At 34.8% G+C, this 72089-nt stretch overlaps 1 protein-coding gene across 1 annotated transcript; it reads right to left on the reverse strand.

The window, feature by feature from the left end:
* Positions 1-22436: 22436 nt before the first annotated feature.
* LOC142235944 (uncharacterized) lies at positions 22437-49091 on the reverse strand. The gene is made up of 9 exons (XM_075307197.1): positions 49077-49091; positions 47743-47872; positions 32406-32586; positions 29825-30516; positions 28929-29774; positions 28776-28857; positions 28238-28727; positions 28060-28189; positions 22437-22495 (listed from the first exon to the last, which is right to left on the reverse strand). Exons 1-9 carry the CDS (start codon positions 49089-49091, stop codon positions 22437-22439), a joined length of 2625 nt encoding a protein of 874 aa, XP_075163312.1.
* Positions 49092-72089: the final 22998 nt, after the last annotated feature.

Here is a 72089-nt window from a genome sequence, read left to right on the forward strand (position 1 = left end):
TTATGTCTATAAAAAATTTTGTCAAACTTCTATAGAAAATGTTGTCAAAATTTTATTTCTATGGAAAATTTTTGTTAAAATTTTATTTCTATAGAAAATCTTGTCAAAATTTTATTTCTATAGAAAATTTAGTCACAATTTTATTTCTATAGAAAATTTTGTTAAAATTTTATTTCTATAGAAAAGTTTGTCAAAATTTTATTTCTGTAGAAAATTTTGTCAAAATTTTCTTTCTATAGAAAATTTTGTTAAAATTTTTTTATGTCTATAAAAAATTTTGTCAAACTGAATTATATACGTATTTGATCGATCATTATACCCTTCACCACTACTGTGGTACAGGGTATAATAAGTTTGTGCATTTGTATGTAACGCCAAGAAGGAAAAGTCTGAGACCCATCGTTTAGTATACCGATCGTCTTAGAATTAAATTCTGAGTCGATTTAGCGATGTCCGTCTGTCTGTCTGTTGATGTATTTTTGGGTGCAAAGGACAGCTCGCAGTTTTAGTCCGATTGTCCTAAAATTTGGTATAGGGTCCTGTTTCGGCTCAAAGACGATCCCTTTTGATTTTGGAAAAAATCGGTGCAGATTTAGATATAGCTGCCATATATATTTTTCACCGATCTGGTCATAATTGGCGTGTATATCAACCGATCTTCCTCAAATTCCGTACATCCGAATATTTTATGAGTCTCGAAAAACTTGTAAAATATCATCCAAATCGGTTCAGATTTAGATATAGCTACCATATATAGCTTTCGCCCGATTTACACTCATTTGTCCACAGAGGCCAATTTGTTGCTCCGATTTAGTTGAAATTTTGCACAGGGAGTAGAATTAGCATTATAGGTATGTGTGTCAAATTTTGTTGAAATCGGTTCAGATTTAGATATATCTCCCATATATAGCTTTCGCCCGATTTACACTCATATGACCACAGAGGCTAATATTTTGCTCCGATTTAGTTGAAATTGTGCACAGGGAGTAGAATTAGCATTGTTGCTATGTGTGCCAAATTAGGTTGAAATCGGTTCAGATTTAGATATAGCTCCCATATATATGTTTTTCTGATTTGGACAAAAATTGTCAAAATACCAACATTTTCCTTGTAAAATCGCCACTGCTTAGTCGAAAAGTTGTAAAAATGACTCTAATTTTCCTAAACTTCTAATACATATATATCGAGCAATAAATCATAAATAAACTTTTGCGAAGTTTCCTTAAAATTGCTTCAGATTTCAATGTTTCCCATATTTTTATTTTTACTAACATTGTGTTCCACCATTAGCCGACTTAAATTTTGAGTCTATAGATTTTGTAGAAGTCAAATTCTGTCTAGATCGAGTGATATTTATATGTATGTATTTGGGACAAACCTTTATATATAGCCACCAACACATTTAACGGATGTGATATGGTATCGAAAATTTAGATCTACAAAGTGGTGCAGGGTATAATATAGTCGGCCCCGCCCGACTTTAGACTTTACTCACTTGTTTTTGATTTAATATAACCACGTATGGACTTACATACAATTTAGAAGACGGTGTTATGAGGTTTTAAGATACCTTGCCATCGGCAAGCGTTATCGCAACTTAAGTAATTCGATTGTCGATGACAGTGTTTAGAAGAAGTTTCTACGCAATCCATGGTGGAAGGTACATAAGCTTCGGCCTGGCCGAACTTACGGCCGTACATACTTGTTCATATCTTTATCATTGGGTTTGGACGAAAAGCACCGTACGAATAGCGAAATTCTGATGGCGATGAACAGCCAGGAGTTGAGGAGGGCGTTCGTGGAACGGATAATGTCCCCGTGAACGTTTTTCCTCCGTCTTATTTCATATCTTTATCATCGGGTTTGGACGAAAAGAACCGTAGGAGTTGCAAAATTCTGATGGCGATGAACAGACAGTATTTGAGGAGGATGTTCGTGGAACGGATAATGTCCCCGTCAACGTTCTTCCTCCGCTGTCGTCATATCTTTAAAGGATTGATATCAAATGTGATGAACAATGGCGAGGATGCTGAGTCTCTTCGGAAAGTTGCTAGCAAATCAAATTGATATGGACGAAAAGAACCGTAAGATTTGCAAGATGCTGATAGCGAAGAACAAACGGGAATCGAGGCCCTTAATTGGACTTATAACTGTACATAACACATTAATAATTGGCCTCTAAGATGATGACATTTGCCGATTGTTTTTGGACCCGGAAGGACTCGTATCATATCCTGCGCATTATCCTTTAGAAGATAGCAAGATACTGAGCTCCATTTTCTTTCAGGCTTTCACCGATCTTCGGGAGTGTAGATTAAGGATTACTATCGGCTTCATCAGGGCCTCTGGTTGGATGTTTTAACCACTTTTAAGGAAGACAGATATATGAAAGTTCTTGAGCGACTTGAAAGAGGACCACTTCAGGAAGAAGAAGTTGGGAAAATTACTCGGAGAAATCACAATGAATCGATAGTGATCTAAATGGACTTCAATTCGATCCAAGAATTATTGTCATCCTCTACAACCTAACCTTACCTAACTATGTCCGTCCATTTGTGTCTTGAAAAGACGATAAATTCCGATCGCTTCTTTCAATCGGAAGTTAGCGTCTTTTCAACAGACAGACGGTGAGTTGGATGATATTGTCAATGGGGCATATCGGATCGTTCATATAAACCCATCTCCAGATTTGACTTCTTGAGTAACCTGGAGTATTTTTTGAACATAATTAAATGTTGCTATGTTGTTAATAATATTTTCTACGCAATCCTTGGTGGCGACTACATAAAATTCTACCCCGTCAAACTTTCGTATGTCTATACTTGTTTTCTTCTTCGCTTGTTTACCAGACTCCTCAATCTAATGCCTCTATCTGGGTGGTCCCACTCATAAGTTCTGGCGTTTGCTCCATTTTTTTTGCGTATATGCTACTGCCTTTTGGCCTTTTTGTTGATGGAAAAATCAACAACATATCAATCAAGTTTGTTGGGAATAACAGGAACATCACCACAACGTGGTTTCGCATCCGCAACCAGTTGGGTTAAGCGTAGAGGTATAAACAAAAAAACGCCAATCGCCAACATCACAAAATTCACATTCCTGGGAGTTGTTAACAGTTTTTCTGTTGTGGTCGCAACAAATCAAGAGACGCCGCACACTCACAAATAAACTATTTATCTCAGACTTATGGTGTGGTCTGCAAAACATTTGAAGATTGTTGCAAGTTGCAAAAACAATAACTGGAAAGAGGAGACGGAAAGAGGGTTTTTTAGAGGCTTTTTTTATTCTCCTCATTGAGCTTTTAATTGCGACTTCTGCTTAACATCAACATTAACCAAATTATTGCCATCAACTAAGAATGAACATTTGAAATTAGCCAAATACTGGACAATCTTATGTTGAACTTGAATTCTGAGAGATATGTATCTCAATTTCCAAACCCCAGCAGTTTTTTTATGAAGCCACTTGCCTCACTTATTGTCATCTGGTATGAAATGTCTTTGGTTACAATATCTTAAAAAGAATTTGAGCTTCAAGTCTCTAACTTATAAAAATCCATGTTTTCAACAACGGCAAGTCTAATATGGAACTTATGAATTTTGGTACAATTTTCTATAAAAATAAAATTTTGGCAAAATAACATATTCTATAAAAATAAAATTTAAAAAAAAAAAATTCTATAGAAATAAAATTTTGACAAATTTTCTACAGAAATAAAATTTGGACAAAATTTTCTACAGAAATAAAATTTGGACAAAATTTTCTACAGAAATAAACTTTTAACAAAATTTTCTAAGAAATAAAATTTTGACAAAGTTTTCTCTAGAAATTAAATTTCGAAAAAATTTCTATAGAAATAGAGTTTGACATAATTTTCTCTAGAAATTAAATTTTGACCAAATTTTCTCTAGAAATTAAATTTTGACAAAGTATTCTCTAGAAATTAAAGTTTGACAACAATTTCTATAACAACAATAATAAAATTTTGACAAATTGTCTACAGAAATAAAATTTGGACAAAATTTTCTATAGAAATAAAATGTTGACAAAAATTTTCTATGGAATAAAATTTTCACAAAATTTTCTATAGAAATAAAATTTGGACAAAGTTTTCTATGGAATAAAATTTTCAATTTTAAGCTGCAATAAAAAACAACAACAATGCTTAAAGAACAAAACGAACAATAGCAAAACAAAACAAATGGAAAAAGAAGAGGAGGCACGCTCAAAATAAACCCAGCCATGTGAATTCAAATCGATGATTTGACAGTGGCATAGGAAAAAAGATATGTTTGTTTCGAATTTATTTCGGCATAAGCCGGCTATCAATGTAAAACCTTTTTTCGGAGGGTTCAAGTGTAATTTTTGTTGGGTTTAATAAACTGCCTGAATTTATTCTGATAATTGGTTGATAGTTTTGCTGCAAGTAGAGGATGCTGATGAGGAATGTGGTAATTCCGAAACGTGCGTCCATCCAACCATCTGGCAGTCTATAGGGCTTTGCCCAAATAAATTTGACAAACATTCTTTTCCTCTGTTGGTTAAGCTACACTTGTAGTTTAGTCAATGTATGATTTTAAGCTGCAATAAAAAACAACAACAATTTTCACAAAATTTTTAATAGAAATAAAATTCGGACAAAATTTTCTATAGAAATAAAATTTTGAAAAATTTTTCTATAGAAATAAAACTTGGACAACAATTTCTATAGAAATAAAATTTTCTATTGAAATAAAATTATGACAAAATTTTCTATTGAAATAAAATTATGACAAAATTTTCTATAGAAATAAAATTTTGGCAAAATTTTGACAAAATTTTCTATAGAAATAAAATTTTGACAAAATTTTCTATTGAAATAAAGTTCTGAAAAAATTTGCAATAGAAATAAAATTTTGACAACATTTTCAATAGAAATAAAATTTTGACAAAATTTTCTATAGAAATAACATTTTGGTAAAGTTTTCTATAAAAATAAAATTTTGCAAAAATTTTCTATAGACATAAAAATATCACAAAATTTTCTATAGAAATAAAATTTTGACAAAATTTTCTACAGAAATAAAATTTGGACAAAATTTTCTATAGAAATAGAATGTTGACAAAAATTTTCTATTGAAGAAAATTTTCACAAAAGTTTCTATAGAATAAAATTTGGACAAAATTTTCTATGGAATAAAATTTTCACAAAATTTTTTATAGAAATAAAATTAGGACAAAATTTTCTATAGAAATAAAATTTTGGCAAAATTTTTTATAGAAATAAAAATTTGACAAAATTTTCTGTAGAAATAAAATTTGGACAAAATTTTCTATAGAAATAAAATTTTAACAAAATTTTCTATAGAAATAAAATTTTAACAAAATGTTCTATAGAAATAAAATTTTGACAAAATTTTCTATTGAAATAGAGTTCTGAAAAATTTTTCAATAGAAATAGAATTTTGACAAAATTTTCAATAGAAATACAATTTTGACAAAATTTTCTACAGAAATAAAATATTGACAAAATTTTCTATAGACATAAAGTTTCTACAAAATTTTCTATATAAATAAAATTTAGAAAAAAATTTCTACAGATATATAATTGTGATAAAATTTTCGATAGAAAATAAATTTTGAAAAAATTTTCTATAGTAATAAAATTTTGACAAAATTTTCTATAGAAATAACATTTTGACACAAATTGTTATAGAAATAAAATTTTGAGAAAATTTTCTATGGAAATTTTGACAAAAAGTTTTTTAGAAATAAAATCTTGATAATTTTTTTTCAGTAATAAAATTTTGACAAAAATATTCTATAGTTTTGACAAAATTTTCTGTAGAAATAAAATTTTGAAAAAAATTTCTGTAGAAATAAAACTTTGACAAAATTTTCTATAGAAATCAAATTTTGATAAAATTTTCTACAGAAATAAAATTTGGACAAAATTTTCTCTAGAAATTAAATTTTGACAAAGTTTTCTCTAGAAATTAAATTTTGAAAAAATTTCTATAGAAATAAAATTAAAAAAAAAAAATTCAATAGAAATAAAATTATGACAAAATTTTCTATAGAAATAAAATTATGACAAAATTTTCAATAAAAATAAAATTATGACAAAATTTTCAATAGAAATAAAATTATGACAAAATTTTCTATAGAATTAAAATTTTGACAAAATTTTCTACAAAAATAAAATTTTGACAAAATTTTCTATAGAAATAAAATGTTGACAAAACTTGCTATAGAAATAAAATTTTGACAAAATTTTCTATTGAAATAAAATTTTGACAAAATGTCCTATAAAAATAAAATGTTGACAAAATTTTCTACAGAAATAAAATTTTGACAAAATTTTCTATAGAACTAAAATTTTGGCAAAATTTTCTATAGAAATAAAATTTGGACAAAATTTTCTATAGAAATAAAATTTTGACAAAAATTTCTATTAAAATAAAATTTTGAAAAAATTTTCTATAGAAATAAAATTTGGAAATTTAGAAATAAAATTTTAACAAAATTTTCTATAGAAATAAAATTTTGACAAAATTTTCAATAGAAATAAAATTTTGACAACATTTTCAATAGAAATACAATTTTGACAAAATTTTCTATGGAAATAAAATTATGACAAAATTTTTTACAAAAATAAAATTTTGGCAAAAATTTCTATTGAAATAAAATTTTGAAAAAATTTTCTATAGAAATAAAATTTGGAAAATTTAGAAATTTAACAAAATTTTCTATAGAAATAAAATTTTGACAAAATTTTCTGTAGAATTAAAATTGTGACAAAACTTTCTATAGAAATAAAATTTTGACAAATTTTCTGTAGAAATAAAATTGTGACAAAATTTTCTATTGAAATAAAATGTTGACTAGATTTTCTATACAAATAAAATTTTGACAAAATTTTCTATACAAATAAAATGTTGACAAAATTTTCTATAGAAATAAAATTTTGACAAATGTTTCTATAGAAATAAGATTTTGACGAAATTTTCTATAGAAATAAGATTTTGACGAAATTTTCTATAGAACTAAAATTTTGGCAAAATTTTCTATAGAACTAAAACTTTGACAAAATTTTCTATAGAAATACAATTTTGACAAAATTTTCTGTAGAAATTTTGACAAAATTTTCTATAGAAATAAAATTTTGACAAAATTTTCTACGGAAATAAAATTTTGTTGTCGTTTTTTATTGCAGCTTAAATTCATACATTGACTAAACTACAAGTGTAGCTTAACCAACAGAGGAAAAGAAAATTTTGATAAAATTTTCTATAGAAATAAAGTTTTGACAAAATTTTCTATAGAAATAAAATTTTGAAAAAAAAAATTTATAGAAATAAAATTTTGACAAAATTTTCTATAGAAATGAAAATTTGGCAAAATTTTCCACAGAAATAAAATTTTCACAAAATTGTCTATTGATATAAAATTTGGACAAAATTTTCTATAGAAATAATATTTTGAAAAAAATGTTTATGGAAATAAAATTTTGACAAAATTGTCTATAGAAATAAAATTTTGACAAAATCTACAGAAATAAAATTTTGACAAAATTTTCTACATAAATAAAATTTTGAAAAAATTTTCTATAGAAATGAAATTTGAACAAATTTTTCTGTAGAAATAATATTTTGGAAAAAATTTTTATAGAAATAAAATGTTGACAAAATTTTCTATTGAAATAAAATGTTGGCAAAATATTCTATTGAAATAAAATGTTGACAAAATTTTCTATAGAAATAAAATTTTGACAAAATTTTCTATAAAAATAAAATTTTTAAAAAATTTTCTATAGAAATAAAATTTTGTCAAAATTTCTTATAGAAATAAAATGTTGACAACATTTGTAATAGAAATAAAATTCTGGCAACATTTTTTTTTAAAAACAAAATTGATAATTGTTCCTATAGAAATAAATGTTGATAAAATGCCCTATAGAAAAAATTTTTTATAAAATAAAATTTTGACAAATTTTTCTATAGAAATAAAATTTTGACAAAATTTTCTATAAAAATAATATGTTAGGGTATTATAATGAAAATATCCGTTGAAATAATGAAATAATGGCAATTTTCAAGGTGTGCTTGATACAACAGAAGGTCACTTTGTGCTAACTTTGAGTAAGATCGGTTAGTAAATAAGGCTATTATGACCAAATTTGAAAAATCGGGCGATGGGAGCTATATCTAAATCTGAATCGATTTTAATAGAATTTAGAACACTTTACGACACTATCAGTTTTACTCCTTGTACCAAATTTAAAGCAAATTTGACAGAAATTGTGGCTTCTGAGGCCATATTAGTTGATATCGGGCGAAAGATATATATATGGGACCTATATCTAAAACCGAACCGATTTCTTCCTAAATCAATAGGGTTCTATTCTGACCCAAACCACATACTTGTGCAAAATTTATTGTCGATTGGACTAAAATTGCGACCTAGACTTTAATTCCAAAAATGTGTTCACAGACAGACAGACTAGACGGACATGGCTAAATCGACTCAGGGGCCGCCTTGAGCAATATTGTTGAAGACACCATATTTCTATCTTGTCGCCTTCAGGGTGTTGCTGCAAACATATGCAAAACTTATAATACCCTGTTCCACAGTGTGGCGCAGGGTATAAATATTGATAAAATTTTCTTTAGAAATAAAATTTTGACAAAAATTTCTAAAGAAATAATATTTTGACAAAATTTTCTATAGAAATAAAATTTTGAGAAAAGTTTTTATTGAATTGATACCATTCCGTGGCAACTACCATTCACGATTTCTTCCTCTAGTCGTTTGTTTATTGGCAAATGCTTTATGATTAGCAGAAGTACCAAGCAGTTGTGTAGCAGCATACGGAAGTAGGAACTTAAAGATGAAGTTTTCGTCTTTTTTTTTGCTGCCCCCAATATTCATGATGCATTGAATGCAGTGGCACATCTTTTTTCGTATTTCCTGCCACTTAAAAGTTGGCTTGATAACAGTCAGCGGCAGCAGCAGCATTGTGCTAAACCACTAACACTTTAGCTCACTTTTTTCACTTCGTCGTGTGCTAGTAGCACATAGAGCAGCAGAAGGCTTGCGACTAATGCCACAACTTTTGAGGCTTTTGCCACCAGAGCAGAGAGCTGTGTGTGATGATGCCATTGCTCCTGGCTCCTTATTCCTATAAGGGAATGGATGCTGTTGCCACAACTTGTCTTAATTAATTAGTTGCCAAAGTGCAGAACGTGATTGTTTTCCTTAAGTGTTTTACGCACATTACACACTGTCTCTAATTAGTTCAACTCGAGTCAATTCAACTTAAGATGGCTCGACTCAAGTTAGCGGCTCACGACGACTGGGAAATACCTGCACTGCATATCCGTTGAGTTGGATTGGATTGGGTTTGCATGGGATTTCATAAGCCCCTAGTGCAGCTACTTAAATTTGTTACCACCGCCCCCCTCCCCAATGGATATTATTTTCCTACTTCTTCTTGTTCTTCATTTAGGTGATGCCTTTTTCCCTGTTCGAAGCAATCAACGAGTGCAATGGGATGCAGGGACTTATGAGAAGAATCAACAACTATTCCGTATGGATGTGGCATATCTGTATCTGGTCTTTGGATTCAATTTTTTGTTTTGTTTCATGGATGTTGACATGCTTGATGCTCTCTAAGGATGCAATGATGACGAAAGGTGCGAGTAGCAGCGGCCTCAGCTGCACAATACCACAGATGAAACTCGGCATTGTTAATAAGGAAGGTAAGTTGTTTGCATGTTTAAGTGAAAATGATGCCAACCTCATTTAATTATCCTGCTAAAAAGTTTCATAAAAACCACACAAAATTCACATTATTCTCTTCTTTATCAAGTAGTTTTATATTTATGTGCCTCGTGCAATATCGATTTTAGGAATTTTCCTGTGGTATCTACGAAACTGTTCTCTGGCATCTTTTAGATTCATTTTGACATTTTCTTAAAACTTTCTGCCGACTTAAATTATTGACATCAACTATTATTCAACGATTCATGTTTAGGCCTCAGTTGTTTGTCTAGTTGGAAGAGAGATTTATTTTATTTTTGTAGAAACATTTCTCAAAATGTTATTTTTGTAGAAAATTTTTAAAAATTTTATTTCTATAGAAAATTTTGTCCAAATTTTATTTCTTTAGAAAATCTTGTCAAAATTTTATTTCGTAGAAAATTTTGTAAAAATTTTATTTCTTTAGAAAATTTTGTCAAAATTTTATTTCTATAGAAAATTTTGTCAAAATTTTATTTCTTTAGAAAATTTTATTTCTATAGAAAATTTTGTCAAAATTTTATTTCTTTAGAAAATTTTGTCAAAATTGTATTTCTATACAACATTTTGTAAAAATTGTATTTCTATAGAAAATTTTGTAAAAATTTTATTTCTATAGAAAATTTTGTAAACATTTTATTTCTTTAGAAAATTTTATCAAAATTTTATTTCTATAGAAAATTTTGTCAAAAGTTAATTTCTACAGAAAATTTTGTCAAAATTTTATTTCTATAAAAAATTTTGTCAAAATTTTACTTCCATAGAAAATTTTGTCAAAATTGTATTTCTATAGAAAATTTTGTAAAAATTTTATTTCTTTAGAAAATTTTGTCAAAATTTTATTTCTATAGAAAATGTTGTCAAAATTTTATTTCTTTAGAAAATTTTGTCAAAATTGTATTTCTTTAGAAAATTTTGTCAAAATTGTATTTCTTAAAAAAATTTTGTCAAAATTGTATTTCTATACAACATTTTGTCAAAATGGTATTTCTATAGAAAATTTTGTAAAAATTTTATTTCTATAGAAAATTTTGTAAACATTTTATTTCTTTAGAAAATTTTATCAAAATTTTATTTCTATAGAAAATTTTGTCAAAATTTAATTTCTATAGAAATTTTGTCAAAATTTTATTTCTATAAAAAATTTTGTCAAAATTTTACTTCCATAGAAAATTTTGTCAAAATTGTATTTCTATAGAAAATTTTGTAAACATTTTATTTCTTTAGAAAATTTTGTCAAAATTTTATTTCTATAGAAAATTTTGTCAAAATTTTATTTCCATAGAAAATTTTGTTAAAATTTTATTTCTATAGAAAATTTTGTCAACATTTTACTTCCATAGAAAATTTTGTCAAAATTGTATTTCTATAAAAATTTTGTCAAAATTGTATTTCTATAAAAATTTTGTCAAAATTGTATTTCTATAGAAAATTTTGTCAAAATTTTATTTCTATAGAAACTTTTGTCAAAATTTTAGCTCTATAGAAATTTTTGTCAAAGTTTTAGCTCAATAGAAAATTTTGTCAAAATTTTACTTCTGTAGAAAATTTTGTCAAAACTTTATTTCTATAGAAAATTTTGTCACAACTTTATTTCTGTAGAAAATTTTGTCAAAATTTTATTTCTTTTGAAAAATTTGTCAAAATTTTATTTCAATAGAAAATTTTGTCAAAATTTTATTTCAATAGAAAATTTTGTCAAAATTTTATTTTTATAGAAAATGTTGTACAAATTTTATTTCTTTAGAAAATTGTGTCAAAATTTTATTTCTATAGAAAATTTTGTCAAAATTTTATTCCTATAGAAAATTTTGTCAAAATTTTACTTCCATAGAAAATTTTGTCCAAATTGTATTTCTATAGAAAATTTTTTCAAAATTTTAGCTCAATAGAAAATTTTGTCAAAATTTTACTTCTGTTAAAAAATTTGTCAAAAATTTATTTCTATAGAAAATTTTGTCACAACTTTATTTCTATAGAAAATTTTCTCAAAATTCTATTTCTATAGCAAATGTTATCGCAATTAAATTTCTATAGAAAATTTTGTCAAAATATTATTTCTTTTGAAAACTTTGTCAAAATTTTATTTCTATAGAATTTTTTTCAAAATTGTATTTCTATAGAAAGTTTGTCAAAATTTTTAATTCTATAGAAAATTTTGTCAAAATTTTATCTCAACAAAAAATTTTGTCAAAATTTTATCTCAATAGAAAATTTTGTCTAAAATTTCACTGCTGTAGAAAATTGTGTCAAAATTTTATCTCTATAGCAAACTTTGAGGCAAAGTTTGTCAAAATTGTATATCTATAGAAAATTATTGCCAAACTTTTATTTCTATAGAAACTGTTATTTCTATAGATAATTTTTCCAACAAAAAAAAAAAAAAATATAGAAAATTTTATTTCTATAGAACATTTTGTGAAAATTTTATTTCTATAGTAAATTTTTTCAAAATTTTAATTCTTTAGAAAATTTTGTCAACATTTTATTTCTGTAGAAAGTTTTGTGAATTTTGTATTCCTATAGAAAATTTTTTCAAAATTTTATTTCTATAAAAAATTTTGTCAAAATTTTATTTCTGTGGAAAATTTTGTCAATATTTATACCCTGCGCCACACTGTGGAACAGGGTAATATAAGTTAGTGCATATGTTTGTAACACCTGTCCGTCCGTCCATCTGTCTGTCTGTGAACACATTTTGGTGATCAAAGTCTACGTCGAAATATAAGGCCAATCGCCTTCAAATTTGGCACATGTTCCTTTTTTGGGTCAGAATAGAACCCTATTGATTTTGGAAGAAATCGGTTCTGATTTAGATATAGCTCCCATATATATTTTTCGCCCGATATGCACTTATATGGCCCCAGAAGCCAGAGTTATGGCCCAATTTGGGTGAAATTTTGCACTAGGTGATATGGTATCGAAAATTTACATCTACAAAGTGGTGCAGGGTGTAATATAGTCGGCCCCGCCCAACTAATCCTTACTTGTTTATTTCTGTAGAAAATTTTGTCAAAATTTTATTTCTATAGAATTTTTTGTCAAAGTTTTATCATATAGCAAATTTTGTCACAATTGTATTTCTATAGTAAATTTTGTCAAAATTTTATTTCTATACAAATTTTGGAAAATTTTATTTTTATAGAAATTCTCATTAAAATTTTACTTCTATAGAAAGTTTTGTTAAAATTGTATCTCTATAGCAAACTTTGTCTTAATTTTATTTCTATAGCAAATTTTGTCAAAATTGTATATCTATAGAAAATTATTGTCATACTTTTATTTCCATAGAAAATTTTATTTCCATAGATAATTTAGTTAAAAAAAATTTTTTTGGTAAAATTTTATTTTTACAGAAAATTTTGTGAAAATTTTATTTCTATAGAAAATTTTGTGAACATTTTATTTCTATAGTAAACTTTGTAAAAATTTTAATTCTTTCGAAAATTTTTTCAACATTTTATTTCTGTAGAAAGTTTTGTGAATGTTGTGTTTCTATAGAAAATTTTGTCAATATTTTATTTTTGTATTTTATTTTTATTTTTGTGGAAAATATTATTATACCCTTCACCACTACTGTGGTACAAGGTATAATAAGTTTGTGCATTTGTATGTAACGCCAAGAAGGAGTAATCATAGACCAACCTTTTAGTATACGGATCGGCTTAGAATTAAATTCTGAGTCGATTTAGCGATGTCCGTCTGTCTGTCCGTCTGTCTGTCCGTCTGTCTGTCCGTCTGTCTGTCCGTCTGTCTGTCCGTCTGTCCGTCTGTCTGTCTGTCTGTTGATGTATTTTTGTGTGCAAAGTACAGCTCGCAGGTTTAGTCCGATTGTCCTACAATTTGGTTAGGGTCCTGTTTCGGCTCAAAGACGATCCCTATTGATTTTGGAAAAAATCGGTTCAGATTTAGATATAGCTGCCATATATATTTTTCACCGATCTGGTCATAATTGGCGTGTATATCAACCGATCTTCCTCAAATTCCGTACATCCGAATATTTTATGAGTCTCGAAAAACTTGCAAAATATCAGCAAAATCGGTTCAGATTTAGATATAGCTCCCATATATAGCTTTCGCCCGATTTACACTCATATGACCACAGAGGCCAATTTTTAACTCCGATTTAGTTGAAATTTTGGACAGAGAGTAGAATTAGCATTGTTGCTATGCGTGCCAAATTTGGTTGAAATCGGTTCAGATTTAGATATATCTCCCATATATAGCTTTCGCCCGATTGACACTCATATGTCCACAGAGGCCAATTTTTAACTCCGATTTAGTTGAAATTTTGCACAGGGAGGAGAATAAGCATTGTTGCTATGCGTGCCAAATGTGGTTGAAATCGGTTCAGATTTAGATATAGCTTCCATATATATGTTTTTCTGATTTCGACAAAAATGGTCAAAATACCAACATTTTCCTTGTAAAATCGCCACTGCTTAGTCGAAAGGTTGTAAAAATGACTCTAATTTTCCTAAACTTCTAATACATATACATCGAGCGATAAATCATAAATAAACTTTTTTGAAGTTTCCTTAAAATTGCTTCAGATTTAAACGTTTCCCATATTTTTTTTACTAACATTGTGTTCCACCCTAGTGCATTAGCCGACTTAAATTTTGTAGAAGTCTATCAAATTCTTCCAGATCGAGTGATATTTAAATGTATGTATATGAGACAAACCTTTATATATAGCCCCCAACACATTTGACGGATGTGATATGGTATCGAAAATTTAGATCTACAAAGTGGTGCAGGGTATAATATAGTCGGCCCCGCCCGACTTTAGACTTTCCTTACTGGTTTTTTACTAAAATTGTGTTCCACCCTAGTGCATTGGGCAACTTAAATTTTTTTGAGTCTATAGATTTTGTAAAAGTCTATCAAATTCTGTCCAAATCGAGTGATATTTAAATGTATGTATTTGGGACAAACCTTTATATATAGCACCCAACACATTTGACGGATGTGATATGGTATCGAAAATTTAGATCCACAAAGTGGTGCAGGGTATAATATAGTCGGCCCAGCCCGACTTTAGACTTTCCTTACTTGTTTTTATAGAAAAATTTATTAAAATTTTACTTCTACAGAAAGTTTTGTTAAAATTTTTTTCTATAGAAAATTTTGTCAAAACTTTATTTTTAGAAAAATTTTTCAAAATTTTATTTCTATAGAAAATTTTGTCACCATTTTATTTCTATAAAAAATTTCATCAAAATTTTATTTCTATAGAAAAAATTTGTGAAAATTTTATTTTTATGAACAATTTTGTCAAAATTTAATTTTTATAGAAATTTTTGTCAAAATTTAATTTTTATAGAAATTTTTGTGAACATTTTTTTTATAACAAATTTTGTCCAAATTTCATTGACATCCTCGCGCGACTTAAGACTTTCCTTTCTTGTTTTCCATCATAAAGCGTTGCTTATCTTTATTCGGTCGTTTAAATTATTAGTCAAAATGAGCCTTCATTTTTGATTTTGGGTTGAGTTAAATTTGGGGCTTATATTCAAAATGAAGAGTCCTTACATATTTGGGGCCTTGTCTCATTGTCTCATTCACACTGCAGTTTCCTAAATATTTTTGATAATAGTCATTTATTGCAAAAAAATAAACGTCCTCCATCTCTACATTTTCAGTAAAGAAGGCCAAATGTTGGTTTTGATGTTGTGTGCCAGTCATTGCTGTCACTTTTTGGGTGCTAATGGGAGCAATAGGTTCCTAGGTTATTTCATCAGGCAATGGCATTCGCTGACGACCCAACGACCAACCAAGAATGAGGAATTGCAATAGGGAACTTGAGGTTAGCATAAAATTTGCATTAAATCACATCGGTATCATATTTGCCCATCGACCTCCAGAGTTTTAGGGCTTTTGCAAAACTATTGACGTTTACTTGCCTTATGATCAAATCTAGAAACAATGACGGGCTTCGAACTTAAAAATCAGCAGTCTCATAGGGAACTGTGACGAAGGTGACGATGAAAATGTCTCAGGGGTGTCTAGGTCTAGTGATGAAGGTTAATTTTAAATAAGAAAACAATGGCTAAGCTTCTGAATCCCTCCCACATCAAACTGCAAACAAAAAATAAGACAAAAAGGTCTTCATTTAATTTTGTGGTGGTTCTGCCTCGGATAATTTTTTTTTCTGTTGGTTTGGCCCTGAAACTTTGGTGCTTTTTTAGTTGAATAAATGAATGCGAAATGAAAAAAAGATATTCATCAATTTACATTCTGCCGGTATGTAAGTCATTGCACAGTGGTATAGGTTGGGTTAGAAGAGGTATAGTGGCAACCCTGTATTTTTGGTTAAGTCCATTGTGATACCACAGTGTTGAATTTATCTCTTGTCACTGAGTGCTGAACGATTCTATGTTTAGCTCGAAGCTAAAGGACCTACCTTTTATAGCCGAGTCCGCATGGCTCTTCAACATTGCGGGGAGACCACATAGAGAAGCTGGGAAACACTTAAAAATGTCACCAGCATTACTGAGAGGGGATAATCAACCACTGAAACCAGTTTTGACGATTGGTAGAAACTGGGACCTTTGTATGCAAAACGGACATTGCACCAAGGGAACTTCCTGGTTTAAAATTCAAAATAAATCTTTGCCTTCCGGCATCATCCATTCAATAAATAACTAAATCAATGATGGGAGAGCAAAATCGACTGCGGAGTGACTGATATGCAATGTGACAAATTAAAGTGTATTTTATTCCTGTAGAAAGTTTTGTTAGAATTATATTACATAGAAAAATTTTGTGAAAATTCTATTTCAATAGAATAATTTATCAGAATTTTAATTCCATAGAAAATTTTGTCAAAATTTTATTTCAAGAAAAAATTTCTCAAAAAATTTTAGTTCTATAGAAAATTTAGTCAAAATTTTATTTCTATTTTATTTCTATTCAAGCTGAAAACAAATTCGAAAAATTTGAAACAAATCGGACAACTTGCTTTTTCGCTTATACATAGAAATACGGCGACTATGCAGATGTAAAACGGTCAGTTTAACAAACGTCGGGGAGAGGATGTTCCCTTTCAACCAATTTTTATACCCTCCACCATAGGATGGGGGTATATTAACTTTGTCATTCCGTTTGTAACACATCGAAATATTGCTCTAAGACCCCATAAAGTATATATATTCTGGGTCGTGGTGAAATTCTGAGTCGATCTGAGCATGTCCGTCCGTCCGTCCGTCTGTTGAAATCACGCTAACTTCCGAACGAAACAAGCTATCGACTTGAAACTTGGCACAAACTGTTGCTATTGATGTAGGTCAGATGGTATTGCAAATGGGCCATATCGGTCCACTTTTGCGTATAGCCCCCATATAAACGGACCCCAAAATTTGGCATGCGATTGCTCTAAGAGAAGCAAATTGCATCCGATTCGGCTGAAATTTGGTACATGGTTTTAGTATATGGTATCTAATAACCATGCAAAAATTGGTCCATATCGGTCCATAATTATATATAGCCCCCATATAAACCGATCCCCCAATTTGATTTGCGGAGCCTCTAAGAGAAGCAAATTTCATCCGATCCGGCTACAATTTGGTACATGGTGTTGGTATACGTTCTCTAATGACCATGCAAAAATTGGTCCATATCGGTTCATAATTATATATAGCCCCCATATAAACCGATCCCCCGATTTGATTTGCGGAGCCTCTAACAGAAGCAAATTGCATCCGATCCGACTGAAATTTGGTACATGGTTTTAGTATATGGTCTCTAATAACCATGCACAAATTGGTCCATATCGGTCCACTTTTACATATAGCCCCCATAAAAACGGACCCCCAAATTTGGGTTGCGATCGCTCTAAGAGAAGCAAATTTCATCTGATCCGGCTGAAATTTGGTACATGGTGGTAGTATATGGTCTCTAACAACCATGCAAAAATTGGTTCATATCGGTCCATAATTATATATAGCCCCCATATAAACCGATCCCCCGATTTGATTTGCGGAGCCTCTAAGAGAAGCAAATTTCATCCGATCCGGCTACAATTTGGTACATGGTGTTGGTATATGTTCTCTAATGACCATGCAAAAATTGGTCCATATCGGTCCATAATTATATATAGCCCCCATATAAATCGATCCCCAGATTTGTCCTCTGAAGCTTCTTGGAGGAGCAAAATTCATCCGATCCGGTTGAAATTTGGAACATGGTGTAAGAATGTGGCCTCTAACAAACACGCAAGAATTGGTGCATATCGGTCCATAATTATATATAGCCCCCATATAAACCGTTCCCCAAGATTTGATCTCCGGAGCCTCTGGGAGGAGCAAAATTCATCCGATCCGGTTGAAATTTGCAACGTTGTGTTAGTATAAGGCCGCTAATAACCATGCCAAAATTGGTCCATATCGGTCTATAGTTATATATAGCAGATCCCCAATCATACAAAAATTGGTCCATATCGGTTCATAATCATGGTCGCCACTCGAGCCAAAAATAATCTACCAAAATTTTATTTTTATAGAAAACATTGTCAAAATGTTATTTCTGTAGACAATTTTGTCAAAATTTTATTTCTGTAGAAAATTTTGTCAAAATTTTATTTGTATAAAAATGCTATTTCTATAGAAAATTTTGTCAAAATTTTATTTTTGTCGAAAATTTTCTCAAAATTTTATTTCTGTAGAAAATTATGTTAAAATTTTATTTCTATAGAAAAATTTTATTCTAAATTTTATTTCTGTAGAAAATTATGTCAAAATTTTATTTCTATAGAAAATTTTGTCAAAATTTTATTTCTATAGAAAAATTTTTTTCTAAATTTTATTTCTGTAGGAAATTATGTCAAAATTTTATTTCTGTAGAAAATTATGTCAAAATTTTATTTCTATAGAAAATTTTGTCAATTTTTTTTTCGTTAGAAAAGTTTTTCACATTTTTATGTCTATAAAAATTTTGGCAAAATTTTATTTCAATAGAAAATGTTGCCACAATATTATTTCGCTAGAAAATTTTGTCAAAATTTTATTTTTATGGAAAATTTTGTCAAAATTTTATTTCTATCAAAATTTTTGGCAACATTTTAAAAATTTTGTCAAAATTTTATTTCTATAGAAAATGTTGTCAAATTTTTATTTCTGTAGAAAATTTTATTTCTTTAGAAAATTTTATTTCTATCAAAATTTTTGTCAACATTTTATTTGCATAGAAAATTTTGTCAAAATTGTATTTCTATAGGAAATTTTGTCAAAATTTTATTTCTATAGAAAATGTTGTCAAAATTTTATTTCCGTAGAAAATTTTGTCAAAATTTTATATTTATAGAAAATTTTGTCAAATTTTTATTTCTGTAGAAAATATTGTCAAAATTTAATTTCTATAGAAAATTTTGTCAAAATTTTATTTCAATAAAAAATTTGGTCAGAATTTTGTTTTTATAGAATTTTTTTCTAAATTTTATGTCTATAGAAAATTTGGTCAAAATTTTATTTCTATAGAGAATTTTGTCAACATATAGATCAAGGGACGTGGAGGTGCCGAAATGTTTGTTCTACTACCATTCATTTAAAACACACCACTGTCGTTTGGGTTACCGATGACCGACCTTAAAGTTCACCTGAGTAATACATGCACACGTGAATGCCAAAAAAAGGAAGAGAGTGACAAAAGGAAACTACGAGAATGAAGTCAAGCCAGCAAATGGAGAAACTGAACTCATCAAAAGTTGATTGAAACTCCATTTAAATGTTGCCAACGTTTGTTTAGATTCTCTATTATTGCCCAGAGGTTATAAGGGTAAACTGCTACGCTAGTACTAAAGGCCTCAAGAGAGAAAAATTTTCCCGGAAAGAAAAAGCCAAGACGCAGACAAAATATAATTATTTAATTTCAAAACGAAATTTGAAACCAACGAATTTTAACCGGTAAAAAAGTATTTGTTTACTGTACCCTTTGCCACGATTGTCCCCAACGAACTTTGTTTACCCTATAAAACAAAATCAAATTTTGTTATCCAGAAAAGAAGATTTTGAAAAAAAAAATGAAAATTAAAACATTCTCTATTGTTTTTGGTGTATACACGATCTGTCTCTTTCGTAGTAGTTTCCCGTTTTTTTGGCCATCTGAGGTAGCCGTAACCACGATTTTTCCGCTGAGTCTTGCTTTCCACTGTCGTGGTAGCCATAGCTTTTGATGTAGTTCCAAATCTATAGTTGTGCTTTGGGACTGGGACACCAGAAAGAATTGTGATGCGTTTGAGGGTATAGTCAGTTGTTTACTCCATAACTGGGCCATTTTCCTCACATCACATCATAGTTGGCCATAAATGCATTGACATGAAGGCATCGTAGCCACCAATGCATTGCAATACTATTCCCATATTCGTTTTCTATTGAATTTCGAATTCTATCAATTATGCAAACAACCAAACAGCAATAGGAGAAACAAGTATATACAGTAGTAAATTCGGCCGGGCCGAATTTTAAATACCCACCACCATGAATCAAATATGATAGTTTACTTTGAAAACTCTTCGTCGTAGTGGGTTACTTGATAATATATAGAATTGTAGGGGGTTTGATGACAAATCTTCTCCCAAGGCAGTCAGCTCCCGAAGACAAACTTTAAAGATTCTACCTATGAAGACCAGATAAGATTCTAGATTTATGAGAACCAATTTTGTTTGAGTTTTAGAGAAATTATAAACATATCGTGTATATGATTAAATTACGCCTTGATTTGAAATCTTAAATCTGTAGAGTAAAATCTGGAAATTTTACTTTCAGTTTGAAGCAATTTTCATGATCAGTGCGCCTGCTATTTTAGAGAATTTTAGAATTGAATAAACGATAATACTTTATAAGAAAAGGAAATTTCGTTTGTCTAAAATTTCATTATCAATTACTAATTTCCAGCAAATTGGATAAAAACTATGGATTCTAGAAGCCCAAGAAATAAAGCCGGGAGATCGGTGTATATGGGGGCTATACCAAAACATGGACCGATAGGTACCATTTGCTACTCACATATTTCAAACAAATCGGCTAGAAAACATAGTCTCTAGACGCCCAAGAAGTAAAAATCGAGATATCAGTCTATATGGGGGTTATACCAAAAAATGGACCGATATACCTCAATTCCGGCACACTTATTTGTGGTCTAAAAATACCTCTAGATTTCGAATTTCAGGCAAATCGAGTAATAAATACAGTTTATAGAAGCTCAAGAATTTCAGGCAAAGCGGATGGTAAATATAGTTTGTAGAAGCCCAAGAAGTACAATCGGGAGATCGGTCTATATGGGGGCTATACCAAAAAATGGACCGATGGGCACAATTTTCGGCACACATTTTTATGGTCCCAAAAGAACTCTAGATTTTCAATTTCAGGAATATCGGATAGAAAATATAGTTTCTAGAAGCCCAAGAAGCAAAATCGGGAGATCAGTCTCTATGGGGCTTATATACAAAACATGGACCGATGAGCACCATTTTCGGCACACCTTTTTATGGTCCTCAAAAACCTCTAGATTTCCAATTTCAGGCAAATCATATTGTAAATATAGTTTCTAGAAGCAAAATCGGGATATCGGTCTATATGGGGGCTATACCAAAACATGGACCGATGGGCACCATATTCGGCACACCTTTTTATGGTCCTCAAATACCTCTATATTTCTCTATATAATTTCAGGCAAATTGGATAAAAACTACGGTTTTTATAGGCCCAAGACTCCAAATCGGGAGATCGGTCTATATGGGGGCTATACCAAAATATGGACCGATAAGGACCATTTTCAATACACTTCTTTATAGTCCCACAATATCTCTAGATTTCCAATTTCAGGCAAATCGGATGGTAAATATAGTCTCTAGACGCCCAAGAAGCAAAATCGGGAGATCGGTCTATATGGGGGCTATATCAAAACATTGACCGATACGGACCATTTTCGACTCACCTCTTTATGGTCCCAAAATACCTCTAGATTTTCAATTTCATACAAATCGGATAGAAAATACTGTTTCTAGACGCGCAAGAAGCAAAATCGGGAGATCGGTCTATATGGGGGCTATATCAAAACATGGACCGATACGGACTATTTTCGACACACCTCTTCATGGTCCCAAAACACCTCTAGATTTTCAATTTCACACAAATCGGATAGAAAATACTGTTTCTAGACGCCTAAGAAGCAAAATCGGGAGATCGGTCTATATGGGGGCTATACCAAACCATGGACCGATACGGACCATTTTCGACACACCTCTTCATGGTCCCAAAATACCTCCGGATTTCCAATTTCAGGCAAATCTGATAAAAACTACGGTTTTTATAGGCCCAAGACCCCAAATCGGGAGGTCGGTTTATATGGGGACTATATCAAAACTTGGACCGATATAGCCCATCTTCGAACTTGACCTGCCTGCAAACAAAAAACTAATCTGTGCCAAATTTGGGGACGATAGCGCCATTATTGAAGGCTGTAGCGTGATTACAACAGACAGACAGACAGACAGACAGACAGACAGACAGACAGACAGACAGACGGACAGACGGACATGCTTATATCGTCTTAGAATTTCTCCCTGATCAAGAATATATATACTTTATATAGTCGGAAATCGATGTTTCGATGTGTTACAAACGGAATGACAAACTTATTATACCCCCGTCACCATTTTATGGTGGTGGGTATAAAAATGGTCTAACCTTACAGTAGGAAAAATTATGAAAGGTGGCTACAAAATAAGAGGAATATATCTAAAATAGGCGAATATGCAAAGAAAGCAAGAAAGAAAACAGAAATTAAACAAGTATGTACGGCCGTAAGTTCGGCGAGGCCGAAGCTTATGTACCCTCCACCATGGATTGCGTAGAAACTTCTTCTAAACACTGCCATCCACAATCGAATTACTTAAGTTGCGGTAACGCTTGCCGATGGCAAGGTATCTTAAAACCTCATAACACCGTCTTCTAAATTGTATGTAAGTCCATACGTGGTTATATTAAATCAAAAAAGATCGATCAAATACGTATATAATTCAGTTTGACAAAATTTTCTATAGACTTAAAAAAATTTTAACAAAATTTTCTATAGAAATAAGATTTTCACAAAATTTTCTATAGAAAGAAAATTTTGACAAAATTTTCTACAGAAATAAAATTTTAACAAACTTTTCTATAGAAATAAAATTTTAACAAAATTTTCTATAGACATAAAATTTTGACTAAATTTTCTATAGAAATAAAATTTTGACAAGATTTTCTATAGAAATAAAATTTTAACAAAAATTTTCTATAGAAATAAAATTTTGACAACATTTTCTATAGAAGTAAAATTTGGAAAAAAAATCTATAGAAATAAAATTTGGAAAAAAATCTATAGAAATAAAATTTGGAAAAAAATTTCTATACAAATAAAATTTTGACTAAATTTTCTATAGAAATAAAATTTTGACAAGATTTTCTATAGAAATAAAATTTTAACACAATTTTCTATAGAAATAAAATTTTAACAAAAATTTTCTATAGAAGTAAAATTTGGAAAAAAAATCTATAAAAATAAAATTTGAAAAAAAAACAATCTATAGAAATAAAATTTAAACAAAAATTTTCTATAGAAATAAAATTTTGACAAAATTTTCTATAGAAATAAAATTTTGAAAAAATTTTCTATAGAAATAAAATTTTGATAAGATTTTCTATAAAAATAAAATTTTAACAAAAATTTTCTATAGAAATAAAATTTTAACAAAATTCTCTATAGAAATAAAATTTTGGTAGATTATTTTTGGCTCGAGTGGCAACCATGATTATGAACCGTTATCATATGCTGACACCACGTACCAAATTTCAACCGGATAGGATGAAATTTGCTTCTCTTAGAGGCTCCGCAAGCCAAATCTGGGGATCGATTAATATGGGGGCTATATATAATTATGGACCGATATGGACCAATTCCTGCATGGTTGTTGGATACCATATACTAACACCACGTACCAAATTTCAACCGGATCGGATGAATTTTGCTCCTCTATTTTGCATACCAAAATAGAGACAATATACTAACACCACGTATCAAATTTCAATCGGATCGGATGACTTTTGCTCCTCTGAGAGGTTCCGGAAGTCAAATCTGGGGATCGGTTTATATGGGGGCTATATATAATTATGGGTCGATGTGGACCAATTTTTGCATGGTCAATAGAGAACATATACCAACACCATGTACCAAATTTCAGCCGCATTGGATGAAATTTGGTTTTCTTAGTGGCTCCGCCTGCCAAATCGGGGGATCGGTTTATATGGGGGCTATATGTAATTATGGACCGATATGGACCAATTTCTGCATGGTTGTTAGAGACCATATACACGCAGAGAAGGAATATGATCACCTCAACCATGTTTCAAGAGCAAAATGTTATTTTTGGATGCTGACCATGTAACATGTTTATGGCAAAAATGTACTTTTCTCGCCAAAAATAATATGCTTGCCGAAATCAGACACATAATCTCCGAGAAAAAAACATGGTTGCGACAAACATGTTACATGGTCACCATTCAAAAATAACATTTTGCTCTTAAACATGGTTGAGGTGATCATATTCCTTCTCTGGGTGTACTAACACCATGTGCCAAATTTCAGCCGGATTGGATGAAATTTGGTTTTCTGAGAGGCTCCGCAAGCCAAATCGGGGGATCGGTTTATATGGGTGCTATATGTAATTATGGACCGATATGGACTAATTTTTGCATGGTCATTAGAGAACATATACCAACACCATGTATCAAATTTAAGCCGGATCGGATGAAATTTGCTTCTCTTAGAGGATCCGCATACCAAATCGGGGGATCGGTTTATATGGAGGCTATATATAATTATGGACCGATGTGGACCAATTTTTGCATGGTCATTAGAGACCATATACTAACACCATGTACCAAATTTCAGCCGTATCGGATGAAATTTGCTTCTCTTAGAGCAATCGGAAGCCAAATTTGGGGGTCCGTTTATATGGGGGCTATACGTAAAAGTGGACCGATATGGACCAATTTTTGCATGGTTGTTAGAGACCATATACTAACACCATGTACCAAATTTCAGCCGGATCAGATTGAATTTGCTTCTCTTAGAGCAATCGGAAGCCAAATTTGGGGGTCCGTTTATATGGGGGCTATACGTAAAAGTGGACCGATGTGGACCAATTTTTGCATGGTCATTAGAGAACATATACCAACACCATGTACCAAATTTCAGCCGCATTGGATGAAATTTGGTTTTCTTAGTGGCTCCGCCTGCCAAATCGGGGGATCGGTTTATATGGGGGCTATATGTAATTATGGACCGATATGGACCAATTTCTGCATGGTTGTTAGAGACCATGTACTAAATTTCAGCCGGATCGGATGAAATTTGCTTCTCTTAGAGCAATCGCAAGCCAAATTTGGGGGTCCGTTTATATGGGGGCTATACGTAAAAGCGGACCGATATGGCCCATTTCCAATACCATCCGACCTACATCAATAACAACTACTTGTGCCAAGTTTCATATATACTTTATGGGGTCTTAGAGCAATATTTCGGTGTGTTACAAACGGAATGACAAAGTTAATATACCCCATCCTATGGTGGAGGGTATAAAAATGTCGAAGTTGCAGTTGTAAAAATAAGACCGTGCAGGGTCTCACATGAGGCGATGTTGGGTTCGATTACTTCAGTTTTTATAGAAATGTAAGATCATATGTGAGTCTGACACCAAAGTGTGTCCCGAATATGGTGTATCAGTCCTTGTTTTCGTATATCTCTCACATATACCGATATCCCGATTTTACTGCTTTGACTTCTCATACACAGCATGATACTATTTTTTTGTTTGTTGGTTAAATTTTGTCGCATTAGATAACATTTTTGATCAAATTTTATAGCATGGGATAAATTTGTTGGTGAAAATGTATAGCACAAAACTTTTTGAGATATTTTGTAGCATTAAATAAAATTTAGATGTTAATATCGTTTTTTGTAAAATTGCATGACTAATTTTTTTTGTCGTTTGATAAAAAAAATTTATACAATGAAACAAGTATTTTATAGAAATTTTGTCGTACGAGACAAATTTTGTGGCATGAAATAAAATTTTTGTTGAAATTTTGTCGTATGATATAATATATTTGGTGAAATTTTGATATATAAGTTTTGTCGTATGAGATCAATTTTTTGTCATGGGATACATTTTTGATGAAATTTTGTCGTATGAGATAAACATTTTGGAGCAATTGTTTCGTCTAATATAAATATGTTGTCGTATAAGCCAAAATTTTTTACCATGAAATAAAATACTAATACGATAATTTATTTTGTTTGTGAAATTTTGTCGCATGATACAAATATTTTTTTTGCTAACATGTTGTCACATAAAAATTTATAACACGAAACTAACATTTCGGAGAAATTCTGTTCTTTTATATCTCTATATATAGATTTTGACAAAATTTTACGTCTATAGAATATTTTGTCAAAAGTTTATTCCTATAGAAAATGTTGTCAAAATTTTATTTCTAAAAAAATTTCTGAAAATTTTTAGTTCTATAGAAAATTTAGTAAAAATTTTATTTCTATAGAAATTATAGTCAAAATTTTATTTTTATAGAAAATTTTCTCATTATTTTGTTTCTATAGAAAATTCTGTCAAGATTTTATTTCTATAGAAAATTCTGTCAAAATTTCATTTCTATAGAAAAGTTTGTCAAAATTTTATTTCTATAGAAAATTTTGTCAATTTTTTTTTTCGTTAGAAAATATTGTCATATTTTTATGTCTATAAAAAATTTGGCAAAATTTTATTATGATAGATAATTTTGTCACAATTTTATTTCTTAGAAAATTTTGTCAAAATTTTATTTTTATGGAAAATTTTGTTAACATTTTTTTCCTCTATAGAAAATTTTGTCAAAATTTTTTTCTATAGAAAATTTTGTCAAAATTTTATTTCTATCGAAAATTTTGTCAAAATTTTATTTCTATAGAAAATTTTTTCAAATTTTTATTGCTATCTAAAATTTTGTCAAAATTTTATTTCTATTGAAAATTTTGTCAACATTTTATTTCTATACAAAATTTGATCAACATTTTATTCCTCTGTAGAAAATTTTGTCAAAATTTTATTTCTATCGAAAATTTTGTCACAATTTTATTTCTATAGAAAATGTTGTCAAAATTTTATTTCTTAGAAAATTTTGTCAAAATGTTATTTCTATAGAAAATTTTGTCAAAATGTTATTTCTATAGAAAATTTTGCCACAACTTTATTTCTATCGAAAATTTTGTCAAAACTTTATTTCTGTAGAAAATTTTGTCAAATTTTTATTGCTATCGAAAATTTTGTCAGAAATTTATTTTTATGGAAAATTTTGTCAACCTTTTTTTCCTCTATAGAAAATTTTGTCAAATTTTTTTCTATAGAAAATTTTGTCAAAATTTTATTTCTATCGAAAATTTTGTCAACATTTTATTTCTATAGAAAATTTTGTCAACATTTTATTTCTATACAAAATTTGATCAATATTTTATTCCTCTGTAGAAAATTTTGTCACAATTTTATTTCTATAGAAAATGTTGTCAAAATTTTATTTCTATAGAAAATTTTGTCAAACTGTTATTTCTATAGAAAATTTTTTGTCAAAATGTTATTTCTATAGAAAATTTTGTCATAATTTTATTTTTATCGAAAATTTTGTCAAATTTTTATTTCTATCGAAAATTTTGTCAAAACTTTATTTCTACAGAAAATTTTGTCAAATTTTTATTGCTATCGAAAATTTTGTCAATATTTTATTTCTATCGAAAATTTTGTCAACATTTTATTCCCCTGTAGAAAATTTTGTCAAATTTTTATTTCATATTTCTTTATTCACATTTCTTTATTTCTGTATATACGGAATAAATCCTTACAGACTGGCAATACAAATTTTCTTAATCCTAATAAAAGTATATAATATAAATATTAAAGTATTAAATTATTCAACAAATTTTTAAACATTACTCTTGACATAGAAAAATCGAAATGTTCGCACATATTATTAAATAATCTCATAGACCTATGAATCGGTTCATTCAAGGCATAATTTGAAGAATGAAAGTCCAAATTGAAAGGAAAATAATACCTTAATGTACGAGGTGGTGAATTAAATCTAATGAATGAAAGAAGTACTGGGCAATCAATACTTCCATTAATAATACCATGTAAAAACATTACGGAAAAAATATCTCTCCTAGACTTAAGAGTTTTCAATGAAATAAGCATACATCTACTCTCATAAGAAGGAAGACCATCACAAAAATTTATAGTGCTCATAGCAAATTTCGTAAAAGATTTCTGAACTCTCTCAACCCGATTAATATGAATGGCAGCACTCGGACTCCAAACAATAGACGCCTATTCCAATTTAGACCGGACCAACGAACAATATACACTTTTCCTCACATAAGGATCTTTAAATTCCGAAGCATTCCTTCTAACGAAGTATAATAAGGAATACGCCTTCGGAATAATATAATCCAAATGTCTAGTGAAATTCAATTTCACATCAAATACAACACCCAAATCACAAATCTCAGTAACAGTACTAAGCGTTCGCATATCCATACTGTATTTAGACATAATAATACTAATGCCTCGATGAAAAGAAATATGTACACATTTTGCAAGGTTTACCGGCAACTTATTAAGTCTTGACCATAAAATAAACCTATCTATATCCTCCTGTAACAACACAACATCATTCAAACTCCTTATGGATCTAAAAATCTTAAGATCGTCTGCATATAAAAGATGTCTTGAATACTTAAAACAATCTTGAATATCATTAATGAAAATATTAAAGAGCAAAGGCCCTAACACACTTCCCTGTGGAATACCAGAAGTTTGAATATATTGTTCTGAGCATGTATTGCTAATACAAACATAGCAAACTCTGTGAGATATGTAAGATCTAAGAAACATAGTAAAATTATCAGAAAACCCAATTCTGGACAATTTATAAATCAACAAATTGTGTGGAACTTTATCGAAAGCCTTTGAAAATCCGAATAAATGGTATCTATCTGCAAATTAGTCTCAAAATTACGAATACAGTAATGAATGAAATCAACTAAATTACTGGTAATAGACCTACCAGGCATAAAACCATGCTGTGATGGATTAATAATGCATTTCACTTTAAAAAGTATATATCTACAAATTATATGTTCAAACACCTTTGCAAAATTACGAAATTTCGAAATAGGACGATAATTAGTAATAAAGTCTTTCCGACCTGATTTATAAACAGGAATAACTGTGGCAAACTTCCACTTTTCTAAAAAATAGCCAATTTTTAAAGATTTATTAAAAATTATCTTCAAAGGTTCTATCAATGAATTGCAACATTTTCTTATAGCAAATGCTGAAAAGCCATCCAAATCACTCCTGTAGGAGGTGGACAATTTATTCACACCATAAACAATATCATCATCTTCAATTTGAAATATCGAAATATCACAAAGCTGCAAAATATTGACGACAGAATCAGTATTGAAAGTATTGTCATCACTGGAAAAGTTGGAACAAAAGAAATCTCTAAACATATTGGCACACGAAAGAGCAGATTCTGACACATCACCATTATAATACATCACAGATGGAAGACTAGACGACATTCTTCTTGAATTTATAAAACTCCAAAAACGTTTGGGATTAGTTTTTACCGAATCCCCAAAACTCATAACATATTGATTATATAAAAACTTATTCAAGAAGTTGAATTCCCTCTTATAATGCAGATATAAATTCTGATCATATGTACATCCACTAAAATTTTTATAGTGTCTATTACGCAAATTCTTCAATCTTTTCAGGCCTGCAGTATACCACGGCAACTTATGAACTCTCGGCCTAGACATAGGAATGTTATTCCTGAAAACTTCATCCAAAGCCTTCAGGAATTCCTCATAGCATATAGATACAATGTCACTCTGTAAAACTGAGTCCCATTTATTTCAGAAATAAGCAAATTAATACCATGAAAGTCACATGCATTGTAATCATAGCGCTGACCACTATCAGTACCAATGTCAACAAAATCATAAAAATCAATCGAAACTACAAGCGGAACATGATGAGTATCAGCAGGGGAAATGGGACAATCACACCTTGATACCGAAAACCTAAGATCCGAACTTACAAATATCAAGTCCAACATTCTATAAATAGAATTAAAAACTCGATTAACCTGACATAAATCTAAACTAAATACCGCATCAATAAATGTCATTTCATGTGCCCTATTCACGTTACTAGGGACGAAAAAACCGCCACCATCCGATTCCGACCATATGAGCCCACTAAGATTAAAATCACCCATCAAACAAATCCTATCCCCATATTTCAAACTCTCTGCCATACGAATTACATTAAGCATATGAGCATCATAAAACTCATCATATGAGTTAGGGGGAATATAAGACACACATAAATATATATTTCCCCTCTCACCATGAATCTCAATAATCAATTGATCCAGCTTCAAATTGCCATCAAACAATGAAACTCTCCTAGAAGAGATACTTCTTTTTATAGCCACTAAAACTCCACCACCTCTACTATAACCAGTAGATAAAAAGTCCCTATCCTTACGGTACACATTATACACATTAGTATCAAAATACTCCTCATCATAAAAATCTGCATTTAACCAAGTTTCAATAATTATACCCTGCTCCACACTGTGGAACAGGGTATTATAAGTTAGTGCATATGTTTGCAACACCCAGAAGGAGACGAGATAGACACATGGTGTCTTTGGCAAAAATGCTCAGGGTGGGCTCCTGAGTCGATATAGCGATGTCCGTCTGTCCGTCTGTCCGTGAACACATTTTTGTAATCAAAGTCTAGGTCGCAGTTTTAGTCCAATCGACTTCAAATTTGGCACAAGTATGTGTTTTGGCGCAGAATATATACCTATTGATTTTGGAAGAAATCGGTTCAGATTTAGATATAGCTCCCATATATATCTTTCACCCGATATGGACTAATACGGCCCCAGAAGCCAGAGTTTTACCCCAATTTGGTTGAAATTTTGCACTAGGAGTTCAATTAGTAGTGTAGTCTAGTGTGCCAAATTTTATTGAAATCGGTTCAGATTTAGATATAGCTACCATATATAGCTTTCGCCCGATTTACACTCATATGACCACAGAGGCCAATTTTTTGCTCCGATTTAGTTGCAATTTTGCACAGGGAGTAGAATTAGCATTGTAGCTATGCGTGCCAAGTTTGTTTGAAATCGGTTCAGATTTAGATATATCTCCCATATATAGATTTCGCCCGATTTACACTCACATGACCACAGAGGCCAATTTTTAACTCCGATTTAGTTGAAATTTTGCACAGGGAGTAGAATTAGCATTGTTGCTATGCGTGCCAAATTTGGTTGAAATCGGTTCAGATTTAGATGTAGCTCCCATATATAGCTTTCGCCCGATTTACACTCATATGACCACAGTGGCCAATCTTTTACTCCGATTTAAGTGAAATTTTGCACAGGGAGTAGAATTAGCATTGTAGCTATTCGTGCCAAATTTGGTTGAAATCGGTTCAGATTTAGATGTAGCTCCCATATATAGCTTTCGCCCGATTTACACTCATATGACCACAGTGGCCAATCTTTTACTCTGATTTAAGTGAAATTTTGCACAGGGAGTAGAATTAGCATTGTAGCTATTCGTGCCAAATTTGGTTGAAATCGGTTCAGATTTAGATATAGCTTCCATATATAGCTTTCGCCCGATTTACACTCATATGACCACAGAGGCCAATTTTTAACTCCGATTTAGTTGAAATTTTGCACAGGGAGTAGAATTAGCGTTGTAGCTATTCGTGCCAAATTTGGTTGAAATCGGTTCAGATTTAGATATAGCTCCCATATATATGTTTTTCTGATTTCGACAAAAATGGTCATAATACCAACATTTTCCTTGTAAAATCGCCACTGCTTAGTCCAAAAGTTGTAAAAACAACTCTAATTTTCCTAAACTTGTAATACATATATATCGAGCGATAAATCATAAATAAACTTTTGCGAAGTTTCCTTAAAATTGCTTCAGATTTAAATGGTTCCCATATTTTTTTTTTACTAACATTGTGTTCCACCCTAGTGCATTAGCCGACTTAAATTTTGAGTCTATAGATTTTGTAGAAGTCTATCAAATTCTGTCCAGATCGAGTGATATTTAAATGTATGTATTTGGGACAATCCTTTATATATAGCCCCCAACACATTTGACGGATGTGATATGGTATCGAAAATTTTGATCTACAAAGTGGTGCAGGGTATAATATAGTCGGCCCCGCCCGACTTTAGACTTTCCTTACTTGTTACAATAATGTCAAAATCATTATGAGAAAAAAAATAATCTAAATAAGTTTGATTTAGTTCGCATACCAGATACATTATGATAGTAAATATTTAAACTCTTATAATCTATGGCTCTGGAAGCACAGACCTTACTTGAGGAAAAACCTTAAAAGGGCGAACTTTAACAGACACTGGCCAAATATGTGGCTTAAATAATTCTTCAAAATACATTGGTGAAATACCTAATTTAAAATTCACAAATCCACATTGTGGGCAGCACCAACCACACTGAGAGCATCCGAGAATGTTTCAACGTTATTCTCTTCAGTAATATCATCCACATTATTAGCAACAAAAACATTAGCAGCACTCGCACCAACAACAGCAACACCATCAATATCATTGCCATTCTCACGAGTAGGAAACGAATTCCTCTCCACTACAACAACATTTGAACGCAAGCAAGACAAGTTTATTTCTATAGAAAATTGTGTCAAAATTTTATATCAAGAGAAAATTTTGTCAATTTTTTTTCGTTAGAAAATTTTGTCATATTTTTATGTCTATAAAAAATTTGGCATAATTTTATTTCAATAGAAAATTTTGTCAAATTTTTATTTCTCTAGAAAATGTCAAAATTTTATTTTTATGGAAAATTTTGTCAACATTTTTTTTTTATTTTGTTTATGAATTTTGTTTGTGAAATTTTGTGGCATAATACAAATTTTTTGGCTTACATGTTGTCACATAAAACTTTATAACACGAAACTAACATTTCGGAGAAATTCTGTTCTTTTGGCAAAATTTTGTTGTATGAAAAACATTTTTTGGTAACATTTTGTCGCATGAGATAATATTTTGGAGCAATTTTGTCTTTTAAGTGAAATTTTGTGAAATAAATAGGTGTCCCCTGAATTTGATGTGTACCAGTTCATGTTTTATTAGATTTATTCCTTTTTTTTCTTTGTCTTCTGGACATCGCATGATACAAATGCTATGGTGACATTTTTGCGCATAGTATAAAATTTTTGGTGCAATTTTACGCATGAGATAAGTGAAACTTTGTAGAATGGATCAAATATTTTGGAGAAATTTCGTCTTTTTGCAAAAATTTTATGAATCAAATATTTTGGAGAAATTTTGTCTTTTGGTGCAATTTTTTTAGCATGAGCAACAAATTTTGTCGCATGTGATAACATTTTCGTTGAAATTGTGTCGCCAGTTTTTTTTCCGACGAATAAGATAATGTTGGTGAAAATGTATAGGCTGAAATAAAATACAAATAAAATTTTATCGCATGAGATGAAGTTTGTGGTCAAATTTTCCCACACGAAATAAAATGGTTGGTGAACTTTTTTGGCATTACACAATCTTTTTTGGTGAAAATTGTTCGCATGAGATGAAAGGTTAGGTGCAGATTTATTCTATTGAACAAATATTTTGGAGAAATTTAATCGTACGAGATAAAATTTTTGATGATATTTTGTCGCATGAGATAATATTTTTGGTGAAATTTTGTAACGTGTTTTGTCGAATGAAAATGTTGAAAATTTATAGGATGAAATCCAACTACAAAATTTTATTTGACTAGATCTTGTGGCGAAAATTTATAGTACGAGACAAATATTTCAGAGAAATTTTGTCCTTTTGGTAAAAGTTTATCGCATGATACAAATATTGTTAGAACATTTTTGACCTTTTTGTGAAAGATAAAATTTTTGGTGGATTTTTGTCGTATGAGTCAAAAAATTGTCGCATTAGATATAATTTGCGGTGAAATTTTTCGCATAAAATATATTTTTTTGGTAAAATTATGCCGCATAAAAAAATTTCATGTTGATATTTTGTTGCATGAGACAAAATATTGATGCTGAAGTTTTTTTTTGTCGCGTGATACAATTTTTTTGCTGAAATTATTTCGCATGAAATAAAATTTCATTGCATAATACAAATATTGTGAGAACAATTTTGGCCTATTTATGAAAGGTAAATTTTTTGGTGAATTTTTGTTGCAGTGCGGTTGAGGTGGAATTTTGTGGCATAACATAATTTTTTTATACCCTCCACCAAAGGATGGGGGCATATTAACTTTGTCATTCCGTTTGTAACACATCGAAATATTGCTCTAAGACCCCATAAAGTATATATATTCTGGATCGTGGTGAAATTCTGAGTCGATCTGAGCATGTCCGTCCGTCTGTTGAAATCACGCTAACTTCCGAACGAAACAAGCTATCGAAACTTGGCACAAGTAGTTGTTATTGATGTAGGTCGGATGGTATTGCAAATGGGCCATATGGGTCCACTTTTACGTATAGCCCCCATATAAACGGACCCCAAAATTTGGCCTGCGAGGCCTCTAAGAGAAACAAATTTCATCCGATCCGCCTGAAATTTGGTACATGGTATTAGTATATGGTCTCTAACAACCATGCAAAAATTGGTCTATATCGGTTCATAATTATATATAGCCCCCATATAAACCGATCCCCAGATTTGGCTTGCGAGGCGTCTAAGAGAAGCAAATTTCATCCGATCCAGCTGAAATTTGGTACAGGGTGTCAGTATATGGTCTCTAACAACCATGCAAAAATTGGTCCACATCGGTCCATAATTATATATAGCCCCCATATAAACCGATCCCCCGATTTGGCTTGCGAGGCCTCTAAGAGAAGCAAATTTCATCCGATCTGGCTGAAATTTGGTACATGGAGTTAGTATATGGTATCTAACAACCATGCAGAAATTGGTCCACATCGGTCCACAATTATATATAGCCCCCATATAAACCGATCCCCAGATTTGACCTCCAGAGCCCCTTGGAAGAGCAAAATTCTTCCCATTCGGTTGAAATTTGGTACGTGATGTTAGTATATGGTTTCCAACAACCATGCAGGAATTGGTTCCTCTCAGTCCATAATTATATATAGCTCCCATATAAACCGATCCCCAGATTTGACCTCCGGTGCCTTTTGGAGAAGCAAAATTCATCCGATCTGCTTGACATTTGGTACGTGGTGGTAGTATATGATATTTAACAACCATGCCAAAAGTGGTCCATATCAGTCCATAATCATACATAGCCCCATATAAACCGATCCCGAGATTTGGTTTTGGAGCCTCTTGGAGGAGCAATTTTCATCCGAGTGAGTTGAAATTTGGTACATTGTGCTAGTATATGGTCGTTAACAACCATGCCTAACTAGGTCCATATCGGTCTATAGTTATATATGGCCCTCAGATAAATCGATCCCCAATCACACAAAAATTGGTCCATATCAAGTTCATAATTGTATATAGCCCCCATATAAGCGGGTCGCCATATTTCAATTTTGGCTCTCTACGTACAAAGAGTACATATCGATTCGTAATTATTTGTAGACTTAACTATACATAATTTTTTTTGTCTAATATATACCATGTATGGACTAAATTACAATTTATAACACGACGTTAAGAAGTTTTAAGATACCACAACGCAAGTAATTCGATTGTGGATGACAGTCTTTCGTAGAAGTTTCTACGCAATCCATGGTGGAGGGTACATAAGATTCGGCCTGGCCGAACTTACGGTCGTATATACTTGTTTTTTGGTGAAATTATGTTGCATTAAGAAATATAATGTTGATATTTTGTTGCATTAGATAAAATATGGATGATCTATTTTTTGTAAGTTTGTCGCATGTAATAATTTTTGGTGAAATATTGACGCATGAGATAATAGTATGACGGTACAATCAATTTTTGTAATTTTTTCGCATGATACATATTTGCTTATTAAATTTTGTCGCTTGAAATAATATTTTTGGTGAAATTTTGAGCCATGAAATAAAGTGTTTGGTGCAAATTTATCGCGTGATAGAAATTTTTTGTCGAATGAGATGAAAAAGAAATGTTGAAAATTTATCCAAGTACAAAATTTTATTTGACTAAATCTTGGGGTGAAAATTTATACTACGAGACAAATATTTCAGAGAAATTTTGTCTTTCTGGTGAAAGTTTATCGCATGATACAAATATTTTGGGAGAAATTTTGGCCTATATATGAAATTTTGTAACATGAGATAAAATTTTTGGTGAATTTTTGTTGCATGTGAAATGTTGTCGTATAATAAACATTTCATATTGCTTGATATTTTGTTGCATGGTATAAAATATTGATGATACAGTTTTTTTTGTAATTTTGTTGCATGACATAATTTTTTTTTTTTTTTAATTTTGTTGCGTGCGATAAAATTGATGGAGAAATTACGTCGCGTGACAAAAATTTTTGGTGAAATATTGACGCATGAGTTACAATTTTGATGGTAGAATTTCTTTTTGTAATTTTTTCGCATGATATATATTAATTTTGTCTCATGAGATAAAATTTTGTGGCATAAAAAGGTGTTTGGTGTAATTTTGTCGCGTGATCGGATCATGCTCCAGGATCCGATTATACTCCTTATAGACCGATATGCCGATTTGACTTCTTTGAGATCCGCAATTTTTTTATCGAATTTGCCTGAAATTGTAAATCTAGAGGTATAGGCGGTGTACACCGGCTCATGTATTGGTATAGCCTCCATATATATCGATCTCCGCAATTTTTGTCCTATTTGCCTGAAATCAGTCCATGAAAAGATATTTTAAATTTGGTTTATATAGGAAGTGCTTGATATTGGCCGTAACTATAAGAAAAATTTCAGGATTTCAATTTTCGTGCTTATTCGAATAATGGGAATAATTGTATTGTGATGGGTATATAAAATTTGACATGTCGGAGCTGACAGCCGTATATTCTTGGTTTTATCTCTTTTTATAATTTTCGCATTAAATTAAGTTTTATGTTAATTAAAAATAAACAAATTTTTTCCCCTTTCTATGAAGAGTAATGAGCTGAAAATGCTGGTATATCAAAAAGGCAAAAAGGGTGGTAAGAAAAAAACAACAAAAACAAAATACAAATACATGCTGTCAATTTCAGATATCTTTCCATCATCAGTATTTAACCAAATGAAATGTAAGAGAATACCAAAAAAAAAAAAAAAAAACTCTGAAAATCAATACAAAAAGGATTTTTTTTCTTTTTGCCAAAAGTGGTGATTTTTCGGATGAATTGTCATTGCCACTGTTGGAGAAGTGCTTCAGAGTAAATAAATATTCATAGCCAAATGTCAGCTGTCAATCTTTTGTGCTTTCGCAAAAATGAAATCAACTTAAATGACAAGGAACCAAAAAAACTCAAATACATACAAAAATAAAATCCAAAAAAAAAAAAAATTATTCACAATTCAAATGATAAAACATGAAAAAGGAAGTTCTTCAAACTGAATTACCAACCGCCTAACCTTTCTTCTTGGGGGTGTTAAGGAGAGCAATAAGAATGAGAGACAGAACCGAATATGTAATACCCTAGGGCAACTCTTTAAAATTAGCAAACCTGCACACTGAGTGAGAGAGACCTCGGTATCTATAGACTCTTCTGGCATCTAGACTATAGAGTAACTAGACCACAACCATCACGATTGAGAGAGAGAGGGAGAGAGAGAATGTAAGACTTCAATGGCTAAAGAGACTAGACCACAACACATAAGTAATTATAGGTTTTGTGCATTAATTCAAGAGGATTCGTTATCAGTTGACTGATATGATGACCAACAAGAAAATGGGCCAGAAAGATGACACAATGGATTAGGAATTTTGAATATTTATCGATATATCCAAAGGTTATGTTCGTATAAAAATTCTGCTAAAATTGAAAGTAACAATTTGTTATAGATGTAAAGTTTTGACAAAATTTCAAAAATTATTTCATTGAATTTTGACAAAATTTTATATAAATATTATTTCATTGAATTTTGACAAATTTTTGAAAAAATTTTCTATAAAAAAACCAGTAAGTAAAGTCTAAAGTCGGGCGGGACCGACTATATTATACCCTGCAACACTTTGTAGATCTAAATATTCGATACCATATCACATCCGTCAACTGTGTTGGAGGCTATAATAAAGGTTTGTCCCAAATACATACATTTAAATATCACTCGATCTGGACAAAATTTGATAGACTTTTACAAAATCTATAGACTCAAAATTTAAGTCGGCTAATGCACTAGGGTGGAAAACAATTTTAGTAAAAAAACAAATATGGGAAACATTTAAATCTGAAGCAATTTTAAGGAAACTTCGCAAAAGTTTATTTATGATTTATCGCTCGATATATATGTATTAGAAGTTTAGGAAAATTAGAGTCATTTTTACAACTTTTCGACTACACTAATAGAAAAAATTACGTTTCACAATCGTGAACGGACGTTGTCACAATGAAACGGAAACGTTCACAAAAAATCAAAACGGAATGTTCACGATTTCGTCCACGGGCGTTCACGATTTCACGAAAGGCATTCGTTTTTCTTTGGCCATGAAAAATCTTAAAATAATCGTTAGACGTTGTTATGGCAACTCCGCCATTGGTGCAATGTCCTAAGGCGACTGTTAACGCGTATCGTGCAGGCAACACAGGTTCGAGTCACGGTAGCGGAAATATATTTTTTTTTTTATTTTATTTATAAATTCGTAACCATTACGTTTTCAGATCATGAACGCTGGTTGTTGTTTTGACAACGTATGGTGTCATTTTTACGTTGTCAGATTGACCCCATCTGTTCTCAGTTTGACAACACATGTGTGTTGATTCACTTTCATGAACGGATCGTTTCGAAATGACCACGCCGTTCATGATTTTTTCTATGGGTGTAAGCAGTGGCGATTTTACAAGGAAAATGTTGGTATTTTGACCATTTTTGTCGAAATCAGAAAAACATATATATGGGAGCTATATCTAAATCTGAACCGATTTCAACCAAATTTGGCACGCATAGCTACAATGCTAATTCTACTCCCTGTGCAAAATTTCAACCAAATTGGAGTAAAACTCTGGCTTCAGGGACCGTATTAGCCCATATCGGGCGAAAGATATATATGGGAGTTATATCTAAATCTGAACCGATTTCAATAAAATTTTGCACATTTGACTATACTACCAATTGTACTCCTAGTGCAAAATTTCAACCAAATTGGGGTAATACTCAGGCTTCTAGGGCCGTATAAGTGCATATCGGGCGAAAGATATATATGGGAGCTATATCTAAATCTGAACCGATTTATTCCAAAATCAATAGGGTTCTATTTTGACCCAAAACACATACTTGTGCCAAATTCGAAGTCGATTGGGCTTAAATTACTACCTAATCCCTTGGTTACAAAAATGTGTTCACGGACAGGCGGACATGGCTATATCGACTCAGGAGCCCACCCTAAGCATTTTTGTCACAGACACCATGTGTCTATCTCGTCTCCTTCTGGGTGTTGCAAACATATGCACTAACTTTCTATAAAAATAAAATTTTGACAAAATTTTCTATAAAAATAAAATTTTGACAAAATTTTCTATAGAAACAAATTTTTGAAAAAAAGTTTCAATAGAAAACACTGTTTACAAAATTTTGTATACAAATAAAATTTTGACAAAATTTTCTATAGAACTAAAAAATTTCACAAAATTTTCTCTAGAAACAAACTTTTGACAAAATTTTCTATGGAAGTAAAATGTTTTGACAACATTTTCTATAGAAACAAAATGTTTTGACAGCATTTTCTATGGAAACAAATGCTGACAAAGTTGTCTATAGAAATAAATTGACAAAATTTTCTATAAAAACACATTTTTGAAAAAATTTTCTATAAAAAAAAATGTTGACAAAATTTTCTATAGAAACAAATTTTGACCAATATGTCAATAGAAATAACATGTCAACAAAATTTTCTATAGAAACAAACTTTTGACAAAATTTTCTATAGAATATAAATGTTTGCAAAAGCCTCTATAGAATAAAAATTGACAAAATTTTCTATAGAAAAAAATTTTCTACAGAAAATATTTTCAATTTCAAAATTGAAAATTTCTGAAACTTTGCATTTTTATACTCTGCGCCACACTGTGGAACAGGGTATTATAAGTTAGTGCATATGTTTGCAACACCCAGAATGAGACGAGATAGACACATGGTGTCTTTGGCAATATTGCTCAGGGCCGGCCCTTGAGTCGATCTAGCCATGCCTGTCTGTCCGTCTGTCTGTGAACATCTTTGTAATAAGAGTCTAGGTCGCAATTTGGCACATGTATGTAATTTGGGTCAGAATAGAACCCTATTGATTTTGGAAGAAATCGGTTCAGTTTTAGATATGGCTCCCATATATGTATATCTTTCACCCGATATCTACTAATATGGCCCCAGAAGCCAGAATTTCAGCCTGATTTACTTTAAATTTTGCACTAGAAATACAATTAATAGTGTCTTAAAGTGTGCTGAAGTTGTTAGCAATCGGTTCACATTTAGATATAGCTCGCATATATATCTTTCGCCAGATATGGACTTATATGGCCCCAGGAGCCAGAGTTTTGCCCTAATTTGCTTTAAATTTCGCACAGGGAATAGAATTATTATTGTGGCTACGTATGCCGAATTTGGTAGAAATCGGTTCAGATTTAGATATAGCTTCCATATAACATTTTTGTTTTTCCAGGTGGAAAAGATTATGATCAAATCCGCAATATAATTTAGAATTTCTTCTAATTTTTAAATTTTATCATAAATGCGCACATCTTGAACTTCGTATGGCCCTATAGACATTCTAGCAATTTTTAACTCAAATTTTTTCTTTCAAACTTCGAATTTTTTTAGCTAGTGGAAAAAACAATAATAACGTTTAATAAATTTTCTTTAATTTGTGTTGGGGTATTTACATATTTCCCATATATTTGTTTTTCGGCAAAAATGGTCCATTTCGGCAGTGGCGATATCCTTGTAAAATCACCACTGCTAAGTCGAAAACTTGTAAGAATGATTTAAATCTTCCTATATTTCTAATATATAGCTATCGACCAATAAATCATAAATACACTTTAGCGAAGTTGCCTAATAATTGCTTCGGATTAAAATGTTTCCCATATTTTTTTCCACCCCAGGGGATTAGCCGAATTTTTAAGTCTACAGTTTTTTTAGAAGTCTAACAAATTTTGTCCAGATCGAGTCAGAATTAAATGTATGTATAGGAGAACAAAAACGTTAATATCCACCCAAACGTTAATAACCACCCCACACATTTGACGGATTAGATACGGTATTGAAAATGTGTATCTATGAAGTGGTGCAGGGTATAATATAGTCGGCCCCGCCCGAATTTAGACTTTCCTTGCTTGTTTTTAAATTATTTTCCATAGGGTGTATTTAAGTCGGTCAAATATTTTGCTTTTTGTTTTTCTCTCAATATTCTCACTATACGTTTGTTGATGTTGCTAATGATGGTGGTGACAATTTTTATTTTTCCAACTTCATGAATATGGATTGGCAAAAATACATGAGAATTTGAAAGCGATTGCAAAAAACAAATTCACTGAAAAATGTGTTCAGTTCTTTTGCCACAATAATGTTTCAATATAAATGGCCTGTATTGTATATTTGGCCACAGACCACAGCAAATGCATGGCGTAAGAGAAAAATCCAAAAGTGAGTTAATTTTTCAATTAATTAAAAACGCATTTTTTTGCAAGAATTTATGATTCTTTGTATTTATCGTTGTGTTCAGTTTAGTTTGTTCTTTTATTCCCGTAACCATGTTTATTATTTTTTTCTGCGGTATTATTTTCTATCTTCATTTATAGTTTGTGTGGATTCTGCTGTATAGGATTGCCATATAACTGAAATATGTAGGGACACAAAGAGGGGTTTTGATATGTTTTGTTGCAAAAAATATGTTTTTTTTTTATTATTTTTTTTTTAATTAAAACTCAATATTATTTATTAAAATTAATTTTTTTACACAACCTTTTTAACACATAAATTTTTAGAGCACCAGCAAAATAAACAATCAGTCTTACATCCAGACCAATTATGAATATTTATATTAAAAAATTATACTTTTCTTCCAACGCCGAAATAACATATTTTATGGGAAAGCCCTGTTTATTGGAATCCTAGAATATTTATTGTGCATTTTTGCTTTGTATAAAAATTAATATAAAACAAGTAAGGAAAGTCTAAAGTCGGGCGGGGCCGACTATATTATACCCTGCACCACTTTGTAGATCTAAATTTTCGATACCATATCACATCCATCAAATGTGTTGGGTGCTACACTGTTATAAAAATATGTTTTTCATATGCTCCGATATAAACAAAATGTGTTTCGGGCACAATTTTTAAACACAATATATTTAAGTGCAAACATGTAATGTTCCTAAACTAACTCTAAATGTTTGGGACACATATGTTAGTATGTTAGAATATATTATGTTTGGGGCATGAATGTTACATAAAAATAATATGTGTGAATGTAAATATATATACATTTACAAATTTCGAGTAAACATATATATGTTGTGATATTTTATTCAGAGAGTGACAGAGAGAGTGTAGAGAAAGAAATAGAGATGGAAATCGAAAGATATCAACATAACACAGAATCAAAAGAGAGCAACTTCTGTGAAACCGCTTGTATGTTGTTTCGGAAAACTGTTTTATGATAAGGCCAACAATTTGATATGCTTAAGTCTAAATATTATTTAATTTGAATATTACAGTATTCGGAGTAAAGAGAATAGACATTTAAAAAAAAAAAAAACAGCATGTGTTTTCGTCTTGAGAGCAGCATTTTTTGTATGTGTGGACATGTGCTTTGTTTATCATTTTGGCATTATGGGCACAATTTTTTTCTCGGTTTGTTAAAAGAAATCGGAACGTACGAGGAGTAAGTCAAAATATTCAGACAAAGGAAATTAAAAAGAATCGGTGGAAAATATACAAAAATTACAAAGGGATCTTCATAAAAATAACGAAAGGGCACTATACTCTTTCTAGAGTTGGGACAGTAAAATGAAAAAAGGAGGAAACAGTGAAAAATTAAACAGTAAAATGTATAAAAACAAAGTTTAGTTCCCCTTTATTAATAAGTAGCCCAAGAGGACTTGACGGACACCTTCAAATATAAAAGCTGGCATTAAGTTCGTGTTTTGCAGCTACAACAATTGAAAAAGTTTATTTTCTTTAAAATGAATTATTAAAGAAAAGTAAAAGGCAAAACAGGGTCATTTTAGAGCAATAATGCCAACTTAATACCGGCCTTAAAGGTAAAAATGAAATTAAGTACAAAACACGATAAGTTTTAAATGCATTTAAAATGGTGTTAAATGCTAGTAAAAACTGCACACGCCTAAATAAATTTATGTGTATATTATAAAATTATTTATGTATGTTTATACTCGACTCCACGTTCTTCTTTTGTTAGAGTTTTTAAATTCCTTCCAAAATTTCAAACTTATATACCAAAAACACTTTTTTATTACAAAATTGTTATTTTTCCAATAAAAAAATAATGATATTTTATCCAAAAGCTCAGTCCATTTCGTTTATATCAAGCACTGTTTCTGACTGTAAATCTTTAATAACCCACATTTCGAAGTTTTATTAAACAATTTAATATAGTATAAATATAAATGTGTAACGTAAATTAAAAAAAAAAAATGGTGTTTAGTCGGAGCAGGGATTGAACCCACGACCCTTTGCATGCAAGGCTGATATGCTAACTACTGCTCCACGTGGCCAACAAATGTATGTTTCTGTTAAATAATGTTTTGTTTGCATCGGCTCGTGGGCGCTGCAGACTATGCTACATAAATATAACTTATAACGATAATTGTCTATTGATGGCCATAACAGCTAAGTAGGTCAGTAGATAGTGTGATGGCTTACAAACTGTATGGTCCTCGGTTCGATTCTGAATAATTTCTTCAACATTATTTGTATTACAGAAAAAGGTGCCAAGAACTAAAAAATTTCGTGGAAATGAAAATTATGTGAGGGAATGAGCACAATCTTCTTTGGGGAAAATTCTTCCAAGCATATACTATTTTTGGGCTCAAAATGCTTCCAAACATATAATATGTTCACATAAAACAAACATATTAATGTTTTGGCAGTATCCAATAATATATATGCTTCCTGCAAAATATGTTTGTAACATATGTTAGAGAAGTGATTTTTTTTGAGGGTGTATATATAAAGGTTTGTCCCAAATACATACATTTAAATATCACTCGATTTGGACAGAATTTGATAGACTTTTTTTTTGGCTGATGCACTAGGGCGGAGCACAATTTTAGTAAAAACAATTAAGGAAAGTCTAAAGTCGGGCGGGGACGATTATATTATACCCTGCACCACTTTGTAGATCTAAATTTTCGATACCATATCACATCCGTCAAATGTGTTGGGGGCTATATATAGAGGTTTGTCTCAAATACATACATTTAAATATAACTCGATCTGGAAAGAATTTGATAGACTTCTACAAAATCTATAGACTCAAAATTTAATTCGGCTAATGCATTAGGGTGGAACACAATGTTAGTAAAAAACAAGTAAGTAAAGTCTAAAGTCGGGCGGGGCCGACTATATTATACCCTTCACTCCTATGTAGGCCACAATTTATGTTACCATCTCAACTACTTCATATTTGCAGGAAGCTATATAAAGGAGACAATCTTTTTACTTCTACAAAATCTCTAGAATTAAAATTTAAATTGGCTAACGCTATCCAGTTAAGTGGAGGAAACTTCCATTGAAAATGGGACTAAAATATGTAACAGTCTACCATATTTTTTCAACTCTGGGGTACGCATATATGGGAGCTATATATAATCTGAACCGATTTTGACTAAATTTGACATGTATAGTTAGAATAATAATTCTGCTATCTATGCGAAATTTCACGTAAATGGGAGTATAACTTTGGCCCCCTGGTCATATGAGTGCAAATCGAACGGAAAATATATATGGGAGCCATATCTAAATCTGAACCGATTTCAACCAAATGTGGCACAAGTACCGATACTACTAAACGTACTCCTTGTGCGAAATTTGAAGCAAATCACAGCAAAACCCTGGATTTTGAGGCCATATAAGTTCAAATCGGACGAAAGATATATATGGGAGCTATATCTAAATCTGAATCGATTTTGACCATATTTGGCACATACAATAGTATCGTTAAAAGTACCGCTTGTGCAAAATTTGAAGTAAGTCAGGGCAAAACTCTGACTTTTGAGACCATATAAGTCAAAATCGGGCGAAAGATATATATGTGAGCTATATCTAAGTCTGAACCGATTTTAATAAAATTTGACACACTTAACGATACTATTTAATGTACTCGTTGTGCAAAATTTGAAGCAAATCAGGACAAAACTCTCGCTTTTGGGGTCATATAAGTCCACATCGGACGAAAGATATATATGGGAGCTATATCTAAATTTGAACCGATTTCAATCAAATTTACCAAGCATTGGTAGAATGTCGGTAGTATATATATATATATATATATATATATATATATATATATATATATATATATATATATATATATATATATATATATATATATATATATATATATATATATATATATATATATATATATATATATATATATATATATATATATATATATATATATATATATATATATATATATATATATATATATATATATATATATATATATATATATATATATACTACCGACATTCTACCAATGCTTGGTAAATTTGATTGAAATTTCAATCAAATTTACCAAGCATTGGTAGAATGTCGGTAGTATATATATATATATATATATATATATATATATATATATATATATATATATATATATATATATATATATATATATATATATATATATATATATATATATATATATATATATATATATATATATATATATATATATATATATATATATATATATATATATATATATATATATATATATATATATATATATATATTAGTCCGATATGGACTAATACGGTCCCAGAAGCCAGAGTTTTACCCCAATTTGGTTGAAATTTTTCACTACGAGTACAATTAGTGTTGTAGTGTTGTCAAGTGTGCTAAATTTTGTTCGGTTCAGATTTAGGTATAGCTCCCATATATATCGTTCACCCGATTTACACTCATACGACCACAGTGGCCAATTTTTTGCTCCGATTTAGTTGAAATTTTGCACAGGGAGTAGAATTAGCATTGTAGCTATGCGTGCCTGATTTGGTTGACATCGGTTCAGATTTAGATATAGCTCCCATATATATGTTTTTCTGATTTCGACACAAATGGTCAAACTACCAACATTTTCCTTGTTAAATCGCACCAGTTGAAATTTTGCACAGGGAGTAGAATTAGCATTGTAGCTATGCGTGCCAAATTTGGTTGACATCGGTTCAGATTTAGATATAGCTCCCACATATATGTTTTTCTGATTTCGACACAAATGGTCAAAATACCAACATTTTCCTTGTTAAATCGCACCAGCTTAGTCGAAAAGTTGTAAAAATGACTCTAATTTTCCTAAACTTCTAATGCATATATATCGAGCGATACATCATAAATAAACTTTTGCGAAGTTTCCTTAAAATTGCTTCAGATTTAAATGATTCCCATATTTTTTACTAACTTTGTGTTCCACCCTAGTGCATTAGCCGACTTAAATTTTGAGTCTATAGATTTGTAGAAGTCTATCAAATTCTGTCCAGATCGAGTGATATTTAAATGTATGTATTTGGGACAAACCTTTATATATAGCCCCCAACACATTTGACGGATGTGATATGGTATCGAAAATTTAGATCTACAAAGTGGTGCAGGGTATAATATAGTCGGCCCCGCCCGACTTTAGACTTTCCTTACTTATTTTATACTAAAATTGTGTTCCACCCTAGTGCATTAGCCAACTTAAATTTGAGTCTATAGATATTGTAAAAGTCTATCAAATTCTGTCCAGATCGAGTGATATTTAAATGTATGGGTTTGTGACAAACCTTTATATATAGCCACCAACACATTTGACGGATGTGATATGGTATCAAAAATTTAGATCTACAAAGTGGTGCAGGGTATAATATAGTCGGCCCCGCCCGACTTTAGACTTTCCTTACTTGTTTTTATATGTGCTCTCTCAATAAAACATATCCAAACTCCACTTAAATCTAAATTGTCTTTTTAAATTGTTTACATCCTGGTAACCCTATTTTCTCAGCTTACTCTGGCATAGAAAATCACAGGCTATATAGCCCAGGCTCACTGCTACTTATGTTGAAAACCAGGCATTGGCTATGGTACCAATTTTTTGTTCAAAACTCTTTAACAAAGTTATTTTCCTTTTGGTTTGGTTGTTAGTACTAGTGCTAAGAGTGCCACTCTTATAGTTTTTGTTATTCTTAATTTCTGTTATTGTTGGTGTTTGTTTAAAAAATGTTTCCTATACCACCAAAAAAATTCCTTTGAGTTTTTAACAAACAAAAACATAATTTGGTCTCTCCCCCTCCCCTCCCCAACCAAGAAACAGAAAAAATTCATATTCATCAAAGCACTAGTAGCAACAACAATAACAAAAACATTTGCACTGACAACATGAACTACATCACTGAGAACCTTTATCCTCTATAATTCTCTGTACTCTGTTGTGCAAGAAGACAACAATACACAAACACACATACTGCAACAACGCATCATGAACATCAAATAACTAAAAAAACAAGAGAAACCCAAAGTTGCCTTTTGTGGCATATTTGTTAAGTTTTCTGTTGCATCAATCACCAGAGAGAATCCAGTGTGAGGCCAAGCCGACTACAAAATATGAACAAAAAAAAAAAAAAAAACGCAGAGACATCTTCCCCTCCCCCGTTTGTTTTAGATTAATCAATATTGCGACGTCATCAGTTAGGTCAGGTTCATTGGTAGGAAGGAAGCTTTCAATGACGTTATGTTGTTACAATGAAAGTATTTCATTTTGTGTTAATGCAATATCGTGGCAAGTATTTTCGATAAGTGTTCAAGGGTTGACCGGTGTTTCCATCTCCTATACTCCATTGCTCATATTACGCACAGACAAAAAGTTACAAATCAAAGAATTCAGTTAAAGGAATCAGTAGCAAAAACTTCATGAATTTCTCTGATTTTATTGAGACCATTTTAGGGCGATTCAAGAGTATGGGGTAGGGTTCATCCAATCATTGGTATCTTGCGACACATGAAAAAGAGACAAAATAAAATTACAGATTTATAGGATTTTAGATAAGAGTTCCCCGATGATAGCCTATGTAGAATGCATCTGTGATGGTGTAGGGCCAATAGGAAGACACCAAGAAAATGCGATTACATTTGGGCTATATCGAATTATGCATCGATAGTGTGACTTGTATGTGTTGCAACCAACTTCAGATTGCTATCAATTTTAAACCGCTCGTCTGACAGCTGACAGATTAATTCCAGTGACAGTTCATTTTATTACTTACAAGCTAACAAAAGAATTTTGATCTATTGCATTGAGAAAGAAAATTATTCGTGATGGAACACGCAGAGAAGGAATATGATTACCTCAAACATGTTTCAAGAGCAAAATGTTATTTTTGTATGGTGACCATGTAACATGTTTGTCACTAAAATGTTATTTTCTCGTTAAATATAACCTGCTTGCCGAAATCAGATACATGATTTCCGAGAAAATAACATGGTTGCGAAAATAACATGGTTGGCTGGTGACCATGTACACCACACAAAAATAACATTTTGCTCTTAAAACATGTTTGAGGTGATCATATTCCTTCTCTGGGTGAACTCATGTGATTACTTTATATTTGGCTGGAAACCACGAAGTGGCCAGTGCAGGGCTCTAACCTCCAGCATTCAAATGCGAATAAATCTTTTGTGTCCCGAATCATTGCTCGTAACAGTGATGGAAAAAGGGGACAAAAATAAAAACACCTGAGATCATCCGAAAAGTGAAGGCCAAATTTGAACGAAATGCTCGCCACAGTGGTAGAAAACTTACTCTTGAACAGAGCATTTCCGGAGAATTTATGCCACATATATTGAATATTTAAGTATATACGGCCGTAAGTTCGGCCAGGCCGAATCTTATGTACCTTCCACCATGGATTGAGTAGAAACTTCTACTATAGCTTGTCATCCACAATCGAATTACTTGGGTTGCTGTAACACTTGCCGATGGCAAGGTATCTTAAAACTTCATAACACTGTCTTCATTCCATACGGCGTAACAGGTTGGCTGATAAGTCCCCGTTCTGACACATAGATGGCGTCACTAGTTACTCAATTAGTTTGTAAGATAGAGCGTCTTTGGTGAAGCAACTTTTGTTATTGTGAAAAAAAAAATGGAAAAAAAGGAATTTTGTGTTTTGATAAAATACTGTTTTCTGAAGGGAAAAAATACGGTGGAAGCAAAAACTTGGCTTGATAATGAGTTTCCGGACTCTGCCCCAGGGAAATCAACAATAATTGAATGGTATGCAAAATTCCAACGTGGTGAAATGAGCACGTAGGACGGTGATCGCAGTGGACGCCCGAAAGAGGTGGTTACCGACGAAAACTGCAAAAAAAATCAACAAAATGATTTTGAATGACCGTAAAATGAAGTTGATCGAGATAGCAGAGGCCTTAAAGATATCAAAGGAACTTGTGGTCATATCATTCATAAATATTTCGATATGCGGAAGCTCTGTGCAAAATGGGTGCCGCGCGACCTCACATTTGACCAAAAACAACAACATGTTGATGATTCTGAGCGGTGTTTGCAGCTGTTAACTCGTAATACACCCGGGTTTTGCCATCGATATGTGACAATGGATGAAACATGGCTCCATCACTACACTCCTGAGTCCAATCGACAGTCGGCTAAGTGGACAGCGACCGGTGAACCGTCTCCGAAGCGTGGAAAGACTCAAAAGTCCGCTGGCATATGTTTTTTGGATGCGCATGGAATAATTTTTATCGATTATCTTGAGAAGGGAAAAACCATCAACAGTGACTACTATATGGCGTTATTGGAGCGTTTGAAGGTCGAAATCGCGGCAAAACGGCCCCATATGAAGAAGAAAAAGTGTTGGTCCACCAAGACAACGCACCGTGCCACAAGTCATTGAGAACGATGGCAAAAATTTATGAATTGGGCTTTGAATTGCTTACCCACTCACCGTATCCAGATCTGGCCCCAGCGAATTTTTCTTGTTCTCAGATCTTAAAAGGATGATCGCAGGGAAAAAATTTGGCTGCAATGAAGAGGTGATCGCCGAAACTGCGGCCTATTTTGAGGCAAAACCGAAGGAGTACTACCAAAAGGGTATCACAAAATTGGAAGGTCGCTATAATCGTTGTATCGCTCTTGAAGGGAACTAAAGGGTGATACGGTCAAAAATTGGTCAATATAAACTTGACGTATTTCTTTCAATTTTGCATTTAAACCCTGCATTAAACCCTGAACACCCCTCATTTTGAAGGTGTGTGTGTGTAGAATGTTGCTCCTATTTTGATTTTGGAATTCAATCTTCAGTTGTCAAAATGCCGTCCAAGCAAGTAGAGCAGTGTATCAAAATTTTGCTCGCGCATCGCGAAAATCAGAGCTACTCGCACGCAAAGCTGGCAAAATCGCTAAAAGTTGCCAAATCAACCGTTACAAATGCAATTAAAGTGTTTGGGGAACGTTTGTCGACAGCCAGGAAGTCTGGATCGGGGGGAAATCGAAAACCGGAAGCCGCTGAGACGACAAAGAGAGTTGCCGGTAGTTTCAAGTGAAACCCTAACCTCTCTCTCCGAGATGCCGCAAATAAGCTGGGTGTATCGTCTACAACCGTGCATCGAGCCAAAAAACGAGCCGGACTATCGACTTACAAGAAGGTAGTGACTCCAAATCGCGATGACTCCAAATCGCGATGATAAACAAAATACGACGGCCAAAGCGCGATCCCGGAGGCTGTGCACGACGATGCTGACGAAGTTTGACTGCGTGGTAATGGACGACGAAACCTACGTCAAAGCCGACTACATGCAGCTTCCGGGACAGGAGTTTTATACGGCAAAAGGAAGGGGAAAGGTAGCAGATATTTTCAAGCACATAAAACTGTCAAAGTTCGCAAAGCCATCTGTACCTGTGGTAAGCCATCTGTACCTGTGGCTTGAAAAGCAGCATTTTCATAGCTTCCGGGACTGTCAACCAAGAAATTTACGTGAAAGAGTGTTTGAATAAACGTCGGCTGCCTTTCCTGAAGAAACACGGTTGTTCCGTACTGTTTTGGCCGGATTTGGCATCTTGTCATTACGGTACAAAGGCCATGGAGTGGTACGCCGCCAACAACGTGCAGGTGGTTCCCAAGAACAAGAACCCTCCCAATACGTCAGAGCTCCGCCCAATTGAGAAATACTGGGCTATTGTCAAGCGGAACCTAAAGAAGACCAAAAACACTGCTAAGGACGAGCAGCAGCTCAAGGCAAACTGGCTTTCTGCGGCGAAGAAGGTGGACAAGGTGGCTGTACAAAATCTGATGGCAGGTGTCAAGCGTGAGGCCCGGCAATTCGGATTTGAAAAAGCGAAAGCCTAACTGAATATTTTTCCTGAATTTTATACTAATTGAACTTGAAAAAGAAATTTAACTTGATTTTTTTAAATAAACGATTTCACCGATTTACTCGCGTTTTCCCTTGACCAAATTTTGACCGTATCACCCTTTATGGTTGAGGGTATAAAAATGGGCTTGGACTGATGCCATTGAAGTTCCAAAAATTGCAAGAGTTCACCGACGTACGAAAAAAGCTAGACTGGAAAGAACCAAGAAATTGCTTCACTTGCCCGAAAGTTAAGTTAGATATGGTGACAGCTTGATATTTCAGGCTCGCTAGACTATTCAGTTCATTGTGATACCACAGATGTGAACCCAATGAAAATTCCATTGCGGTAAAACCACTTGAAGAAGCTCTGAAACACTGAGAGAGGATAATGCACCGGCGGTGTTTGGTTGAAACTGGAACCGTGAATGTGGACAGTTACCACTTTTTCTGATGGGAAGAGATTTCATATTAAGCAGTTTGTGAACGAACAAAATTGTCTGGTTTGCTGACCAAATATGTCAGTGAAATTTGACACCTTCTATTGGCTATCAGAACTGAAGCGCTGCCGATGGTGTGGGCCGCCGAAATGGCTGATGGTCGCTCACCTCCCTTATTAATCAACCGTGTGGTCAAAATAAATGCCGAATATTATCGGGGATAGTATTGAAGCCCTGGACAGACAAGCACTTTGGCTGCAGACCATGACCAATTCATCAGGACCATCGCACTCAACACGCGGCAACCGTTGGACTTTTGAGCCTGGGTCATTTTGAAGGGTAAGGTTGGCACTACAACAAAAAAAAAAACAAAAGTGGATATCATTTCAAAACAGCCCTACGCCGGGAATGGTCGCAGAGCATCCTAAAGACAGCATTGAATCCTTAGGCAAAATCGACCAGTGGACATTTGCACCTGGGACATTTTGGAGATTAGGGTTGGCACTAAAAAGGTGGCAATCATTGAAGACGGGACTTGGCAGGCAGGCAGGCATTTGGGTCAAAATACCGCAGAACCACTTTTGTGCAGCGCGTCCTGTATTGAAGGTCTGGGCACACAAATATGCATGTTCCAATAGGACTCAGCAAGCGTCAATCTAAAATGACGCAAAAAGGAGATTCACCACTTCATTTATACCACAAAATGGCTAACATAAACTCCGATGCGCAAGGAGCATTTTGGAGAGTAAGGTTGGTACAAAAAATAAAAAAAGTGGCGTTTATCTCTACATCTTATTTCGCGTTCTGCCGCGAATGGGCCAAAATAACTCTAAGCTATTTTCGTCCAGCGCATGCAAAAGACAGTATTGAATTCCTGGGCAGACAAACATTACGGTACAGATCATGGACATTCAAAAAGGACTCAGTACGCGTCAACAAAGAATGGCACGAAAGGGGATTCCTCACTTAATTTCTACCGCATAATGGCTACCAAAAACGCCGGATCTCGTTCCGATAGATTGCGCCCAGGGCATTTTGAAAAATAAAGTTGACACTACAGCAGCGCGTCCTAACGACTGTATTGAATCCCTAGGCATACAAAATTTTTGGGCCGCAAACCACACACATTCAACCGGAACTCAGCACGTGTCAACCAAGAATGACCTTAAATGGTGGTTCCTCGCAGCAATTCTACCTCACAAAAGCTATCATAATCTCTTGATCTCAATCCGATGGTCTTTGACACCTAGGGCATTTGGAAGAGTAAAGTTGGACCAAAAAAAAAAAAAAACAACAACAACACCAAGTACCAAAGTTCGCCAGGACCTGGTGATAACAGGTTGGCTGATAAGACCCCGGTCTAACAAAGAAAAACACATTTTTTGTCAAAATTCGTTTTTATTATTCAACATAGTTCCCTTCAAGAGCGATACAACGATTATAACGATCTTCCAATTTTTTGATACCATTTTGGTAGTACTCCTTCGGTTTTGCCTTAACGCCGAAACTGAGGCCTATAGTTTCGGCGATCACCTCTTCATTGCAGCCAAATGTTTCCCCTGCGAGCATTCTTTTGAGATCTAAGAACAAGAAAAAGTCGCTGGGGGCCAGATCTGGAGAATACGGTGGGTGCGGAAGCAATTCGAAGCCCAATTCATGAATTTTTCCATCGTTCTCAATGACTTGTAGCATGGAGCGTTGTCTTGGTGGAACAACACTTTTTTATACCCTCCACCATAGGATGGGGGTATATTAACTTTGTCATTCCGTTTGTAACACATGGAAATATTGCTCTAAGACCCCATAAAGTATATATATTCTGGGTCGTGGTGAAATTCTGAGTCGATCTGAGCATGTTCGTCCGTCCATCTGTTGAAATCACGCTAACTTCCGAACGAAACAAGCTATCGACTTGAAACTTGGCACAAGTAGTTGTTATTGATGTAGGTCGGATGGTATTGGAAATGGGCCATATAGGTCCACTTTTACGTATAGCCACCATATAAACGGACCCCCAAATTTGGCTTGCGATTGCTCTAAGAGAAGCAAATTTCATCCGATCCGGCTGAAATTTGGTACATAGTGTTAGTATATGATCTCTAAAAACCATGCCAAAATTGGTCCATATCGGTCCATAATTATATATAGCCTCCATATAAACCGATCCCCCGATTTCGTTTGCGGAGCCTCTAAGAAAAGCACATTTCATCCGATCCGGCTGATATTTGGTACATAGTTTTGGTATATGTTCTCTAATGACCATGCGAAAATTGGTCCATGTCGGTCCATAATTACATATAGCCCCCATATAAACCGATCCCCCGATTTGGCTTGCGAGGCCTCTAAGAAAATAAAATTTCATCCGATCCGGTTGAAATTTGCAACGTGGTGTTAGTATATGGTCTCTAACAATCATGCAAGAATTGGTCCATATCGGTCTATAATTATATATAGCCCCCATATAAACCGTTCCCCAAATTTGATCTCCGGAGCCTCTTGGAGGAGCAAAATTCTTCCGATCCGGTTGAAATTTGCAACGTGGTGTTAGTATATGGTCTCTAACAACCATGCCAGAATTGGTCCATATCGGTCTATAATTATATATAGCCCCCATATAAATCGATCCCCAGATTTGTCCTCCGGAGCCTCTTGGAGGAGCAAAAGTCATCCGATGTGGTTGAAATTTGGAACATGGTGTTAGAATGTGGTATCTAACAAACACGCAAGAATTGGTCCATATCGGTCTATAATTATATATAGCCCCCATATAAACCGTTCCCCAGATTTGATCTCCAGAGCCTCTTGGAGGAGCAAAATTCTTCCGATCCGGTTGAAATATGCAACGTGGTATTAGTATAAGGCCGCTAATAACCATGCCAAAATTGCTCCATATCGGTCTATTGTTATATATAGCCGATCCCCAATCACACAAAAATTGGTCCGTATCGGTTCATAATCATGGCTGCCACTCGAGCTAAAAATAATCTACCAAAATTGTATTTTTATTGAAAACATGGTCAAAATGTTATTTCTATAGAAAATTTTGTCAAAATTTTATTTCTATAAAAATTTTTTCGAAATTTTATTTCTATAGAAAATTTTGACAAAATTTTATTTCTATAGAAAATTTTGTCAAAATTTTATTTCTATAGAAAATTTTGTCAAAATTTTATTTCTATAGAAAATTTTGTCAAAATTTTATTTCTATAAAAATTTTTTCCAAATTTTATTTCTATAGAAAATTTTGTCAAAATTTTACTTCTATAGAAAATGTTGTCAAAATTTTATTTCGGCCTTTTTTAGTTTAATATATACTACGTATGGACTACCTTGTAATTTAGAAGACGGTGTTAGGAAGTTTTAAGATACCTTGCCATCGGCAAGTGTTACCGCAACCCAAGTAATTTGATTGTGGATGACAGTCTTCAGTAGAAGTTTCTACGCAATCCACGGTGGAGGGTACATAAGCTTCGGCCTGGCCGAACTTACGGCCGTATATACTTGTTTCTTCTTCATATGGGGCCGTTTTGCCGCTTTTTCAACCTTCAAACGCTCCAATAACGCCTTATAATAGTCACTGTTGATGGTTTTTCCCTTCTCAAGATAATCGATAAAAATTATTCCATGCGCATCCCAAAAAACAGAGGCCATTACTTTGCCAGCGGACTTTTGAGTCTTTCCACGCTTCGTAGACGGTTCACCGGTCGCTGTCCACTCAGCCGACTGTCGATTGGACTCAGGAGTGTAGTGATGGAGCCATGTCACATAACGACGGAGAGACTCGGGTTTATTACGAGTTAACAGCTGCAAACACCGCTCAGAATCATCAACACGTTGTTGTTTTTGGTCAAATGTGAGGTCGCGCGGCACCCATTTTGCACAGAGCTTCCGCATATTCAAATATTGATGAATGATATGACCAACACGTTCCTTTGATATCTTTAAGGCCTCTGCAAACTCGAACAACATCATTTTACGGTCATTCAAAATCATTTTGTGGATTTTTGTTTTTGATGTTTTCGTCGGTTACCACCACTTTCGGGCGTCCACTGCATTCACCGTTCTCCGTGCTCATTTCACCACGCTTGAATTTTGCATACCAAGCAATTATTGTTGATTTCCCGGAAACTCATTATCAAGCCAAGTTTTTGCTTCCACCGTATTTCTTCCCTTCAGAAAACAGTATTTTATCAAAACATGGCATGGATGGCCTGAGGCCAACATTTCCACTTGTTACAAACAGAATGACAATCTTAATATACCCCCCTTTCTTATCATCTTCGACGTAAAAAATATTCGATCTGAACTCATCAACCTTCTGTTTCTGTCTCTTATTGGTCAAACCCATTCGTAGTGGTCCAATATTCGCACAATGTCATCAGTCTATAAAATTTGTTTTATCGCCTAATTTTCCTTCTGCAATTTGAGTTAATAAATCTTTGTCATTGTCACATGTCTGTTTTTTGAGGCTTCTGGGAGTCTTTTGTTTGCAATTTTGTTGATGTTATTCCTTGTGTCTCCAATAAGCCTTCTTCCAATATTTTGGTAGATATTTTGGTTAAAAAAAATTATATTTTGTCTGAACAATTTGCGAAGATTGTCCTGTGCTTGAAGTGTTTTTGTTTTGACCTGCATGGGCGTGAGTTGCATTGCCAAGAGTACTTAGGCTTTTGCCCGTCGATGATTCCAATGATGCGTAACATTTTTTTTTTTTGTGAAGATGGACATATTGAAGGAAAAATAATGACATTATATCAGGTTACTTGAATGACATTTGAGTTGAAAGATATTTCAGAATTGCTTCAGTGTCCATATCATGTTTTGGGGAATAATGGCCAGAGCTCTTTTAATTGCTTCAAATGGTGACCATTGAAGGATTGAGATGATTTTTTATATCCTCAACCCCATCGTAGGTTAAGGATATGCTTCATTTAAAAGCCAACAAAGGTGCTACACCTTTATAGATATCTCTAGTATATTTAGATGAAAATTTGTTTCATATGCCCCAAGTCGCAAGGAGCGTGTCTTTCTACATCCTTCAATTATAAGAAAAAATTGATAAGAATTGCGACCTCTATCTATCGACAACGATATCTATATGGGCCGACGGATGCCCGAGGTGTATATAGCCCCAAACCTAGAATGATTTCTATAGTAAATATTGTCATTCTGTTAGGAACATATAGAAATATTTGCATCGCTGTTTACAGCAGTTATAAGATCGGTGGCTACCTATGGATGTCACGTTTCGTGGACGATTAAGAATCATCAGAGTCATATACATATAGTAGTATATAGTTCAACAGAATAAACAGGACGGTCCTTATATATATGACTGGTGGAATAAGAACAACAGTCATTCGCAGCTCTAGAGGTACTGGTGGGAGTCTGCCCACTTGATCTGCATATCAGGAAAACAGTGGAGGTGATGGTCATGAGGCTGAAGAGCATGGACTCGCTCGGAAACACGGAATACAAGGCACACGGAATTCGATGCTTCCTTTGGGCGAGTTAGTAGGACAGACTTTATGGCGACTCAGCATGTATATGAGGGTCAGTTGAGATCGATTATACCAAGTGTAGAGGAATGGAAAGAGGGACGCATACATTTTGGAGACCTGAATATTTAAACGTATGCTTCGAAAATAGTGGAAGGCACTGGTAACAAGTTGGCTGATAAGTCCCCGGTCTAACAAAGAAAAACACTTTTTTTTGTCAAAATTCGTTTTTATTATTCAACATAGTTCCCTTGAAGAGCGATACAACGATTATAACGACCTTCCAATTTTTTGATACCATTTTGGTAGTACTCCTTCGGTTTTACCTCAAAATAGACCTCAGTTTCGGCGATCACCTCTTCATTGCAGCCAAATTTTTTCCCTGCGAGCATCCTTTTGAGGTCTGAGAACAAGAAAAAGTCGCTGGGGGCCAGATCTGGAGAATACGGTGGGTGGGGAAGCAAATCGAAGCCCAATTCATGAATTTTTGCCATCGTTCTCAATGACTTGTGGCACGGTTCGTTGTCTTGGTGGAACAACACTTTTTTCTGCTTCATATGGGGCGATTTCGACCTTCAAACGCTCCAATAACACCATATAATAGTCACTGTTGATGGTTTTTCCCTTCTCAAGATAATCGATAAAAATTATTCCATCCCAAAAAACACATGCCATTACTTTGCCAGCGGACTTTTGAGTCTTTCCACGCTTCGGAGACGGTTCGCCGGTCGCTGTCCACTCAGCCGACTGTCGATTGGACTCAGGAGTGTAGTGATGGAGCCACGTTTCATCCATTGTCACATATCGACGGAAAACCTCGGGTGTATTACGAGTTAACAGCGGCAAACACCGCTCAGAATCATCAACACGTTGTTGTTTTTGGTCAAATGTTAGCTCGCGCGGCACCCATTTTGCACAGAGCTTCCGCATATGCAAATATTGATGAATGATATAACCAACACGTTCCTTTGATATCTTTAAGGCCTCTGCTATATCGATTAACTTCATTTTACGGTCATTCAAAATCATTTTGTAGATTTTTTGGATGTTTTCGTCGGTAACCACCTCTTTCGGGCGTCCACTGCGTTCACCGTCCTCCGTGCTCATTTCACCATGCTTGAATTTTGCATACCAAGCAATTATTGTTGATTTCCCTGGGGCGGAGTCCGGAAACTCATTATCAAGCCAAGTTTTTGCTTCCACCGTATTTTTTCCCTTCAGAAAACAGTTTTTATAAAAACACGAAATTTCTTTTTTTCATTTTTTTCACAATAAAAAAAGTTGCTTCACAAAAGACGCTCTATCTCACAAACTAATTGACTTACAGACGTCACGAATCATTTGAAGGTTGGTACTATATAAAAATAATATGCATTTAATACTAGCGATGCCATCTATGTGTTAGTCCGGGGACTTATCAGCCAAACTGTTATTTACTGCGAAGAGTTGGGAATTTGGGATCCATAAAAGGTTAGGTTACGTGGCAGACCGATGTATCAGGCTCACTTAGACTATTCAGTCCATTGTGATACCACATTGGTGAACTTCTCTCTTATCACTGAGTGCTGCCCGATTCCATATAGCCGAGTCCGAACGGCGTTCCACATTGCAGTGAAACCACTTTGAAACACTCAGAAATGTCGCCAGCATTACTGGGGTGGGATAATCCACCGCTGAAAAACTTTTTGGTGTTCGGTCGAAGCAGGGATCGAACCCACGACCTTGTGTATGCAAGGCCGGCATGCTAACCATTGCACCACGGTGGCCCGGGACCCATACAAAATGTATGGTGCAAGCAGAATCTTTCGGGCAAAGGTATTTGCCATTGCGAAAGCTGCGTAACTACTGTTGATGTGGCCGATATTCAGGAGCGATATCAGTATCTTCATCGACAGTCAGGCAACAATAAAGGCCTTAGGAGAAACGAACGTAACGTAGTCCGCCGCTGTCGTACAGAGCTTAGAGCTTTCACTGAACAGCATAATATCACTCTGTGCTGGAAAAGGCGGATGTGCTGAAGAAGGTGCACGCCGGACGTATAACATCGTTACAGATTACGATACAGGGTCGTAGGTTCAGACCCAGTTTGGACCAAACACCAAATAGTCTTTCAGCGGTGGATTATCCCACCTCAGTAATGATGGTGACATTTCTAAGTTTTTCAAAGCTTCTCTAAGTGATTTCACTGCAATATGAAATGCCGTTCGGACTCGGCTATAAAAAGGAGGTCCCTTGTCATTGAGCTTAACATAGAATCGGGTAGAACTTAGTGATAAGAGAGAAGTTCATCACTGTGGTATTACACTGGACTGAATAGTCTAAGTGACCTAACCAAACCGTATGGTCTAACTTCCAATTTAGAAAACGATGTTAAGGAGTTTTAAGATACCTTGCCATGGACAAGTATTACCACAATCCAAGTAATTCGATTGTGGATGGCAGATTTTGTATAAGTTTCTAGGTTGGCGGATAAGTCCCCGGTCTGACACATACATGGCGTCGCTAGTATTAAATGCATATTATTTTTATCTAGTACTAACCTTCAAATGATTCGTGTCAAAATTTGACGTCTGTAAGTCAATTAGTTTGTGAGATAGAGCGTCTTTTGTGAAGCAACTTTTGTTATTGTGAAAAAAATGGAAAAAAAGGAATTTCATGTTTTGATAAAATACTGTTTTCTGAAGGGAAAAAATACGGTGGAAGCAAAAACTTGTCTTGATAATGAGTTTCCGGACTCTGTCCCAGGGAAATCAACAATAATTGATTGGTATGCAAAATTCAAGCGTGATGAAATGAGCACGGAGGACGGTGAACGCAGTGGACGCACGAAAGAGGTGGTTACCGAAGAAAAACAAAATGATTTTGAATGACCGTAAAATGAAGTTGTTCGAGATAGCAGAGGCCTTAAAGATATCAAAGGAACATGTTGGTCATATCATTCATCAATATTTGGATATGCGGAAGCTCTGTGCAAAATGGGTGCCGCGCGACCTCACATTTGACCAAAAACATCAACGTGTTGATGATTCTGAGCGGTGTTTGCAGCTGCTAACTCTTAATACACCCGAGTTTTTCCGTCGATATGTGACAATGGATGAAACATGGCTCCATCACTACACTCCTAAGTCCAATGGACAGTCGGCCGACTGGACAGCTACCGGTGAACCGTCTCCGGAGCGTGGAAAGACTCAAAAGTCCGCTGGCAAAGTAATGGCCTCTGTTTTTTGGGATGCGCATGGAATAATTTTTATCGATTATCTTGAGAAGGGAAAAACCATCAACAGTGACGATTGTATGGCTTTATTGGAGCGTTTGAAGGTCGAAATCGCGACAAAACGGCCCATATGAAGAAGAAAAAAGTGTCGTTCCACAAGTCATTGAGAATGATGGCAAAAATTCATGAATTGGGCTTCGAATTGCTTCCTTCCCACCCACCATATTCTCCAGATCTGGCCCCCAGCTACTTTTTCTTGTTCTCAGACCTCAAAAGGATGCTCGCAGGGAAAAAATTTGGTTGCAATGAAGAGGTAATCGCTGAAACTGAGGCCTATTTTGAGGCAAAACCGAAGGAGTACTACCAAAATGTAATCAAAATATTGGAGGTTCGTTATAATCGTTGTATCGCTCTTGAAAGGAACTATGTTGAATAACAAAAACGAATTTTAACAAAAAAAAAATGTGTTTTTCTTTGTTAGACCGGGGACTTATCAGCCAACCTTACGCAATCCATGGTGGCTGCTTCGGCTGCTTGATGATCGGGATTTGATGAGATTCGGTTCGTTGATGAGTGCGTCGGTTTCTTCATGGTCGTTGGATGTTGGTTATTCGGCTTGTTGATGAACGCTGATATATGGGGACGTCGATGCGTAAAGCTTCGGTAATTGGTGAGGTATTCGGTTCGTAGATAATTCGTTGTTGGTGATAAATTAGGTTCTTTGATTATCAGTAGTGATGAGAACGCCTGTTTATCGATGTTTGATTGTTGAATTCGTTGAGAATTGGACGCGTGGTCGTTGCTGAGTAGTTCGGCTAATTGGCGATTAGAAAGTTCGGCATTCGTCGATTTGTAGTTGATCGGGAATTTGGTTGTTTGACGATTTGAAGATGATTGGGAGCTGCTGATTAGATCTTCGGCTTTCAGACGGTTGCTTGTGTTGCTGCAGCTGATTATTGTAGAGGCGGTGTAGCAGAAGTATGACAGTCGGGATCAGCTTCGGATCGGTAATCAGTGTTTAGTAGTATTTGCAAACAACTACTACGGCTACTAGCTAAACTACGAGCGAACCGTAGTCCCGAAGGCCTCTGTGGTGAAACAGTCGATCCGAAGGTCTCTGTGGTGAAACAGTCGATCCGAAGGTCTCTATGGGGAATAGTAGGTCCGAAGGTCTCTGTGGTGGAACAATAGGCCCGAAGGTCTCTGTGGTGGAACAGTAGGATCGAAGGTCTCTGTGGTGGAACAGTAGGCCCGAAGGTCTCTCTGGTGGAACAGTAGATCCGAAGGTCTCTGAGGTGGAACAGTAGGCCCGAAGGTCTCTATGGGGAATAGTAGGTCCGAAGGTCTCTGTGGTGGAACAGTAGATCCGAAGGTCTCTGTGGTGGAACAGTAGGCCTGAAGGTCTCTGTGGTGGAACAGTAGGTCCGAAGGACTCTGTGGGGAATAGTAGGTACGAAGGTCTCTGTGTTGGAACAGTAGGTCCGAAGGACTCTGTGGGGAATAGTAGGTACGAAGGTCTCTGTGTTGGAACAGTAGGTCCGAAGGACTCTGTGGGGAATAGTAGGTCCGAAGGTCTCTGTGGTGGAACAGTAGGCCCGAAGGACTCTGTGGTGGAACAGTAGGCTCGAAGGTCTCTGTAGTGGAAGGTCTCTGTGGTGGAACAGTAGGCTCGAAGGTCTCTGTAGTAGAACAGTAGGTCCGAAGGACTCTGTGGGGAATAGTAGGTACGAAGGTCTCTGTGGTGGAACAGTAGGTCCGAAGGACTCTGTGGGGAATAGTAGGTACGAAGGCCTCTGTGGTGGAACAGTAGGTCCGAAGGTCTCTATTGGGAATCGTAGGTCCGAAGGTCTGTGTGGTGGAACAGTAGATCCGAAGGTCTCTGTGGTGGAACAGTAGGCTCGAAGGTGTCTGTGGTGGAACAGTAGGCCCGAAGGCCTCTGTGGTGGAACAGTAGGCTCGAAGGTCTCTGTGGTGGAACAGTAGGCCCGAAGGTCTCTGTGGTGGAACAGTAGATCCGAAGGTCTCTGAGGTGGAACAGTAGGCCCGAAGCTCTCTATGGGGAATAGTAGGTCCGAAGGTCTCTGTGGTGGAACAGTAGATCCGAAGGTCTCTGTGGTGGAACAGTAGGCCTGAAGGTCTCTGTGGTGGAACAGTAGGTCCGAAGGACTCTGTGGGGAATAGTAGGTACGAAGGTCTCTGTGTTGGAACAGTAGGTCCGAAGGACTCTGTGGGGAATAGTAGGTACGAAGGTCTCTGTGTTGGAACAGTAGGTCCGAAGGACTCTGTGGGGACTAGTAGGTCCGAAGGTCTCTGTGGTGGAACAGTAGGCCCGAAGGACTCTGTGGTGGAACAGTAGGTCCGAAGGTCTCTGTGGTGGAACAGTAGGTCCGAAGGACTCTGTGGGGAATAATAGGTACGAAGGTCTCTGTGGTAGAACAGTAGGTCCGAAGGACTCTGTGGGGAATAGTAGGTACGAAGGTCTCTGTGGTGGAACAGTAGACCCGAAGGTCTCTGTGGTGGAACAGTAGGCTCGAAGGTCTCTGAGGTGGAACAGTAAGCTCGAAGGTCTCTGTGGTAGAACAGTTGGCCCGAAGGTCTCTGTGGTGGAACAGTAGGTCCGAAGGTCTCTGTGGTGGAATAGTAGACCCGAAGGTCTCTGTGGTGGAACAGTAGGCTCGAAGGTCTCTGAGGTGGAACAGTAGGTCCGAAGGACTCTGTGGGGAATAGTAGGTCCGAAGGTCTCTGTGGTGGAACAGTAGGCCCGAAGGACTCTGTGGTGCAACAGTAGGCTCGAAGGTCTCTGTGGTGGAACAGTAGGCCCGAAGGTCTCTATAGTGGAACAGTAGGCCCGAAGGTCTCTGTGGTGGAACAGTAGGCTCGAAGGTCTCTGTAGTAGAACAGTAGGTCCGAAGGACTCTGTGGGGAATAGTAGGTACGAAGGTCTCTGTGGTGGAACAGTAGGTCCGAAGGACTCTGTGGGGAATAGTAGGTACGAAGGTCTCTGTGGTAGAACAGTAGGTCCGAAGGTCTCTGTGGGGAACAGTAGGCCCGAAGGCCTTTGTGGTGAAACAGTAGGCCCGAAGGCCTTTGTGGTGGAACAGTAGGCCCAAAGGCCTTTGTGTTGAAACAGTAGGCCCGAAGGCCTTTGTGGTGGAACAGTGGGCCCGAAGGTCTATGTGGTAGAATAGTAGGCCCGAAGGTCTCTGTGTAATATTTGAATATATCACATATCATACTTTTTGAAGAACAATTTCTCATTTTTAAGTATAAACTACCGTTTGTAATTTTTTCCTAGTTAACATAAGAAATTATTCCTTTTTATGTAAACTTCGTTTAGTATGAAGAAGCTTCATAACTTTCAAACAGATAATATTGCAGATAAATAAAATAATGACGTTGTATATAACTTTTCTCCCTGATATATTGGCACATTTGAATTTTCCCATTGTCATATTTATTTTGTAAAACTTTTGCAATTTCAACATTTCATTCACGCTACACTACAATTAAATAAATAACTCTGATCCAAATGAGAAAACTTATGCAAACACTAACTCTTTTTCCCTGTTTTTGTATGTGTGTGTGTGTGTTTAATTCTAGGCTTAACACTTCACAAATCACATAAAAACTTCTTCAGTTTTCTGAACTTTACAACGGCACGGTAATGTAAATTGCTACCCCTAGTTACCGGATCAAGGCTTTTTCAGGCAATAAAAATTTTAGCAAATGCTTTTTTTATTACATTTATTACCCCCACCATGTGGATGAAATCCAAAATTGAAGAAGGAACAAAGTAGCAGAGTGCAAAGCAACAAAAAAATGGCTTACAACCAAATGGGGTAATACACGTGTGCTCCTATAAATGGATAAAAATTTTTAAGCTAAAAAACAGCAGCCACTGAAATTCAACTACAGTGGGAATGCCAGTTAAACACAGTGGGGTTCATCGCACTGTAATTAAAAGTAACTTTTCATAAAATTCAAGCAAAGATATTGTGATGAAAAGGGATTCTCTGATACGCCTGTAATAAAGTGTTAAAACTCGAAAATCTCGTAAAGATAGACCTGAATGTACATGGGATAGTTGAGAGAACATTTCTAAAGATTGTAAGGATCAAAGATTCAGTGTTGGTTAGATTAGGTTAGGTGTAGTGACAGCCCGGTATTTCAGACGCACTTAGACTATTCAGTCCATTGTACCACACCACACTCTCCTATCACTGAGTGCTGCCCGATTTTAAGCTCAATGGCAAGGGACCTCCTTTTTATCGTCGAATACGAAAGGGGTTCTTTGAAACACTCAGAAATGTCACCAGCATTACTGAGAGGGATAATCCACCGCTGAAAAACTTGTCGGCGTTTAGTCGAAACTGGGTTTGAACCCACGACCCTGTGAATGTACGGCGCACATGCTTACCATTGCACTACGGTGGTTCCCATAGTAGGCTTCGAGTCTGTTTAAGATCAGTCTGTCAGTAATAACAAAGTAACCATCAAAATAGTAGACTGCAGCTGAAGAACTTGCTCTGAACAGGGCTGTGCTATGCTGAATTAAATTGACGCTGAATTCATGGAAAAAAGGGCCACACTTTCCCTAATGAGACTTCAACGTCATCTCTATCCCAATTCAGACCTTCGGGTTTATAGTTCCCACATCCAGACCATTGACCCTTTCAGTTACCCTACTGATATCTGCGGGTCTATAATACGACCGTCTACATGTCTCCTACAGGAACATTCAAGTCTGCAGTTCTCATACTGAGACTTGGCCTACTGATTTCCCCTACTGAGAGTTTCGCCTTTACAGTCCCTCTACTGAGACCTTTGGCCGCCACTTGTTTTACGGAAAACTTTGAATTTACCATCTCCTTCTGAGGCATTTGGCCTATAAATCCCCTCTTAAGGTATTTTTGGGGCTGCAATTTCCCTACTAATACCTTAGGGTCTACAATTCCCTTACTCAGAAAGTCAGGTCTACTAGTCCTGTGCCGAGACCTTCGGTCCTACAGTTCGCATACTGAGTCTGTTGGGCTTCCGCTCTTTAGACCTTCGGGCTTCCAGTACCCTTATTGAGATCTTCTGGGCTACAGTAGCCCTACTGAGACCTTCCTTTGATATTTCTCCTTTAAGGACTTTTAGTTCTCAGAGTGAGATCTTTGGGCCTATAATTCCCTAATGAGACCTCGAGGCTTACAGTTCTCTTCTGTAGATTTTCGGATTTATCGTTCCCCTACAGAGCACTTCAGGCCTAATGTCCTCTACTGGTATCTTCGGAAAGGATGTTCCCCCCTGAGACGTTTGGGTTGGATGTTACCCTTGCCTTACTAATGGCTTTGGCTCACCATTTCCCACAATGGGAACCTCAGCTCTACAGTTTCTATATTAAGACCTTTCGCTACCACATGTCCCACTGAAAGCTTTGAACTTAGAGTTCTGCTACTGAGACCTTCCGCCTATAAATCCCTTCCTAAGGTCTTTTGGGTTTGCAATTCCCCTACTAATACCTTAGGGTCTACAATTCCCTTACACAGACTATCAGGTCTACTAGTCCCAAGCCCGGTCCTACAGTTCACACTGAGTCTGTTGGGCTTCCCCTCTTTAAACCTTCGGGCTTCCAGTTGCCCTCATAAGACCTTCTGGGCTAAAGTTCCCCTGCTGAGATCTTCCAGGCTACTATTCCTTTGATATTTCGCTTTTCAGGACTTTTGAATTTTCAGAGTAAGATCTTTGCGCTTATAGTTCCAGAAATGAGACCTTGAAGCTTACAGTTCTCTTCGTTAGACTTTCGGATTTATACTCCTCCAACAGAGTCTAATGGCCTCTACTGGGATCTTCGGAAGGATTTTTGGGTTAGAAGTTACCCTTGCCCTACTAATGGCTTTAGGTTAGATTAGGTTAGGTGGCAGCCCGATGTATCAGGCTCACTTAGACTATTCAGTCCATTGTGATAACACATTGGTGAACTTTTCTCTTATCACTGAGTGCTGCCCGATTCCATGTTAAGCTCAATGACAAGGGACCTCCTTTTTATAGCCGAGTCCGAACGGCGTTCCACATTGAACGCCGTGAAACCACTTAGAGAAGCTTTGAAACCCTCAGAAATGTCACCAGCATTACTGAGGTGGGATAATCCACCGCTGAAAAACTTTTTGGTGTTCGGTCGAAGCAGGAATCGAACCCACGACCTTGTGTATGCAAGGAGGGCATGCTAACCATTGCACCACGGTGGCTCCCTAATGGCTTTGGGTCACCATTTTCCCTATTGAGAACCTCGGCTCTACAGTTTCTATACTGAGACCTTCCGACACCACATGTCCCACTGAAAGCTTTGAACTTAGTGTTCACCTACTTAGACTCTCGGCCTACAGTTCCCATCCTGAGGTCTTTTGTGGATGCAGTTCGCCTACTAAGACCCTGTGGTATGCAGTTCCCTTACTCAGACTATCGGGTCTACTGGTCATATGTCGAGACTTACGGTCCTAAAGTTTCCCTTCTTAAACATTCGTACTTCCAGTTGCCTTCTTGAGTCCTATTGAGATATTCCAGGCTACTATTCCTTTCGATATTTCACCTTTCGAGACTTTAAGTTCTCTATGAGAGATCTTTGTTTCCCTAAAGAAACAAACCTTCGGTTCTACAATTTCAGGCTGACAGTTCCCCCACAGAGATCACCAGTTCTCCCACTGACATTTTTGCGATTATGGTTCCCGTTCTGAGTTTTTTTTTTTCTTCTTATAGTTGTGCTTCTGAGACCTTCTGGCTTACAGTGTCCCGACAGCAACCCTTGTATTTACAGTTCCCCCACTTAGACCTTTGTTATCGTTCTGAAACCAACTCGTCTACAGTTCCCATATAGAGACGATTGGATCTCATTTCTTTAGACCTTTGGTAGCACATTTCGCCTATTGAACTTTTCTGAGCAATAGTTCCCCTTCAAAGACCTTCAGGCTTACAGTTCCCCCACTGAGACCATCGGATTTATAGTTCTTCTACTGAAATCTTTGGGATTGTGGTTCCCGTACTGAGTTTTCGTACTTACAATTTCGCTTCTGAGATCTTCTGGCTTACATTTTTGTTACAGAATCCTTTGGATCTGCAGTTCTTCAACAGAGACCTTGGGCCTAGGGTACTCCACTGACAACTTCGGGAATTTATATTAACCCACGGAGACGTCCGGACGGACATTGAGACCTTCTGACTTCCAGTTCACCTACTTAGTCATTCGGGCTTACCATTTTCCCTATAGAAACCCTTGATTCTACAATTACCCTATTGACACCTTTGGACCTAGAGCTCTCCATTGAAACCTTCGGGAATTTAGTTCCCCATGGAGACGTTCCCGCTTGCTGTTACCCTACTGGGACTTTCAGGATTACTGTTTCCTACGGAGGCGGCTGGCGTTATAGTTCTCCTTCTGACATCGTTAGCTTTACAGTTCCCCACTTAGACCTTCGGATTTAAAGTTTTGTTGCTGAGACATTTTGCCATACTGTTTTTCTGCAGTCTCAATGTTTTTCTAAAGAGACTTTCGGTTCCTCAGTTCAAGAAATTCTCAATAGGAAAACGGTGAGGCGGAAGGTCTCAGTGGAGAAAGTCTCAGTGACCCAATGTTATGTGTTAGGGAACTGTAGACCCATAAGTTTCACATTTGAGATTTTCGTTCAGGAGACTTTCGGTTCCTCAGTTCCCGAAATTCTCAATAGGAAAATGGTGAGGCGGAAGGTCTCAGTGGAGAAAGTCTCAGTGACCCAATGTTATCGGTTAGGGAACTGTAGATCCATAGGTTTCCCATTTGAGATTTTCATTCAGGAGACTTTCGGTCCCTCAGTTCCCGAAATTCTCAGTAGGAAAACGGTGAGTCGGAAGGTCTCAGTAGAGAAAGTCTCAATGTTATCGGTTAGGAAACTGTAGACCCATAGGTTAGGTTAGGTTAGGTTAAAGTGGCAGCCCGATTAAATTTCAGGCTCACTTAGACTATTCAGTCCATTGTGATACCACATTTAACTAAAAGTACCTATTACATATGAGCACTTCTAGTCTTAACCACGGAACCTTCTCTATTATTTACTTTTGTGGAACCAACCAGATTGCTTCAAAAACATTAACAAACTGCTTAAGATAACGTTTTCCAGGTCAGCCAGTAATCTAAAGATATATGCTCCTAAAATTCGCTTACGCCTTACACAAAAAGCAGGACACTCACACAAGAGGTGTTTAATTGATTCCTTTTCCTCCACATCATGACAGCTCATATAATAGTCATTATACTTCGCACTTATAGTTTTTGCAAATTCGCCTATCAGGCAGCGACCCGTTATAGCAGATATCAGGAGTGCTATCTGACGCCTTGAGAACACTAGCATATCTAGTGTGCGGTTTAAGTTTAAATGGGGCCATATTTGCTTGGTGTCGCTACAACCCTTGCAGTTTTCCCATCGAATATTGGCCATCATAACAGCCTTCTCACGCAGTAAGAGCTTGCATGTGGCCAGAGGCATACCAACAGATTCTAGTTCCCCTGGAATATGTAAGGTAGTTCCTAGCCTTGCTAACACATCTGCTTCGCAGTTCCCCGGTATGTTCCTATGACCAGGCACCCATATTAGGTGAATATTGTACTGCTCAGCCATCTCGTTGAGAGATTTGCGGCAGTCTATGGCCGTTTTCGAGTTAAGGAACACAGAGTCCAAGGATTTTATTGCAGGTTGACTGTCTGAGTATATATTAATGCCAATATTTGTTGGAACATTACCTCTCAGCCAATTCACCACCTCTCTTATTGCCAATATTTCAGCCTGAAAAACACTACAGTGATTAGGTAATCTTTTCGCTATTCGAATTTCCAGACCTTTAAAATATACTCCGAACCCCACTTGTCCATTCAATTTGGAGCCATCAGTATAGAAATCTATATATCTTTTATTCCCCGGGGTCTGTGTACACCACGCCTCATTGTTGGGAATTAGAGTTTCAAACTTTTTGTCGAAAAGTGGTTTTGCCAGGGTGTAATCCACTACGTTAGGCACATCTGGCATTACTTTGAGGACCGAACTATGACCGTAAATTTTGTTCCGACCACAGCGATAGCTCGCGCAACCGCACAGCCGTTGTTGCAGCTGACTGTTTGGCCAAAATGTCTAAAGGCAATAGATGTAGCATGACATTAAGGGAGTCTGTTCCTGTCTTACTAAATGCGCCTGAGATACATAAGCTCGCCATACGCTGAACTTTATCTAAACAAGTCGGTTTCTGAAGTGTCGGCCACCAGACTACAACACCATATAGCATTATAGGTCTAACTACTGCCGTGTATAGCCAATGCACAATTTTCGGTTTTAGTCCCCACTTTTTCCTTATTGCTTTTTGCACGAGTACAAAGCTACCGTGGCTTTTCTCTCCCTCTCTTCAATATTAAGCCTAAAATTCAGCTTCCTGTCCAAAATAACGCCAAGGTATTTTGCACACTCACCAAAGGGAATTTCAGTACCCCCTAAGGAAATGGGCCTAACCGTGGGAGTTTTGCGATCTTTGCAGTACATGACTAGGTCTGTCTTTGCTGGATTTACACCAAGACCATTATCTTTCGCCCATTTCTCAGTCATCCGGAGAGCTCTCTGTATAATATCTCTGATTGTGGATGGGAATTTTCCCCTGACTTCCAGAGCCACATCATCTGCGTATGCCACCACTTTTATCCTTTCTTTTTCTAGAGTAACCAGAAGGCTATTTATAGCAACATTCCAAAGAAGAGGTGATAGAACTCCTCCTTGGGGAGTGCCTCTGTTCACATACCTTTGTATGTTTGCTTGTCCTAGTGTGGCTGAAATGCGTCTCTTCCTTAGAAGTTCGTCTAACAGCCTAAGTATACCTGGATCAACATTCGATGTCTAGAAACGCCACGATTGTGTATTCTTTGACAGATAGTGAGCTTTCAATAAACCTGACTAGTTCATGCAATGCGGTCTCAGTAGACCTGCCCTTCGAGTATGCATGCTGTCGTTTCGAGAGCAAACTTGAATCCACGCTAGTTCTAAGATACATGTCTATCATAGAGTTCTCCATTGAAACCTTCGGGAATTTAGTTCCCCATGGAGACGTTCCCGCTTGCAGTTACCCTACTGGGACTTTCAGGATTGCTGTTTCCTACGGAGGCGGCTGGCGTTATAGTTCTCCTTCTGACATCGTTAGCTTTACAGTTCCCCACTTAGACCTTCGGATTTAAAGTTTTGTTGCTGAGACCTTTTGCCATACTGTTTTTCTGCAGTCTCAATGTTTTTCTAAAGAGACTTTCGGTTCCTCAGTTCAAGAAATTCTCAATAGGAAAACGGTGAGGCGGAAGGTCTCAGTGGAGAAAGTCTCAGTGACCCAATGTTATGTGTTAGGGAACTGTAGACCCATAAGTTTCACATTTGAGATTTTCGTTCAGGAGACTTTCGGTTCCTCAGTTCCCGAAATTCTCAATAGGAAAATGGTGAGGCGGAAGGTCTCAGTGGAGAAAGTCTCAGTGACCCAATGTTATCGGTTAGGGAACTGTAGATACATAGGTTTCCCATTTGAGATTTTCATTCAGGAGACTTTCGGTCCCTCAGTTCCCGAAATTCTCAGTAGGAAAACGGTGAGGCCGAAGGTCTCAGTGGAGAAAGTCTCAGTGATCCAATGTTATCGATTAGGGAACTGTAGATCCATAGGTTTCCCATTTGAGATTTTCGTTCAGGAGACTTTCGGTCCCTCAGTTCCCGAAATTTTCAGTAGGAAAACGGTGAGGCCGAAGGTCTCAGTGGAGAAAGTCTCAGTGACCCAATGTTATCGGTTAGGGAACTGTAGATCCATAGGATTCCCATTTGAGATTTTCGTTCAAGAGACTTTCGGTCCCTCAGTTCCCGAAATTCTCAATAGGAAAACGGTGAGGCGGAAGGTCTCAGTGGAGAAAGTCTCAGTGGCCCAATGTTATCGGTTAGGGAACTGCAGACCCATAGGTTTCCCATTTGAGATTTTCGTTCACTCAGTTACACTTCTGCGACATTCGAACATACAGTTCCCCTACTAAGATCTTCCCCGTGGATTTTGTCTCTTCCCCCGTGGATTTTGTCTCCCAATAGTTTTCATACCCACACTAGAAACTCACTGCAGGGACCTTAGGACCTAATATGTCCATAGTGAAATTGTCGGGCTTACAGGACCCTTGGTGAAATTTTTGGGCCCCCATTAAGATGACGAGTACAACAGTTTTTGATCATTTACAAATCAAAGTACGCATCAACCTCAAATCAACCAACTCCCGCTCACCTCTAAAA

The sequence above is a fragment of the Haematobia irritans genome, chromosome 4 (assembly GCF_050003625.1).
Source record: "Haematobia irritans isolate KBUSLIRL chromosome 4, ASM5000362v1, whole genome shotgun sequence".
In the NCBI taxonomy this organism is placed as follows: Eukaryota; Metazoa; Arthropoda; class Insecta; order Diptera; family Muscidae; genus Haematobia; species Haematobia irritans.

What these genes read in the sequence shown, in the direction of transcription:
- LOC142235944 (XM_075307197.1), bottom strand. An exon ending in GCGCTATGATTACAATGCAT is followed by an intron (nt 29,775 to 29,824) that starts GTGACTTTCATG and finishes AATGGGACTCAG; the next exon opens with TTTTACAGAGTGACATTGTA. An exon ending in ACAGCATGGTTTTATGCCTG is followed by an intron (nt 28,858 to 28,928) that starts GTAGGTCTATTA and finishes ACTAATTTGCAG; the next exon opens with ATAGATACCATTTATTCGGA.